Genomic DNA, 72,089 nt, shown 5'->3' with positions numbered 1-72,089 from the left:
GAGCCACCAGGGAAGCCCAGTCTTCTTGTACCCTGGCTGATATGTCAACCTCTAATTTATATTTTTTGCCTTGAACCACATTTCATCTGTTTATAGGAAAATAGGATGAAATCAGTAGGCATAGATTGAGTTCTGTACATTTACAAAGAGTTGATGGCATTTAGCTGTTAGATGTCTATTACACAGTCTCCTCTCACAGCTAATTCACTTGCAATTAAAGGAAAGAGTGTCGAGTTAAATCCACCCCATTCCTCCATCGTGCGGATGTTAAAAAAGTTATTTGTTAGGAGGAGCTTTCAATCCTGTTTTGCCTTTGGTTTTATTACCTCTCTGGTAGTCACAAAGATGGGTTTCTTTCTACTTTTATGCTGAAAATTATTGCAGGATAGAATGATTCAACTTTAAATGGAAACGAGAGCTAAAAGGAAATTGCAGGTTTTCTTAAGTGACACTGGTCTTTGGCAGGCATGCCACCTTCTGTAATTTCAGAGAATTTGATCCAACCCCAAGGAAATTAGGAAACCAACCAGAATCATTTCCATTTTGGAAACCAGTTGAAATCTCTGTCTCTGTTTCTGTCTTGCTCTTTCTTGTTTTTGTCCTCAGCATCTCATTCTGGGTTCAGAGTATTTCCGACTTGGAGTTCCTGTTTGTTCTGACATGTGACGTGTTCCTGTCTCAGGTGCTCCTGGCGGTGGTTCCTCTCTTGCTGTGCTCACAGAGGACGCTGCAGATACTCATACTCGGATGTGTGGTCACTTAGTGCCAGCACAGCGAGGTGGCTTGATCCTGATGGAACATGTGATTAGTATCTCTCCTCATGAAAGGATAGGATGCCATCCACATTTTCTGCCTGAGATCACTGGCATTTTGAGCGGAAGCTGTACTTCCTTTACTGAAGTTGTACTACAGGAAAGGTATCCCGGAGCTCTGAATGCAACCTTCTCCCTTTTGCCGACAAATGCACACAGCGGCAGGCAGGCTTCTGGCATCTATTGCGCCGATGAAGAGCCACCTTGCTGATTTTCTAATTACAGATAGAACTTTATGATTTTGAAGCTGCTGTCATAACATTGTTTACTTGTGAACCCACAATTCCCTTACCAAAAAGAGTTAAGTTGTCATAGACATGGATGAGTAACTCTTCCGAAGGTTGATTGGAAAGTGATCATAATAATTCATAGAAGGAACCAGGCATGTTTATAGAAGCCACTGTATGTGCCAAGTACCATTTGGTGTTTTGTGGTGGGATCTCTCTTGATCCTCAGTAGAACCAGGAGTGTTGGCATTGTTTGAAACTGGTACCAAGAATCACTGTTCACGATTTCTGCAGCTTGACTGGGAGAATAAAGCAGTTATGCTTGCAGTGTATGAGAAATGTATTCCCCTCACAATGCACACAGACATGCCCTCTTGCCCAGCTCAGGGAGGTGATCCTTTAAAACAGTTAATGTTATAGGTTGGAACTGGTCGTGCTGGGCTGAGTTTGGCTTGCTGACATAAGTATTTAGTCCTCATGTTATTAAAAAAAATTTTTTTAGGTGGCTTCCAGTATTTAAAAACTTGGAGGTTTCTTAGATAAATTTTGATGTGCACCTCTTGAAGAAAGTTGGATGATCTATCAGTATGAGGCTTAAGTTCCTCACTAATAACTGGGGCTGAGTAGCCCTTTAGATGACCTGAATGCCTTCCATGGAGCATTAGTATTGGAAATCCTTATTTAGGTAGACTAAAGCTCTCTTTGTATATCTCCTGCTAATTCAGCTCCTTCCAACTATCACATTATCCCATAGCTCATAGCAAACAGTAGAACCATAAATAAGAGAGGGAAACATACAAATAATTAAGTTATTATATTTGGGGTTTCATTCAGAATCTTATCTTTATGTCCATTATATATTACCATATTTGCCAGTCAGCACATTAAATAATTCCTCTCTGGATCAAGATGCTGCTCCTGTTATCATGATTCAAGTGATAATACACTGAGCAATAATGTCTCAACCAACATTTAGCATCAGGACTTCTGAAATAAAGTGTGTTAAAATCACATTGGTCCTACAAAGCAAATACCTGGCCACATTCATATCCTAAGCATAAATATCTAAACCATATCCTGAGATAAAAAGGGATGTAGGTTGTCACACAGGGTGCAGGCTAAACTTCTAGGGGAGGTTTGAGACAGCTGAGGGAGCTGGTGGGTTTACTGTGGTTAAAATTCAGGTGTCTCAATTTTAGGCCCCCTTAATATCATAGTTACCATAGTTTCCACTGTACAGATTAGGAAGTTTAGGAAGTATATACAATCTGACCTGAAAACTGTGAGCTTGGATTTGAACCCTTACAATGAGTGTTCATACTGTGCCAACAAAGGTCCATCTAGTCAAGGCTATGGTTTTTCCAGTAGTCACGTATGGATGTGAGAGTTGGACTATAAAGAAAGTTGAGCACCGAAGAATTGATGCTTTTTAACTGTGGTGTTGGAGAAGACTCTTGAGAGTCCCTTGGACTGCAAGGAGATCCAACCAGTCCATCCTAAAGGAAATCAGTCCTGAGTGTTCATTGGAAGCACTGATGCTGAAGCTGAAACTCTAATACTTTGGCCACCTGATTCGAAGAGCCGACTCATTTGAAAAGCCCCTGATGCTGGGAAAGATTGAAGGCAGGAGGAGAAGGAGACGGCAGAAGATGAGATGGTTGGATGGCATCAGTGACTCAATGGACATGAGTTTAGGTAAACTCCTGGCATTGGTGAGGGACAGGGAGGCCTGGCCTGCTGCAGTCCATGGGGTCGCAAAGAGTCGGGCACGACTGAGAAACTGAATGTGTGTTCACGTGCATATCAGTGTCACGTCTGTGCCTGTGCCTGAGTCTGTTGTGTCTATGACTGTGCCTGTGTCGGTATGTACGACTGTGTCCATGTGTCTGACTATGTGTCTCTATGCATGTGTGTATGTCCGTGACTATGTCCATGTGGGTGTATATGTACATGTCTATGTGTATGAGTGGGCTTCCCTGGTGGGTCAGTGATGAAGAACCTGCCTGCCAATGCAACACAGGTTTGATCCCTGGGTCAGGAAGATGCCCTTGAGAAGGAAATGGCAACCCACTCCAGTATTCTTGCTGAGAAGATTCCATGGTGAGAGGAACCTGGCGGGCTATAGTCCATGGAGTCACAAAGAGTTGGTCACGACTTAGCAACTGAACAATAACAAGTGTGTATGTCTATGACTACGTTTATATGTATTATATCTATTCTATAGCTATGTCCATGTCTACATGAGTGACTGTGTCCATGTCCATGACTACGTCTACGTCTATATCTATGTCTGTGACTGTGTCTAGATCTACATGTATGATATGTAATGTATCTATTCTCTAATAACAAGATATAGCATAATATATGTCTGCATAATCCACTTTTATTTATCTATTAAAATCACACTCATTTGTCAGAGTTAGACTTAAAAGCTGTATTATCACAAGCAGCATTTTCACTGCTTGAAGTATCTGCAGGCCCCCAGTGAGCATAATGTGCCAGGTAGCATGATGCATGATGACAGCTCAGAGGAGGGAACTTGGATAGGGTGCCAGAAATGAGCCTGCAAATGGGGCTCTCCCTCTACCCCCCAGTGTGGAACGATTATTTAAAAAAATGTGCCGCTGTGTTGTCTCATGAGACCTTGATGTGCACTGGTCCATCAGCATTTTAAACAGTCGGGATTTCTGTTCAAGGTCTCCCATGTCTACAGTCGCACGGGAAACAAAGAATTCCAGCTTTGTTTACCATGCCTCAAAGTCAAAAAAGAACCTAACATAAAAGGGATACAGGATCCTAGAGAGCAGCAAGCTCACCATCTAGGGTAACTAAGGGAGGGGAGAAACAGACTGGCTGTGACTCCCAACCCTCAAGCTAGATGCTGAATTCATCTCACTTCAGCTTGTTAGAATTTAGAATATCTTTTAAAAATTAAGCCTTCTCAACACCTAGGACATCAGAATGTCTGCAAAGAGGACTGCTTTGTCAAAGAGCAGAGTGTGAGTATCAACACTACCTTTATTAGCACTGTAAGTCTGGGCCATTGCCTTCACCTTTTTCATACTGAGTTTTCCTGTCTATAAAATGAGGGTGATAGCACTGTGAAGACATATAATTATGGTACCTCCTTGATAGGATTATTGCCATATTTAAATAAGGCAAAACATATAAAGCAATTATAAGGATTCATTGATTTTAGTTGCTATCATTTCTCATTACCCTAAGGATAGGAGAAAAGAGTTAATCCTAGATATTACTCTCCAGGGCTGCCCTGCTGACCTTTTCATCTTTCTTGTCTCAATAGTTGCCTGACTTACAACCCTAGGGTCTCCTCATGAAACGAGTCATGAGGTGGGGCACCTGCATGGCCAGTCTATGGGCCAGAAGGAGCCTTTATTACTGCTTCTGCCACCATCCACATCCTTCACCTTGGAGTCCTTCACCTTCACCTTTGGAGTCCAGGGACCAATATGTGTCCTCCTTTGTCCCATGTGCCTCAGACAAATTTGCTTCTGCTTTAGAAGCCTTGTTGTTGTTGTTCAGTCACTCAGTTTTGTCCGAATCTTTGTGACCCCATGGATTGCAGCTTGCCAGGCTTCCCTGTCCTCCACCATCTGCTAGTTTTCTCACATGCATGTCCACTGAATTGGTGATGCCGTCTAACCATCTCATCCTCTGTCACCACCCTTCCCATTTTTGCTTCAGTTTTTCCCAGAATCAAGGTCTTTTCCAATGAGTCAGCTCTTCACATCAGGTGGCCAAAGTATTGGAGTTTCAGTGTCAGACCTTCCAATGAATATTCAGGGTAGATTTCCTTTAGGATTGACTGGTTTGATCTCCTTGCAGTCCAAGGGACTCTCAAGAGTCTTCTCCAGCATTGCAATTTGAAAGCATCCGCCTTCTTTATGGCCCAACTCTCACATCTGTACATGACCACTGGAGGGAAAAATAGAGTCTTTTTAGTTCCTCTTCATTTTTTGCCATTAGAGTGGTATCATCTGCATATCTTAGGTTGTTGATATTGCTCCCAGCAATCTTGATTCCAGCTTGGGATGTATCCAGCCTGGTATTTTGCATGATGTACTCTACATGTAAGTTAAATAAGCAGGGTGACAGTATACATCCTTGTCATACTCTTTTCCCACTTTTGAACTTGTTCTCTTAGGAGGGTAGGAGTGGAGAGTGAATGAGCTGGCTTCACTACTGCAGTGCATTGTTCTTTCTATGAACTTGGTTCTCCATGGAAGAGTTTTATATTCTGGAGCCCAATACCATGGTACCTTGCTGCTGCTGCTGCTAAGTCGCTTCAGTTGAGTCAGACTCTGTGCGACCCCATAGACGGCAGCCCACCAGGCTTGCCCGTCCCTGGGATTCTCCAGGCAAGAACACTGGAGTGGGTTGCCATTTCCTTCTCCAATGCATGAAAGTGAAAGTGAAGTCGCTCAGTCGTGTCCGACTCTTAGCGACCCCATGGACTGCAGCTTACCAGGCTCCTCCATCCATGGGGTTTTCCAGACAAGAGTACTGGAGTGGGGTGCCATTGCCTTCTCCACCATGGTACCTTACTTGCTTAAAAACAGGAGGGATAAGGTGGGGGTGTGGTGGAAGTGAGGTTCAAGAGGGAGGAAACGTACGGATACTTACAGCTGATTCAGGTTGCTGTATGGCAGACACCAGCTCAACACAGTGAAGCAATTATCCTCCAATTAAAAATTAATTTAAAAAGAAAGAGAAAAACAGGTGACTACAGAAGCTCTTGGGATTCCAGTATTGGTGTATAAGAGTGTCTGTTACGAGACATAAATACACAAAGTTTGGCTGGAAGAAAACCGTTTTGAATGTCTCATGGTGTGTTACATGCAGTTTGTCAGGAAGTGACCCCTGCTATCCAGTTCTTGAATAGAATTTCACATTCTAAAAGCATAAAGAAAAGGAGATAGCCCAGTGAAATATGTGCTGATAATACTGTGAGGTGGAAGGGGAGGGAAGGGGAAAGTGGCTTAGATAACATTGCTGTTGAAGTTTATCATTAAATCATAGAGTATTAGACCTTAAATATTATGTAGTTTGTCCTAAATATTATGTAGGACAATCCCTTCAGTTTAATGGTGAGGGTTCCATGGTGTGAAGAGATTTGTGGGTGACTCAAGGTTAGCTCATGAATTAGTCTTTGACATAGTAATACCGCCTTGTTTCTCTAAACAAGAGTTCCTCCACAGTTGTGTAACCCTCCACTGACAGACACCCAGTCTACCACATAACAACTAGGTGGACTAAAATGAGAGCGTGCATATGAAATTATTTTATATATCACCTGGCTCATTGATGACAAGATGTTCCTCTCTCCCCCCTCCCTCCCTTCCTTCCTCCTAGTGCAGATTTGAGTTAGAAGGACAGGAGCTCAACATAAGTACTGAATCAATCAGGCTTTATTCTCCTGTAGGAATTTAGAGTTTCTCTGCCAACTTCAGTTCATCTTAGCAAGATTAGTAAGGTAGTTTTAGTTGGTTTTTAAGAGACTTTGAAAAATTTCCCTGTTCATCCATCTTCTTTGCTATTTCCCCTTTTGTGAGGCCAGAAACTTTATCCACTGGTCTCCTAGCACTTTCTGAATGTGGAAGAGAAGGAGGTGGTGTGTCTGGACTTACACAGTAACACATACTGTCTAGATGATTGAGAATGTCCTGTCCTGAAGTAAGAATAAGAATACTCTCTTGGACTTCCCTTTTGGTGGAGTGGATAAGCATCCACCTCCAATACAGGGGATGTAGTTTCTATCCCTGGTCTGGGAAGATTCCACATGTGGCAAGTGACCAAAAGCCTGTGTGCTGCAACTGCTGAAGCCTGAGCCTCTCAAGCCTGTGCTTTGCAGTAAGAAAAGCCGTACAGTGAGAAGGCAGTGCACTGCAGGAAGACCAGTCCCCACTCCCCGCTCCTAGAGGAAGCTGGTGTGCAGCAGCAAAGACCCAGCACAACCAGGAATAAGTAAATAAATATATTAAAAAAAAGAAAGAATCCTCTCTCCTGGACCTCCTAGGAATCTCTTAAAAATGTTTTATGCAGATATAGGAGCAATTAGTCTTTCAAAGGAAAAAAAAATGGGCTAGGCTTTGCCTTTTGTTTCTAAATGATTTCTGGAAAGCCTGGGTATCAATCAGTTTATTGAGAGAAATCACTGATCTACTTCATTAAGGTCATTGACGGGCCTGTTTCCCAGCAGGTTCAGAAACATTCCCTTCCTTCCTACCCTTTTTCTTTTATTGATATTGAAGCTTTGATCTGTTTAGAGAAAATGTGAGTAGATGGAAGACATCTGGCAATGTCATTTTCCAGCAGAGGTTGAGAATTTTATCCAAGGAAACTTCCTAGTCTGGTTTTGAACTGCTCAGAGCTTCTCTCCAGGAGCAGCATTCTCAAGCAGGTGGAGCCAGCTGTGGACATTTTGGTCCATATTTTATTCTTTCAGGGGATCTCCTTTCATCTTTAATCCAAGCACAGTTTAAGAATTTCTTCCATTCAGAGTGAGCCAGTGAATTGAGAAAAAAAAAACCCTACAAATCCCCACTTATGCCCTGCTCATTCAAGAGTAACATTTTTATGTTTAAATACTAACTCAAAGGCACTGTACTATTTTTTGGAAACTATCATACTTTTGCTCAAACCTAATTTCCAAGGAATTGGATTAATGGACTAAGTTATGAAAATAAACTTGTGAGGTTGGAATGGAGAGAGTTGGGAGGAAAATAGACTAAGACAGATACAGAATCTGAGACTAGAAAGCAGGATGGACATTTCCATTGTGGGGCTCAGTATGTGCTCTAGGCTTGTCAGCTAGCTCTTAAGACAGATTATTGTATGAAAAATAATAAAAATGAGCCCATAAATTGTGCTTGCAAAGGAGATATAAGTGTGAGTCCTCACCAATATTACTCAGAAAATATAACACAAATGTCAAAAGGTAGGTTTGTTGTTGTTCAGTCGCTAAGTCGTGTCCAACTCTTTGGGACCCCATGGACTGCAGCACACCAGGCTTGCCTGTCCCTCTCTATCTCTTGGAGTTTTCCCAAGAAAAAGGTTGGTGCCTGAAAGAAACCAGGCAGTGTCAAAACATAGCACATTTTAGCTAGAGAGATGGAGTAGATATTGGAAATGTATGTGCTGGATTGCTGCATTTTCTCCTAGATCATTGTACTTTCTGTCATGACCAGTATCAGAACTATTCTGGTGAGGATTGTTTCAAGCTGGAAACATTTGATGAGTTTTCTATAGTCATACTTGTGAATTATGCTTTACATTCTAAGCCTCACCACTGACTCCAGGCACTGCACGTGACCCAGCCTGGGGATCTGGATTGGTTTCACATGGGGGCCGCTTGATAGTGTCTGGCATCACACCCATACTGCGTAAGACTTGCTTCTTTCCTTGCAGATCTTTTGAGGTCAAGGAGGACATCTGCTAAGCTTTCACATTCGTGCTGTATAGAAGGTGGCCCGGTTAATGCCCTCAGGGTCACCTGGAAACAATGGAGGACAAATCCCCATGGATAAATCTGTCCCTCCTCTGTGCCCAGGTGGACAGTAATGGAATATATTTCATAAATGTTCTCAGAAGATTATAGAGAATCAAGATGCCTGTAGTGATGGGCAGCTCAATTCACATCCTTGCATTTGCTTTCTCTGGGTTCTGAAGGTGTTAGTCTACGCCTGCTAGGTGCTATGGCTCAAGCCAATTTAGAATATAGTGAAGGAAGAGAAGACAGATCAGGCATTTCTTTTACTTCCAAAATGGCTTCATAGATGAGGCAAGCATTGCAAACAGGTTGGATAAAGATGTTTGTGGGAAAATGAGGGTATTCTGACAGAGTTCACACTGTAGAAACTTGATGTAGCACAATCTTCTGGGTTAATTATGGGTACTTCCGTGTTCCTGGAGCACAGGTAGAATGATGTGGTGAAAGAGCTGGAAGGGTGGACAGAAGCCCTGCCCGTCTCACCTGCTATTTATAGACTGATTATGTTTGGTGCCACGTTGGGAATTCTCTGCATGCAGGAATTGACTGTGACATCTATGTGAACTTCACAGCACCCAGCGCAGAATCTTGGGCAGAGGTGACTCATCCAAATTCATCAGAATCAGGTTCTTTTCTGTCAGTGTTAGAAGGAACCCACTTGCGTGGGAGACACGAGGAAAGGGAGGAGGGGTGTCAGCATGAGTCATTTGGTTCAATTTTTAAAATACAGAAAAATGAAAAAAATGCAACAAATATTGTCTAAATAATTATTTTTGATGACCACAATTTAAAATTGAGCACTTAGTAAAACAGTGAAAGAGTTAGCTAAGAAGAACTGAATCCATGCTAATAATCTGCACATTTTTGTAAATAGCTAAACTAAGGCTGAGAATCCCTCGGACTGCAAGGAGATCAAACCAGTCAATCCTAAAGGAAAGCAATCCTGAATATTCATTGGAAGGACTTTTGCTGAAGTTCCAATACTTTGGCTACCTGATGCAAAGAGCTGACTCATTGGAAAAGACCCGGATGATGGCAAAGATTGAGGGCAAAAGGAGAAGAGGGCAACAGAGGATGAGGTAAGATAGCCTCTCTGACTCCATGGACATGAGTTTGAGCAAACTCCGGGAGATAGTGGCTGACAGAGGAGCCTGGTGTGCTGCAGTCCACAGGGTCACAAAAGGTCGGATGTGACTTAGTGACTGAACTAAGATTACTTAGACATAGACCAATTCAGACATCCATTTGATCTGTTTTCACTCCAGGAGGCATATGAGTGCACTGAATCCTTTCGTGAGCCAGAATGCCCAAAGCACAGTGTTTACACCAAGTTATGAATAAAAATCTCTCAGGTGGCCGATGAAATATGTGGGTGGACCAGGACCTCTTTTTATTTCTCTTTTTAAAACTTTTCGTTTTATATTGGGGCATAGCTGATTAACAATGTAATAGTCTCAGGTGGACAGCAAAGGAACTCTGCCATACATACACTTGCGTTCATTCACCCCAAGCCACCCTTCCATCCAAGCTGCTGCATAGCGTTGAGCAGAGTTCCCTGTGCGGTATGGTGAGTCCTCACTGGTCATCCATTTTAAATATAGCAGTGTGTATATCAGGACCCCTCCTTCAGGCTGACGATTTAACATCCCTTGCTAATGTCTTTCGTATTGATACTTACTGGCCTTTATTTAGTTAAACTTTCTTTGGGGATAAAACTAGCATGCTGATTACCGTGCTATGCAGCTACACCACGTGCGTAACTAAAGTTTGTGGGGCGTCTGACTGTACTACGTGGAGCTTGCGAAACGCATGCCTAAGTTAGCTATTAACACTGTTAGCTGTTTTTATTCCTTTTACCATGGTAGAGATTTATCTAATACAGAACTGAGACTTATTGAATGCAAATAATTTGTAAATGCTGTGACTAACTTCTCCAAAATCCTTCTGCAGTTATTCTGGGGGTGGGTGTATACACTCCAGGATGCCTCTTCTCTCCTCAGTCACTGATTTAGGGAGAGGAAATGAGCTTTCTGGGATAAATGTGACCCGAATACATTTCTTCATTGCCTAACAATCTCCTTCTCTTGGTTATTTCTTCCTTCTTCAATTAAGGAGTTTTCCTCAACTGCTAAAGCAGTGCTTAAAAACTTCACACACTGGCAGTTTTCTCTATTACTGTTTCAAACTGGTACATATTAGAAAATAAAAAATACACTCCTTCCAAATCTGAACTTATATTTTTAATTATTGGATGACTGAGGGTGTAATATGCATATAGCCCTCACATTTGATAATCACCCAAGTGAACTAAAGTAAAATAAAGCATGAGAAAATCACTTAAAAAAAAGTAGCATGGAAATGCAAGCAATAGCTCTCATGACAGTCACAATCAGTGATACAAGTTGGGGTTAAGCATGTGTTTAAGTTCACTTATTTTTTGATTTTTGGCGGGCCCACTGTCTTGGTAGTACTTTTGATATTTACATTCTGAAGTTTTAATGTTTCAGTGTTGAGAGTAAGAATGAAAATAATGGTTAGAATCATTATGACAGTTTAACGAATCTTCAGGGGTACAGGAGGGTTTTCACGGTTACGAAAGTGGATTTGAAGCCAGAATCTCAGTGTTTAGAGTTCTGTTTATTTAACATACACAGAACTGGGGTGACAGTTGTTTGTCCTCTTTTGAACTGGCAGGTTGAGAGATGATGATATATAAATATCCTTGCCTTGGCCTTACCTTGAAGACTTTAATAGAATATTAAAAAACAGCTGACCTGAGGAAATGGGGAATAAAATCCAAGTGGAGGAGGCAACGGAAGTGAAAGCATCCAACTTCTGTCACTGTGTACAGATGACTTTCCAGCGCTTCCCATCAGGGGTTCCGGGGCAGACAGACCCCACTTATGCCATGTCAGAACCATGGAGACATATCTTTGTATTTCTGGGTGACTCATAGAGATGGGGGTTAGAGCAGAGAGACTATAGGTTTTGGAGTCAGACATCCTGAGTTCAAATCCCAGTTCCACCAGTGACTGCTGCTTGATTCTTTAAGTCCCTTACTTCGTGAGTCCCTGGTACCTCTGGTTCCTCTGTTTGCTCTTTCTTCTCTAAGCTTACTGTCGCTTTCACGGTGTTCTTTGCTTTGCCACGTACCCAGGACTTCGTGGTAGGTCACTCCAGCCCCTCTTGTCCACACTGCCAGGATCGTACCTGCTTGACCTGCTTCATTCAGTCTGCAAACCCTAGCCCACCCACTCGGGCACTTCTTCAGTCCCGGGGTGCTCACTGTAGCCAGAGGGAAGAATCCAGGCACACTACACACTCCAGAGCTTGCTGTTTCTCTTCTCTGCTCCCTGACGCCAGCGGGATTCCCACCAGCACCTGAAAATTCGCTTTCATATTTCAGTGACTTCCTGCCCCCATTACTGACAGTGGGTTGCACTCCTAAACGTTCGCTTTTCTTCCAAATCTCCTGTTCCTACTGCTTCACTTTCCATTGATCATCCTGCCTTTGCTTGTTTAGAATGTATGGAGTTTTCAGGCAGAAACTCCTTAGCCTTCTGGGTAAGCACATGAAAAATTCCATCTGAGCCACCTCAGCCTCCCAGCTTCTTTGGGGGGAGAGGTGGGCTAAGCGCTTCTGGATAGCATCTCCTTTTTCTTTTGTCCTCCAGAATAATGCCCCCTATCCTTCCCCATCTCCTATTTCCTCTCTTTTTCTACTGGCATTTCCTCCACATTCACCTTCACAGAAAGGATTCTCTCATCAGCCCTGTATTCTGCTGTAGCTGCAGTCCTGTCTCTCCCTTCTTGCTCAGAAGCAGAATTGGCTCCCAGCCCAACAGGCACATGAAAAGATGCTCAACATCACTAATCATGAAAGAAATGCAAACCACAGCTACAATGAGGTACCACCTCACACTGGTAAGAATGGCCATCACCAAATAAATCTACAAACAGTAAATGCTGGAGAGGGTTTTGAGGAAAGTGAACCCTCTCACAATGTTGCTGGGAATGTACATTGATACAGCTACTATGGAGAACAGTGTGGAGGTTCTTAAAAAACTAAAAATAGAAATACTATATGACCCAACAGTCCCACTCAGGAAAAAACCATAGTTCCAAGAGACATGTGCACCCTAATGTTCATGCAGCACTATTTACAATAGCCAGGACATGGAAGCAGCCTAAACGTCCATCAACAGAGGAATGGATAAAGAAAAGGTGGCACATATATACAGTGGAATATTGCTCAGTCATAAAAAGAAATTGTGTCATTTGCAGATATGTAGATGGACCTAGAGACTGCCATACAGAGTGAGTCAGAAAGAGAAAAACAAATAGAGCATATCAACAGGTATATGTGGAGTCTAGAAAAATGGTATAAACGAACCTATTTGCAAAGCAGAAATAGAGATGCAGACACAGAGAACAAACGCGGGGACATCAGTGGGGAAAGGGAGGTGGCGCGAATTGGGAGGCTGAGATTGACGTATATATTAACATACTGTTGATTCTGGGTATAGAATAGACAGCAATGAGAACATGCCCTACAGCACAGGGAGCTTAATGCTCTGTGGCAACAAAGCGGGGATAGACGTACAAATACAACTGCCTCACTTTGCTGTACAACAGAAACTAACACAGCATTGTACAGTAACTGTGCTCCAATAAAAATTTTAGAAAAGAAGGGTCTGTTGGAGCCCAGAGAGGTAATAAGGTCACAGAATGAAGGCCTGAGTCCGAGGCGATCACAGGCTCGCCTTTGTCTGAAACTGGCACTCTATGCAGCCCTTTGCTTTTGGGCTATCAGCCCAATCAGCTTTGTGTCCAATTTTGCCAAAAGTCTGATTTTCCCTCCTAAGAAAATCAGGAAATCTAGATTTCTCTTTTTTAGATTTTTATTTTATGTTTGAGTGTAGTTGATTAACACTATTGTGTCAGTTTCTGGAGTCCTATTAGAAATTTCTCAATGTTTAAAAGCACTTTACAGTCTTAATAAAAGTACATGTGTGGGCTGAATTTGGATTATTGACCCCTGTTTTAAACTCAGCCTACACTATCTTGGTATCTCATCTCATTTAATCAACTTACTGCCATCAATTTTCTGTGTTTAACAATCCTTGGAAACTGCTTTATATAGCACTTCTCAAAGGTTTATGTTCCCATGAATCTTCTGGGGATTCTGGTAAAAGACAAGAATGAAATCTGATTCAGAAAAATTGGAGAAAGGCCCGAGTTTCACATTTCTAGCAAACCCCCATGTGATCCATAGACCACACTCTGAGAAGCAAGGCTTCAGAGGACCCACTCATCGTTATAGATTTATCTCGAGGTAAGCCATTTAAGGCTCTGCCCTCTCCCCACCATTAGTAGAACTGACCCTGTCTTTTTCAGTATACCTGCTGCATCTTGATCCAACCTGTGTAAGATGACTGTGAGTCTCCACTTCACTTACATGTTCACGTGCCTGTCTGTGGATCTTTATGCTCCTTCACAGCAAGGACCAAGTCTTACCTGTTCCCCCAAGCACTCCTGCAGTGCTAGGAACAAAGTAAGTACTTAACAACTCTGTCCCTCTGATTCATTCGAAATCAGACAGTCTCTAGGAGTGTGTGTGCATGTGTTTATTCTCTTAGGAATTCATTTGAAATGTGGAGGGTTTGTTATGCTGGAAGATAGAGTCTGCCTTAGAGTGGGTTCCCACAGGAGGACCCGCTGCCTTATTTTGATGGATTTTTCTGCTCCATGTTCCAATTGGTCTCATAGTGTCTTCTTTCCAATTTGTATTGCCAACTTAAAAAAAAAATACTAAATTCCTTTTGTGCTTTTTTTGAGTGTTTTCAAAATTTCCCTTCCCTTCCAGTCATCTGGAAGTTGTGCGCTGTCTCTCATTCTGGCTTGGTAGATGTCATCCAGGGGTTTTCTGCTTGAAAGGCAGCCTGCTAGATATTTGAAGAGACCTGATTGTTTTCTGAAGAAAAGCACAGACGGCAGAGGATGGCAGTGCTTGGTAAAGCAGTGTGGAGCACACTGCACCCACAGGCACGGTTCTTTTGGTGATGACAGGCTTAACCATGCTTCTTTTCACTCAGGTGGCTTCATACTGTGCAGTGAGGTTCAAAGGACTGAATTCTTGAACCTGCCTGACCCCTGTCAATCAGCCAATCATTGAATGTTTATGAATAACTAAGCATGTGTCAAACACTGCGACAGATACTCAAAATGGCAAGATAAGTGTTTATATAACCTCCTGTTTACCAAGTACAGATACAGTATCTTAAGGGAACAAATACTGATCTAAGGGAAAGGGATTAATATTTATTAGAGATTTAATATATGCTATTCAAGGAGCTTTATAGACGTTATATTATTGATATTTCATGGCCACTCTCAAGGGTTGGCACATAGGTGTCTTTAGCCCTACTCTGTAGCTAAAGAAATTGAAACACAGAGAAGTTAAATAATTTGTTCAAGTTAAATAAGTAGTCCAGTCAGAATTTCAACATAGTTCTGACTGTCTCCAGAATCTGGAGATTTTCAATCACAATTGCTGGCAGGATCCTAATAAAACTTGGCAAGGAAAATTCAATAAAGTCTTCCATACCTTTCAGCTTCTTTCTGTGTTGGGTTTCCAGAGGAATCTGGGCTTAGAAAGGAACTAGGCTTTGGCTCTGGGAGAATCAAATTGCTTACTCTGGTGGTAGAGAAAAAGGTTGTTAAAAATAGATTGAAGCCAAGAGATTTTGATCTTTGAAAACTGCATAATATCCTAGTGCTTCACAATCTTTGTCTACAGCAGACTCACCTAGAGGGCTTATTAAAAACTGGTTTCCTCAAAAGTTACGAATGAGCAGGTGTGAATGGGGCCCCAGGCATGCTTCCCCGTCAGCTCACAGGTAGAGCTGGTGTTGCCCATTGGTAGATGCCATTTTGAGTAACACTGGATTTTATTTTATTTATTTTAAACTTTTAATTTTGTATTGGAGAATAGCTGATTAATAATATTGTGATGGTTTCAGGTGGACAAAGGGACTCAGCCGCACATAACCATGGATCGATTCTCACCCAGACTCCCCTCCCATCCAGGCTGCCACATGACACTGAGCAGAGCTCCCTGTGCTGTACAGAGGGTCCCTGTTGGTTATCCATTTTAAATACAGCAGTGTGTACATATTGATCCCAAATTCCCCAACTATCCCTTTTTAAAATGAATAACATTTATTTACGTGCTGTATTCAGTCAACAAATAGTTTTTAAACTTTTGCTGTGTGCCAGGTATCCTGCTGGATAGTGACCTCTAGTGCCCGTTCTGGATAACTTACTGTTGGTTACTAATGCAGAGTGTAATTTCCCAGGAATCTAATGATATAATTAATACTTTCAGAGATCACCCATCAGCAATTTTACTTATGCCTGAAGTGTTTTCCTCTTTTCCTCGTTTAAACTGGATGTAAACTTGCTTTATCATAGGGTGAAACGTTTTCAGAAAATTTTGCTAATTTATTACTCAACAGCGACAGAAAAGAATGTCTATTTTAATAAACCTGCTGTCCCTCCAGGTGTTATAATTTCCAGTTAGGTGTTTGTGTCTACCTTACTGATTTTTAGAATTCTTTTTCTATCAGTGATATGAATCTTTTAAAAAGATTAATTTTTATAAACTTTGTATATATTGTGCTAAGTGACCTTGATTTCCTGGAATACAAAGCAAAGAGTGGCAGGAATAATTTGTCTTCTTTGATAAACAAGTTACTAAATCATTTTTAAAACATGAGCTCTCTAAGAATGTACTAACAAATATCAAATAAGCTTCAGTGGTCATCCCAATTTTTAGGTTGCTTCTTTTGCACCTGCAGTGCTTTGAATGAAAGGTGGGAGACACCTTTGCACAGGGCAGAATCCAAAAGAATCCACTGACAAATGCAAACACGAGAAGGGTTCTTTCCGTTCGCACTCAGTGATGCAAGCGAACTGAAAGAGACAGCCAACAACGACACTAATATGTCATTGAGCTGTTTTGTATTCATAACTTTCAATGATAGCACCTTTCTTTAATGCAGTATTGATTCAGCCAAGAAATGTTATTCTATTACTTTCTTGAGCCATTGAATTAGGTTAAAGGACACTGTTACGGTTTTTAACTGGAGATGGAGAATTTTTATAAACTAGTATCTCTTAAATTTTTCCAAAGGTCACTGGCCAGAAATTTGACTACTGGTAGTCTTGTCACAAATCGGGGAGATGTTTGGGTTTGCTATCAGGTTCTGTGGTGTTTCAGACAGTGCTGTGATGGGGAACAGTGCTCAGGAGGCTGAGAGCCAGCCGGGAACCTAGAATTAAAGACGTATGCTAATCCTGTCCACTCACGAGTTTGACTCGTTTTCTTAAAGCCATGGTATGTGCAGCTGAGGGGGACCCAGAGCTTATGGGCTTCCCTGGTGGCTCAGAAGGTAAAGAATCTGCCTGCAATGTGGGACACCTGAGTTCGATCCCTGGGTTGGGAAGATCCCCTGGAGAAGGGCATGACAACCCACTCTAGTACTCTTGCCTGGAGAATCCCATGGACAGAGGAGCCTGGTGGGCCATAGTCCATGGGGTCACAAAGAGTCAGACACGACTGAGCAACTAAGCATTAGCACTATGGTCTAGAATAGGAGGCAGCAAACTTTTTTTGTAAAGGGTTATGAGATAGTAAATATTTTAGGCTTTGAGAGTTAAGAGACTATTATGTAGATATTTCTATTACTATTCAAATGTATTGTTTGAAAATATAGAAACCGTTCTCAGCTGGTGGGGCTACATAACCAGGCAGTGCTCCAGGTTTGACTGGTGGGCATTACTTCACTGGTCCTTGCTTAGAAGACCCTTAATTCTTAGTCTGTTTTTTAAATTTATTTTCAAGTGGAGAATAATTACTTTACAATGTTGTGTTGGTTTCTGCTATACAGCAATGTGAACCAGCTGTTGAATGTACATAAATCGCCTCCCTCATGAGCCTCCTTCCACCCACCCTTCTGAGTCCCCAATATTTCCCTCTTTCTCACCACCTGCAGACCTCCTGGCCTTTTTTTGTCTGATTATCAAGCATTCCAAGCTCACTCTCCATGCATGCCTCCTGCACCTATTTGTGCTCATGCCCAGGAAACCCTGGCCTTGATTCTCCCACAAATGCCTCTGCCTCCCCGTCTTGTCACCTGGGAGATGTCACCGCATCAGGGAGGTGACCTTAAGGGGCAATGCTCCCTCCCCTGCCCCAGTGGCTTTCCACCTCATCCTGTATCACAGCCACAGGTCTGTGACTGCACCTGTCACTCTCAGATTAACCTGTCTGTTAGTATATTTACTGATTTATTGTCTTTTCTCCCACTAGAATGTGATCAGCATGAAAAGAGAGGGCTGTTCTTGACTTATTCTTTACTATGATTTTGTTGTTTTTGGTTTCCAGCTCTGGATATTACAATACACCATCTCCTTGGAAACAGTGGAGTAGTCCAAGACTTAAAATTCTGGACAGTGCACTTTTTGGTTTTAGAATATTACTCTCAAATATTTAAGTTTAATAATTTTTGCAGGTGCATTTTCTCTCACATTATATTATTCCTTGAACATCAAAACATGCAGATTGGGCTTCTCTGGCAGTGCAGTGGTTAAGAATCTGTCTTGCAATGCCAGGGGCACCAGTTCAATCCCTGGTCCAGGAAGACGCCACATACTGTGGGTCAGCCAAGCCTGTGTGCCATACCTGCTAAAGCCTGCCCGCCCTGGACTCTGTACCCTGGGGCCTGCGCCCTGGGGCCTGTGCCCTGGACCCTGTGCCCTGGGGTCTATGCCGCAGTGCCTGTGCCCTGGGGTCTGTTCCCTGGACCCTGTGCCCTGGGGTCTGCGCCCTGGACCCTGCACCCTGGAGCCTGCCCACCCTGGACTCTGCACCCTGGGGCCTGTGCCCTGGACTCTGCACCCTGGGGCCTGTGCCCTGGACTCTGCACCTTGGGGCCTGTGCCCTGGGGCCTGTCCCCTGGACCCTGCACCCTGGGGCCTGTGCCCTGAGGCCTGTGCCCTGGACCCTGTGCCCTGGACTCTGCACCCTGGGGCCTGCGCCCTGGACTCTGCACCCTGGGGCCTGTGCCCTGAGGCCTGTGCCCTGGACCCTGTGCCCTGGACCCTGCACCCTGGGGCCTGCGCCCTGGACTCTGCACCCTGGGGCCTGTGCCCTGGGGCCTGTGCCCTGGACTCTACATCCTGGGGCCTGTGCCCTGGGACCTGTACCCTGGGGCCTGCGCCCTGGACTCTGCACCCTGGGGCCTATGCACTGGGGCCTGTGTCCTGGACCCTGCGCCCTGGACTCTGCACCTGGACCCTGTGCTCTGGAGCTTGCAGTAAGCATTCAGTGCCCTGCAGTGAGAGAAAGCCCAGTTCAGCAGTGAAGCCCCAGCACAACCACAAAGACCTACACGGCCGAAAAGAAAATAAACCATAAACATTTTTTTTTAAGATAGCATTCTATCAAAAAATGTATGTAGATTTAAATATGTTATGCTATGCTAAGTCGCTTCAGTCGTGTCCGACTCTGTGTGACCGCATAGATGGCAGCCCACCAGGCTCCCCCATCCCTGGGATTCTCCAGGCAAGAACACTGGAGTGGGTTGCCATTTCCTTCTTCAATGCATGAAAGTGAAAAGTGAAAGTGAAGTCACTCAGTCGTGTCCAATTCTCAGCGACCCCATGGACTGAAGCCCACCAGGCTCCTCTGTCCATGGGGTTTTCCAGGCAAGAGTGCTGGAGTGGGGTGCCATTGCCTTCTCCATAGATTTAAATAGTCGTAGTAAATTACCCTTTTGGATGTCCACTATGATGCACAGCCATCTTTATGCAAGGCCCATTATCTTCAGGGCTGAATTTAATTGTATTTTATATAATGTACTTAATAGTTACTATTTGTATTTTGGATTGCCATCTATTTGCCCTTATTTTTTTAAAGATGTTTCTTTCTTTTTGTCTGAATCCCGTGTGTGTGTGTGTGTGTGTGTGTGTGTGTAATATAAAATTCTAACAAAGGGCTTCCAAGAATTTACACAGGTATAGAGTTTGTCAAATAAATCCTTGGGAAGCAGTGAAGGGGACCACAGAAGGGTTGCTCTCTCTGGTATTTGAGAGAGAAGATTTCATGTTTAACTGAAAAGTGAAGATAACACACAGAGACCTATATATAAAGGTGTTTATGGAAGCTGACAGCAAAAGTCTGTAAAGAATTTCAAATGTCTGTCATTAAGAGATTGATTTTATTTTTTTATTTTTATTTTGAGAGATTGATTATATATGGCACAAATGTACAATATGGTACATTGAATAATGTTGGAGATTTGTATTATCAATGTTGAAAAAATGTCCACTACGTGTTATGAAGAGTATAAACAAATTGTATGCAGTACGTTTACCATGATCCTGTTTTAGTGAATTTAGTGGTATATATATACCCCTAAGCCCAGTATAATCATTGCTGACATGTCAAAGTAAGAGTATTATCTTTGAGCTATTTTTCCCTTTTACATACATATGCCTTAAAAATATGTGAAAGATTATTCTCCTACTTTATCATGTTAATAATGATTATACTGGGCTTACTGGTATTGTTGTTATTTAGTCTCTAAGTCGTGTCTGACTCTTTAAACCCCGTGGACTGTAGCCCACCAGGCTTCTCCGTTTGTGGGATTTCCCAGGCAGTAATACTGGAGTGGGTTGCCATTTCCTTCTTCAGGGGATTCTCCTGACCCAGAGTCCAAACTTGAGTCTGTTGCATTGGCAGGCAGATTCTTTACCACTGAGCCAGCAGGGAAGACTTAGTGCTATTAGAGAGGCTGTTTATTATAATACCAGTTTTTTATAAAACCAGTTACTACTTTTAGTAATAGAAATAGTAGAGACAATAAATATGTGATATTTATAACATTTATATGCATAGAAAATGAAACGTTCTGTCAGTTAAGTCCAAATTCCTATATACCCTGTCTTATTCTATTTCCAGATGCGAGCTGTAGGATTGCCCTGTGGTTTGTGAAGGAGTAAATCGGGGTGTGTATTTAGCCAGTTTTACTAAAATCAATCCTTAGCTTATGCAAGGAAGGTGATTCATGTATTTTAAAGAATTGTGCTTGATTTTGGGAAGTACTCTAGTGGCTAAATTAAATTTCAGTCGTTTTTCCTATACTGTGTTCTCTGTGTACTTAAGAGTTGTTCAGGCCGTGGTTTTGTTTTATGTGTTTATTAGTATCACGTTGATTCATAGCCACAAATGTAGGTTACTGGATGAAGGCTCTCCTTTTCTCACCATCACTCACTCTTTCTTGCGTCTAACTGCAATACTTTTCAATACAGTGTATTCAGTCGTGTCTCGGGAGAGGAATCTCACTCTGATTTATACACACATCCGTTTCTGTTGTCACTCAAATGCTGAAATATCTATTGCTCCATTTCAGGTTTTATTAATCTTTTTAAAAAACTCCATTTCAGTGGAATTCTCCACTACCTGCACATATAAATGCTATTGGATGCTTGATACTCTGGGAAGAGTCTTCAACAAGGTCAGAAACCTTAAGCGGGGTCAAGGAGGGGAGCAGTCAAGTGGGGCAGAGGCAGACAAGACAGACGGTCATAGCAACGAGCCATGGTTTTTCCTGATTCTGTTATGTTATTTCTTTTACTTTAAGGACTTATGAGATTTTTATTTGCCTTTCATCACTATGTATTTCTATATAAATATGGTATTTTGATGGGGTGGTTTCTTTTCTGTTTTAGTCTAAAGTCTCATTTTTTGTTTAATCACTGTAGTAAAAATTTTGTATGTTTATCATCCCTTCAGATATGAGAACATGATTTTCTTTTATTAAATTATATTTTTTGTACTTATAAATTATTTTTATGAGAAAAAATAAGTCTATACATTGCTAGAAATGCCTTGAGCAACTGAAAACAGAGGCTTTCTTTTTAAGCTAAAAGACGGTTTTATTGAGGGAAAAGGGGAGCGAGACGGTAGGGAGAGAGTATCTGAGGAATAGGAAAAGAGATGGGAGAAAGAAAAAGGTTAAAGTGTGTTTCTGGTAGAGACCAAGGTTGGTCGTAACTTAAGAAGTGGAATTAATCTCTCCTGAGCCATCGTTGGGTGGCTGTTAATTAAATGATACCACATCTTCTTATCTTCAGACTTTCATAGCTCTACAGCTAAACGCTGAGCTTGCTCTTCCAACAGGTAAGATTCCCTTGGCAGCTCCCTGTAACTTTCGACGAAAGCTGAGCTTGCTCTTCCAACAGGTAAGATTCCCTTGGCAGCTCCCTGTAACTTTCGACGAAAGCTGAGCTTGCTCTTCCAACAGGTGAGATTCCCTTGGCAGCTCCCTGTAACTTTCCACGAAAGCTGAGCTTGCTCTTCCAACAGGTGAGATTCCCTTTGGCAGCTCCCTGTAACTTTCCACGAAAGCTGAGCTTGCTTTTCCAACAGGTAAGATTCCCTTTGGCAGCTCCCTGTAACTTTCCACGAAAGCTGAGCTTGCTTTTCCAACAGGTGAGATTCCCTTTGGCAGCTCCCTGTAACTTTCCACGAAAGCTGAGCTTGCTTTTCCAACAGGTGAGATTTCCCTTTGGCAGCTCCCTGTAACTTTCCACGAAAGCTGAGCTTGCTCTTCCAACAGGTGAGATTCCCTTTGGCAGCTCCCTGTAACTTTCGACGAAAGCTGAGCTTGCTCTTCCAACAGGTAAGATTCCCTTTGGCAGCTCCCTGTAACTTTCGACGAAAGCTGAGCTTGCTCTTCCAACAGGTGAGATTCCCTTGGCAGCTCCCTGTAACTTTCCACGAAAGCTGAGCTTGCTCTTCCAACAGGTGAGATTCCCTTGGCAGCTCCCTGTAACTTTCGACGAAAGCTGAGCTTGCTCTTCCAACAGGTGAGATTCCCTTGGCAGCTCCCTGTAACTTTCCACGAAAGCTGAGCTTGCTCTTCCAACAGGTGAGATTCCCTTGGCAGCTCCCTGTAACTTTCCACGAAAGCTGAGCTTGCTTTTCCAACAGGTGAGATTCCCTTGGCAGCTCCCTGTAACTTTCCACGAAAGCTGAGCTTGCTTTTCCAACAGGTGAGATTCCCTTGGCAGCTCCCTGTAACTTTCGACGAAAGCCTCAAGCTTCCACTGCTTTAAAGTTCCCTTTGTATTCACTTGCCAAGCAAATAAAAGTTGCTTAATTTTGCTGACTGAAATTAGTTACGCAGGAATGGAAAAGATTAGGAGCTCTTTTACTCTCTGCTCTCTCTAGATTCAAAGGAGCAAGATCTGAAAGCTTGTATGTTACTCTGCAGGAAGTTTCAAGCCAGAGCCCCTTGACACATTTCCTTGATGATTATGTTTTTGGGTTTGTTTCTGTTTTCTGCCTGATTGGATGTTTATTTAATTTTGCCTTCTTCTCTATTTTCTTTCCCATATGGACCAGGCATCATGTATTTAGTAAATCTAGTATTTAGTTAATCCTTAACAGCATTCTGATGTAATTTATCAATAGGTCACTGGAGCCCTCTCTCCTCCAGGACTGAGAGTCAGGGTGTCGTGGTGTCAGGTCAGCTCTGCTGGTTCCCCCTGGGTCTGGAGTCCCGTCTGGGGACCCGAGGGGCAGGCGTGGGAGGTGTGTGATCCTTCTAGGGAAGCGGGGCGGAGGATGCGATGGCTGTGTTTGCTTCCTCTCTGATTAGTAGAGAAGCTGGAATCCACACTCAGGAGTGAGAACCGTGTGTCCCTCTTCAATGCAGTGACCTTGAAGAACATGCAGTATGTCCTTATACTTGCCAGTTGGTCATCTTGGCTAAGAAACCACTGAGATACTGGGTGAGGTCTGATGTAGCCTGGATTCTCTGCTGTACCTGTATTCCGTGGTAGGAGCCTTTATTATGATATATTTTTTCTTTCTTTCTTTTTTTTTTTACATTCTCTGAAATTGTCTTTCTGGTTTTTCACCTAAATTTTTGTTCACTCCCTCATGCTATTGTCTTGCCCCATGCTTTGATAAATTCCTCACCTAGCATGGATTTATTTTAAGATGCATGTTTCAAGGGGTCAGTTTAAGTCTAGCAGCATCCCTGGATCCTACGTACTTATGCAACCTATACTTACCTGCTGGCCCTTGTCCTCTTCAAAATAAAAGCTTTGTATACACACACACACATAACTGAAATAAAGACACATTGTAACAAATGATTTTCTAGACATTGTCTTGGGCAGGAGCTGGAATCAAGATTGCCAGGAGAAATATCAATAACCTCAGATATGCAGATGACACCACCCTTATGGCAGTGGAGACATATTAAAAAAGTGGTCTCCACTTTAGTATGGAGACAAACTAAAAAAGTGAAGACAAACTAAAAAGCCTCTTGATGAAAGTGAAAGAGGAGAGTGAAAAAGTTGGCTTAAAGCTCAACATTCAGAAAACTAAGATCATGGCATCTGGTCCCATCACTTCATGGCAAATAGATGGGGAAACAGTGGAAACAGTGTCAGACTTTATTTCTGGGGGCTCCAAAATCACTGCAGATGGTGACTGCAGCCATGAAATTAAAAGACGCTTACTCCTTGGAAGGAAAGTTATGACCAACCTAGATAGCATATTGAAAAGCAGAGATATTACTTTGCCAACAAAGGTCCATCTAGTCAAGGCTATGGTTTTTCAAGTAGTCATGTATGGATGTGAGAGTTGGACTGGGAAGAAAGCTGAGCGCCAAAGAATTGATGCTTTTGAACTGTGGTATTGGAGAAGACTCTTGAGAGTCCCTTGGATTGCAAGGAGATCCAACCAGTCCATTCTGAAGGAGATCAGTCCTGCCTGTTCACTGGAAAGACTGATGCTGAAGCTGAAACTCCAATACTCTGGCCACCTCATGCGAAGAGTTGACCCATTTGAAAAGACCTTGATGCTGGGAGGGATTGGGGGCAGGAGGAGAAGGGGACGACAGAGGATGAGATGGCTGGATGGCATCACCGACTTGATGGACATGAGTTTGAGTGAACTCCGGGAGTTGGTGATGGACAGGGAGGCCTGGTGTGCTGTGATCCATGGTTTCACAAAGAGTTGAACAGGACTGAGGGACTGAACTGAACTGAAGGAAAAGAGGAAAAATCCATCAAATAATTTTTTTACACTTTTACCCTGGGTTAGGCATTGGTATTAAAATGGAAGAAACATTACATAGGTTTCCTTCTTTCTGGGAGATTATATTACAGGACAGATACAGAAACCATCGTAAACCATGGTAGGAAATAACAAACAGTCAATGGTGGAAGCAGGCAAGGTTGAAAGACTTGGGCGAATGGAGGATGAAAGTCAGGGAAGAACCCTTCCCAGAAGATTTGAACTTTTATGGATGGTTGCACAGGGAGAGGGAGAATAAGAGGATGATCTGAGCAAAAAATTGCCATTTCCCTGGAGCAGGAAATGGCTATCCACTCCTGTATTCTTGCCTGGAAAATCCAATGGACAGAGGAGCCTGGTGGGCTATGGTCCATGGGGTCACAAAGAGTTGGATATGACTGAGCAACTAACTCTTGAGCAAACATAAATAGTGACTATAAGCCAGTCAGTGAGTCTAGAATATTCCTTTACTCTGTTTTCGTATTCCCTCAGACAAAATGCAAGAAGCATTTAGGAAAGCTTGTTTGTGCTTCCAAAATAAAAGCATATGAAAACTCTGTCATTATGTTCTCTTTCAGACTCTTTACTTGGAACTCTTTCCAAGACAGCAAAGTCAGCTCAGATTCTGCATGAGAACAATTGCCTCCCTAACTCGGGTCTTCAGCATGGTGAGCTTTATTTTTGCTGATGTGCAAAATGTCTTTTCCTGCAGGGATTTGTTTTTCAGATGACATTAATGGCTGTTTGCCTTCTGACTCCTGGTTGTCTTGAGGTTAAGCATTCCAGATGGTTTGCAATGAGAGCATTCCATTTAAGTGCCTGGGTCACAGGGAACAGGGCTGGAGGAGAAACTGGAGTGTGTGCTTTTAAAAGGCATCTGCCATTTGTAATAGCACTGTGTGGTTTACTGAAAGATGGAGCAGCTAGGACTAGGAAAAAAAGACCGAATGCCTGTCCTCATGTGGGAGAGAGAAAAACAAATGGATTCAGAAAGGAAACATAGTCAGCAGAGACCTGATAGACTGGTGCCCAGTAGGAGAAAGGAGTTTATCCTCTGGGGGATATATCAGTCATTGGAAATGACTTAGCCAAATTCATAATCATCATTCAGTTCAGTTCAGTTCAGTTCAGTCACTCAGTCGTGTCCAACTCTTTGCGACCCCATGAATCACAGCACACCAGGCCTCCCTGTCCATCACCAACTCCTGGAGTTCACGCAAACTCATGTCCATAGACTCAGTGATGCCATCCAGCCATCTCATCCTCTGTCATCCCCTTCTTCTCCTGCCCCCAATCCCTCCCAGCATCAGAGTCTTTTCAAATGGGTCAACTTTTCACATGAGGTAGCCAAAGTATTGGAGTTTCAGCTTCAGCATCAGTCTTTCCAATGAACGCACAGGAGTGATCTCCTTTAGAATAGACTGGTTGGATCTCTTTGTAGTTCAAGGGACTCTCAAAAGTCTTCTCCAACACCACAGTTCAAAAGCATCAATTCTTTGGCACTCAGCTTTCTTCCCAGTCCAACTCTCACATCCATACATGACCACTGGAAAAACCATAGCCTTGACTAGACGGACCTTTGGCAAGGTCCTGTTGGCAAGGTAATGTCTCTGCTTTTGAATATGCTATCTAGGTTGGTCACAACTTTCCTTCCAAGGAGTAAGCATCTTTTAATTTCATGGCTACAATCACCATCATCATTACAGGACCCAAATTAACTTTTCTCTGAGATGCCAGCCATCCTGTATAATGGTGCAGTGTTGCACTGTTAAAAATAGTTTTGTTGAGTGCAATGAGACATAATAAATTGTAAGCAAATAGCAATGTATTAAAACATGAGAAGAAAATGATTTGCAATAAAAGCCAAGTATTCAGTCCAGGAAAGAGATGCTAAGTAAAATTAAGTGCAGGCCTCACAGGTGGAAACAGCCGTAGGATAATAAACTGAAAAGCCGTGTGTCAAGTGGCTGACCTCTTCTATAGCAGCTCTTGGCCAGTCTGACTTTTCACATTTAACCCATGATGTTGGTAAAGGCTTGAGGCTTACCCAGGAGGTAAGAGATTGGAACTTTGACCAAAAAAGAAGCTCTGAGAAAATTTTAGGTAAAAGGTAAACTACTCTATTAGTCTGTAAGTGCTGAATAAAAAAAAAAAAAACTTTCTGAGTCAGGCACTATGAGAGTAAATTTCAGAGTCGTAACACAGGTGGAAGGACAAGGCAGACTTGGGGAGGATCCATCCGCAAAGGCAATGAAGAGGGAGTTCCAGCATCTATTAAAGCAAAGACTCGCCACGGGGTCAGCAGCTGAGGGCAAGGCTGGAACAAGCTTAGCAGGGAACCCTTAGAGCAGAGGTCCACGACCTCTGGGACCTAATGTCTAGCAAGGTGCACAATAGACGAAATGTGTTTGAATCATCCTGAACCGCCCCCCACCACCCGCCCTAGTCTAGGGAAAAGTTGTCTTCCGTGAAGTCTGTCCCTGGTGCCAAGATGATTGGAGAGCGCTGTCTTAGTGCCTGTTTTATTTCACAAACAAGACCCAGACGGGCTTTGCCAGGTGAAAGGGTTTGCTGTTGTGCTGAACCACAGACTTTGCTGTGGGGTTAATGGGATTTTGGAGATGTTGATGAAATCCATACTGTGAATAGCTTTGCATAACAGGCTGAGGAGTTGGGATTTTTTCTCTGTGTCTGTGGGATACCAACAAAGATTCTGAGGCAAGAGCATGTTTCTAGAAGGTTTTTTCTTATGTAGAATCAGTTATGAAGGAGCTAGTTGAACCTTATAGCACCTGTTAAAAATTTCTTGCAGAATCTGAGACATGACAGGGAAAGTTGAGAGAAAGGAACAGATCCAAAGGAACAGCGAAGGCGGGTGTTGTGGTTTGTGAACTTAGGTTCCTGCTTCTCCATTCCTTGGCCATTCAATAAAGCTTGTGCTGTTCCAGCCTCAAAAGGCCAAACTGAACAACAACAGCAACAGCAACATAAGAGTGCAGGATAACGTCACAGAACTTCTGACTGGAACACAAAGAAGAAAGTCCAAGAAGACGCTTGTGTGCCAGGCGAAATCGTCAGACACAGAAAGACAGATGTGTATTCCACTTACATGAGGTTCCTGCTGCTGCTGCTAAGTCACATCAGTCGTATCTGACTCTGTGCGACCCCACAGACGGCAGCCCACCAGGCTCCAGTCCCAGGGATTCTCCAGGCAAGGATACTGGAGTGGGTTGCCATTTCCTTCTCCAGTGCATGAAAGTGAAAAGTGAAAGTGAAGTCGCTCAGTCGTGTCCAGCTCTTCCTGACCTCATGGACTGTAGCCTACCAGGCTCCTCCATCCATGGGATTTCCCAGGCAAGAGTACTGGAGTGGGGTGCCATAGCCTTCTTTGTATGAGGTTCCTAGAAGAGTCCAATTCATGGACACAAAAAGCAGAGCTGTGGTTACCAGAATCTGGTGAAGGAAGAGACAGGGAAAAAGTATATAATAGGTACAGGGTTTCAGTTTGGGATGGTGGAAACGTTCTGGAGATGAATAATGGTGATGACTGTACAACAAGATCAATGTACCTAACGCAGCTGTGTTGTACGTGTAGAAATAGCTAAAACAGTAAATCTTGTGTTATTCATATTTTACCACAGGGAAAAAATTCCAAAGAAAGGAAAATACTTACGGTTTGGGTGTGATGGTTAGAAGACTGATGGACTGAAGGAGTAAATAGCCAGCTTTGGGGACCTGAATATGACTCATTTCAGTCCTAAGTTTGAGGAAAGAGCATATCCCAGGAGAAATACTTGTGAGGATTTTGCAGAGCTCTCCAGTGATCATAGTGAGCTTAGAAAAATGTCTTGATCGTGATGGGAACTTGTCAGAACAGGTGTGTTTCTAGTCAGTGTCTCTCACATACTGGGCGTGTCTAGTTGGGGACCGACCTGAAAACGAGGTGTCAGGGTTCTTCCTTAGAGCTCCGTCAAGGAGAGAGGAGAAACAGTTTGGCGGGAGCTGCTGTAGGAGTTTGAGCCCTTTGATAGGTTCACATATTAGCAGGAAGGAGTCAAAGTAGTCATGTTAGGACAAACAGCAGGTATATGTGGAGATTTGTTTCCTTAGAATATTTATATTTAATACATGCATTTTTGTGTACATCTTATGTGTATAATGATTCTTAGTGCCTGCATTTTAAGACCCTCTTGGTATGTCGTTTTTCCTCTGTATATGAATAGTTGGTTTGTATATGAATAGGAGCTCATTCTCCTGAATGAGCTAGGATTATTCCTTTAAGTGTAGGCAGATGATTCCCTCTTGGCTCCAACCTTATTGAAAAGGGAAATGCAGATTTACTAGAGAGAACCTTGGGGTCAACTTCTGAACTGATTCAGGAGATTCAAAATCTTGAAACTTCTAATTGTCTCCTAAAGTAATCGTAGAAAAAGATATTCAGCAAAACAGATGACTTATAATTCATGACTTTTTATCATTTTGTTGAATGTTTTGGAAAGCATCTCTTATTTATAGAATGTATTGTTAGGCATTGTATCAGTGAATCACATTTGTGAACTGTTTTATGTGACCTCTTAGAGGATACTGCCTTTAAATATGTATAATCTGCATCATATCCACATTAGATTTTAAGTAATAAATATTTTTGTCACTAGGAACCCAAGGAATATACTATTCTAACACTGTGAGGAATGTTGATTTTAAGTTGAACCTTAGGTATATTTGATTAATTCCTTTATCTTATTTAATATTTTGTATTTTCACAATCTTAAAGTAATTGTTTTTATTTTTATTGATAGTTAAAACATTAATATTCAAAAGGAATTCATTTTTACAAAATCAGCCCTTCGGCTAGCTACATCTGTAGGAAATATCTTAGAAAGCATATTGATAGTACATTGCAGATAAGCCTAAGACTCTTAGTTTAAATAACTTTCCTAAGGTTAGATAGTTCTATGTGGCAAATTCAAACACTGCCCCCTAAATTAGCGTTTTATCTGGTTTGTTTATTGACACTATTAATAACAGGTAAACTGCAGAGTCATGAATGTCTTTGTTGATACTAAGGAAAGGTCATAAACAGATAACTCATGAGCTATAGCTGATGCTTAAATGTGTTCTTGGCCCACACTTGTATTTTTGTAATTAATTTCAAATATATACAATCTATACACATACGTCACAACCTAGCTTATGAAACTCTCTGGAAGTCAACTATAGCCAGCAGCTATAGTTGACTACAATACTGTCCACATTCTTGGGTGCCAACATTGGGTTGGAACTAAGTGGCTTCACCTCTGGATTACTGGATGCTCCAGGACCTTTTCCCCAACTTCCCTCACACATTTTATTATATGTTTGGCTCCTGAAGGTGCCTTAATTTATGATCCTTGACATAAATAGCGTAGAAACAAAAAAATAAGGACTACTGACTAAGCCGTGGCCTTAGAGTTTAGAAAGGACGTTAAGAAGTTCTTCACCAAAGTTCAGTTCTGTTCTGTTCTCAATGGTAAAATGAACTGATGATATTCTCATGGCTTTAATTCCTTGAGTCATTTCTCATTGAGAAGAGAATGGGGTTAAAGGCATCACAATATGTTTATTGTTTTCCTGTGGCTTTAATGGTCAAAGGGGAGAGATTACAGGTGGATTTGGGATGTCAGCTAACAGTTCAGAGAATTCAAGCCAAAATCTGATCACTGGGTTCCAAGTGGTTTACCACTGTGGCCTTCCAGTAAGGGGAATCCATTTAAGTGGAGTCAGTGGGCTGTCCCTACTGTTTGTGCTCCCTGAGTGAGTTAGAGCTACCACAGAGGGCATTTCTGGATAAAAAGAGCAGTGATGCTTTAAGATCACATCAGAATGTGCCAATCAAACAGAAAAGAGCATGGTACCGAATTTTTCCCAGGGGGCACTGATCACTTGTGATAACTTGGAGTTTTATCCATGACACAGCTTATGTCAACTCTGATGAAATCTGGAAACACTGTTTTAGAAAAAGAAAGAAAGGGGGAGGGAGGCTGGAAGTGTACGTGGTCATTTGATTTGTTCTCTTTTCTCCCAAAAGGGCAGTAAATATGCTTAGCTTACTTTCTGGCCAGTCTTTTTATATCTGTGCAGCTCTATCTCTGACTCTCCCTTGACACATAATTCCCTCCGTGCCGCAGGAGCCAGGTGGTGCTGCTGGCGTTGATATGGCTGCTTCAAACATGATGATTTAGCTCCCATGTTTGTAGCAGTGTCAGATGTTTTCCCTTCCAGAGAAGGGGATTATATGGGATCTGGCACTACTCCAACACTTTATCTGTGTTATCTGCATTTGGAAATAGATCTCAAAAGTTTGGATCTCTGTTTGAAAGTGGAATAGAAACCTAAGTGAACGCTCTTCTTTCACAGTTTCTTTGGACTTGCTGTGTTGCATTTTAAAGAATCTGATTCTCCTTCTTGTGTTTCAGAATGTTCCCCAAGAAAATGTAACAAGGAAAATAAGAAATAAAATATAAGCTTCGGAATTATGCCTTAAAGCAAAAGATAACTGGACTATTTACATACTTTCCATCCAATGATGTTAGCATGGTGCATTGGCTTGGAATTGAAAATAAATTCTTGGTGGCATCTACATTACCTGTGCATCTTCTTTTGAGGGTTACCTGTACAGACTCTCTCAACACTCTGCCTCATGTCACTCAACCTTCATACCATGACTGGGATTTTCATCTTTGTGTTTCATTTGTTTGGTGTAGTCAGTCATGTCTTGGGCAGCTAACATCTTCCCTTGGTAGTTAGCTCCATGAATATAGGGAAATTTTCATTCTGTAGGGATGCCCGTTGCCTTTCACTTGTAGGCACTCAGTCTGTGAACTAAATAGTTCAGTTATTAATACTAAAATACAGTGTTAGCAAGCATTGGATTTGCAGGCTTCTTAAGTCTGTTTCTGGATCTGTTTTCTTAGCTATATACATGCTAATCTAGATTGCTCCTGTCTTCCAGAATGAGGACCGGGGAATGTGACAGTCCCATGTCCTACTCTTCTCTTCCACTTCTCCTGTAAAAGGCTTTGTTACCTTTTTCTACTCTCCTGGGCTTGAGTCCTCTTCCTGAGAAGCTTTCGAGGGTGTTCTCATTCATTTGATCTTTTAGTTTTGGGGATCAGCCCAAGGATGGTCCAGGGACCAAATCTGGCACTTCACCTGCTCTTGTAAACAACGTGCTGCTGAAAGGCAGTCACCCACATTCGTTTACATATTGACAATAGCTGATTTTTCTCTACCGTGACGGAGTTGAGTGGACTTGCGTAGACTACCACAGCAGAATTTCTAGAGACTAAATGGCTCATGAAGCCTCAAATATTTACTGCCTGGAGCTTTGCAGGGCAAGCTTGCCAACTGCTGAACTTGGCATTCATTTAAGACACATTTATTGAGTGTGTAAGATTTTACTATGTTGTTGATGCTATAGATTTAAGTCTAAACAATGTAATCCTTTCTCTTAACAGTCTTGTGAGAAAGACAGACACATCAGCAATATCTTAACCATAAAATGAAGAAAAAGGCTCTAAGCATGAATTTAGTAGACAGTAAGTATAGAATGAGGAACACACAACTGCTGGGAAGGCTAGAGAAGGTGGTTTAGAAGAGGGCTTCATGAGGAGGCAGTCTCTGAATTTTTGACTTGCAGGATCAAGAGAGCTTATTCCAGGTAGAGGATGGGTGCTCATTCCTGGAAGAAGGAGATATGTGAGCAGAAGCACAGCTGGAGACAACAGGACTTCTTTGGGAAACAGCAAATAGTACAGTTTAGCTAAAGCTAAACTCCTGAAGGACTGTCACCAGCTAAAAGGCTTGCAGAATGTGGAAATGAGTTCTTCAAATGGTGTAGTGGAGAATGAACAGAGGGGCAGGGTATAAGACTAGAAATTGTTTAACTTGATGCTTCAGTCATATCCGACTCTTTTCAACCCTATGGGCTGTAGCCTGCCGGGCTCCTCTGTCCATGGGACTCTCCAGGCAGGAACACTGGAGTGGGTTGCCATGCCCTCCTCCAGGGGATCTACCTGACCCAGGGGTAGAACCCACATCTCTTACATCTCCTGTATTAGGCAGGTAGGTTCTTTACTGCTAGTGCCACCTGGGAAATCCCTGGTTTATCTTGCTTGTGTAGATATTTATATCTATACCCACCTTTCAGCTGTTCTCTAGCTTGGCTATAATCTTCTCTATTTACTTGGGAAGCTCTTCTCTTTGGAGAAAGCAGAAGGATCCTCTAGCTTGGCTATAATCTTCTCTATTTACTTGGGAAGCTCTTCTCTTTGGAGAAAAATCTCCCATCAGGTGGAATCACTATTACTTCACTTCAAGTTGACATGATTTTTTTTTTTAAGAGGATTTGGAAGGGTTGCTTTTCTTTACTCTTTACTGAAAGGAAAAGGCAAGAATAATCTCCTGTTTACCTCAGTAAGGACCCTCACAGGGTAGAGAATCCTAACAATTTTTTATGATTATGATAAGATGGAAGGAAATTATCTACTGGAAATATTAGATCTAGTGGCAAGATAATTTCCATCCATTGCCTGTTTTCCTAGTGCCTGTCAGAGCTTTTTGATACTTGAAATTAATTTGTCCTCACTAGATATAGGAATTAAGCAAACTGAATAAAAAGAATAGCCTTTTCCTTGTTGTGAAAACAACTCCAACTCTGTTTAATTAAAATATATTGTTTGTTAGTAGATAACACTAAGGCAGATTAACACAGCCAGTCAATTTATTTTCCCTCCATCAGAAATGTTTCTAAACTTCTTGCTATTTATCTTTGTTCAGCTTCAAATCCCTCTCATTCCCCTTTCAAGTCCTAAAGAAAAGCGTTGCCAGTGCACATCAGGACTCAGAAATATTCTCCCAAATCCCTGATCAACTGAGTTAGCCAAACATTACCGATAACCAGCATTTACATAGAGCTTTCAGCATAAAAAGTACCTTTAACCCAGATTATCTCATTTTACCTTTGAAATTTTGCAAGGTAGATTCTACCCTGATCATCTCACAAGTTGGAAACAGAGGTTTTGTGGAGTTCACTGTTCCCCTCAAGATCTCGTTTTAGTAAGTGGCAGAGTTCAGAATCACAACACTGACTTCAGAGTCTGTGCTTTTTAATTCCTCCTAGTGATTTTTCTCTTGCTGACGTGATGCACAGATGTAATGAATGGTATCAGAAGCAATGGCACCTTGCCATCAGAGCCAGTCCAAGGGGAAGGACAGCATCTCAGATGGAACTGTGTTGAGCACCTGTGCTCACTCACACAGATGATTCACTGTGGGGATTTTAGCTCTTTCTGGCTTCAGTGAACTTTGCAGGCCACACACAGCCCACATCAGAGAACACAGCTTCTACACCAAGGTCAGCATTCCAGCTCACTCATGTAATTCTCTTCCTCTCTCTCCTTCTGCAATGCTAGACACTGACTCTATACTTGCAAAGTATTAGGTCTCCTTGGCTATTTATTTTTTTCTTTTTTAAAAAACATTATTTTTTCAAATTCTTTTCCCACTTAGGTTATTACTGAGTATTGAGAAGAGTTCCTGTGCTATACATTAGGTCCTTATTGGTTATCCATTTTAAATATAGCAGTGTATACATTGTTAATCCCGAAGTCCCATTCTATCCCTCCCTCCTACCCTTTCCCCCAAGTAACCATAAGTTTGCTCTCTAAGTCTGTGACTCTGTTTATATTTCGTAAGTAAGTTCATTCATATACTTTTTTAGATTCTGATGTAAGCAATGCTGTGTGGTATTTGCCTTTCTATGTTTCGTAAGTAAGTATATTCATATACTTTTTTTAGATTCTGATGTAAGCAATGCTGTGTGATATTTGCCGTCTCTGTCTGACTCACTTCACTCAGTCCGACCATCTCCAGGTCCATCCATGTTGCTGCAAACGGCACTATTGCGTTCTTGTTTAATGGCTGAGTGATATTCCACTGTGCGTATGTACTGCACCATCTTTATCCATTCGTCTTTCAGTGGGCATTTTCATTGCTTCCATGTCTTGGCTGTTGTAAACAGCATTGCAATGAACATTGGGTGTATGTTTCCTTTTGAACCATATTTTTCTCTGGATATATGCTGATGAGTGGTATTGTGAGATCATATATAGCAACTTTTGTTTCCTAAAAAGCCTCTTGATGAAAGTGAAAGAGGAGAGTGAAAAAGTTGGCTTAAAGCTCAACATTCAGAAAACTAAGATCATGGCATCTGGTCCCATCACTTCATGGCAAATAGATGGGGAAACAGTGGAAACAGTGTCAGACTTTATTTCTGGGGGCTCCAAAATCACTGCAGATGGTGACTGCAGCCATGAAATTAAAAGACGCTTACTCCTTGGAAGGAAAGTTATGACCAACCTAGATAGCACATTCAAAAGCAGAGATATTACTTTGCCAACAAAGGTCCGTCTAGTCAAGGCTATGGTTTTTCCTGTGGTCATGTATGGATGTGAGAGTTGGACTGTGAAGAGAGCTGAGCACCGAAGAATTGATGCTTTTGAACTGTGGTGTTGGAGAAGACTCTTGAGAGTCCCTTGGACAGCAAGAAGATCCAACCAGTCCATTCTAAAGGAGATCAGTCCTGGGTGTTCATTGGAAGGACTGATGCTGAAGCTGAAACCCCAATACTTTGGCCACCTCATGCGAAGAGTTGACTTATTGGAAAAGACCCTGATGCTGGGAGGGATTGGGGGCAGGAGGAGAAGGGGACAACAGAGGATGAGATGGCTGGATGGCATCACGAGTCTATGGACGTGAGTCTGAGTAAACTCCGGGAGTTGGTGATGGACAGGGAGGCCTGGCGTGCTGTGATTCATGGGGTCACAAGGAGTGGGACACAACTGAGCCACTGAACTGAAGGAACCTTCATATTGTTCATTGGCTGCACCAATTTACATTCTCCTTGGGTATTTTTCTACTTAAATGACCTCTGTAGGCTTGCCTTACCAAGTCAACAATTGCAATTAATTCAAGTAAGTTTTGGGGGCACTTATGGTGTGTTAGCACCATCTTCCCAGGTGGTGCTAGTGGTAAAGAATCCGCTTGCCAATGCAAGAGCTGCCGGAGACACAGGTTCGATCTCTGGGTTGGGAAGCTCCCCTGGAGGAGGAAATGGCAACCCACTCCAATATTCTTCCCTGGGAAATCCCATGGATGGAGAAGCCTGGTGGGCTACAGTCCATGGGGTCGCAAAGAGTTGGACAGAACTGAGCAACTAAACAAAAACAACAACAGAGTGTGTTAAAACCTCTGAAAGTGCCCCAGCTGGAGAACTATATAAAAGAGTAGACTTATACTAGACTCCTGTTATTTAGAAAACTTTCATCTCAGCTGCATTCTTGGTCCTGGACTCTCCTAGACAACCTTGGTCTGTTGTAGCCCACGTTTCCAGTAACAGTGTTGGTGATGACACCCTTGGGAAGACATTGGGCAGTTTTAGTCTGACAGCTGCCAGAGGTTTTTCAGATGGCTTGTGGATCAAATGTCTGTAAGAGTCTTAGAAATTATCTTCAGAGTCTAGTGAGTATCCTTTGGCTTTGGGGAAGGAGGGTCAGGCTGTGCAGAAGGGATACAGATGAAAATAGTCTCTTTCTTTGCGTCTTTTCTTTTTTGGTCCGTCCATCCTGACTTGATAGCTTGGTGGTTCCCAGGTGCTCCTTTATAGACCAATGTTGACCTGTGATCACATTATCCAAATTTTGGCTAAATAAGGAAAATGTGTTTATAAATTGTGCTTATATGTTTTCTTTTAGGAAATTATATGTGGTGATCAGTGACATGTTGAAATAAAAATGATTGCTTAGCAAAATAATGTTTTGTAATCTTTTGTAGATGCATACAACTTTTGGGGCACTATATTTCATCCATTAAATACAACAATCTAGGTAGTGCTGCTCGAGCTTGCCTGAGTGTAGACTTAGTGACCTGGACAATTGTCTGTACCCTAGAATCCAGGGCCTATATAGATGCTAATGACCATTTTCCATCCTTGCTGACTTGAGTTACTTTCAGACAGCATAATTATTGTTGGAATGCTGTGAATTACAGGCTAACTCAAAGTGGTGTTACTTGCACAATAGTCTATGTAAGTGGCGCCCGTGGAGTTGAGCAGTGCCCTACTTACCCAGCCTTATGTGGCAGTCTTGACGTTGTCTGGGGGCACCGTGACCATGGTGTGACTTCCATAGTCCCATGGTCAGCCATTTCTGCTCGTTCCCTTTTTGTACCTATTCCTTCTATGGCCACTTTACTCCTATGACTCATTTGGAACACAGTGTTTGTACTAGATTCTGAAGTTGACCTGAGACTTTGTGACCAAGAAGAGGAGATTTGGAATGCAGTGCTGGACGTGATATTCACAGTTTATTTTTGAAGTGTATAAAGAGGGCAGAATGCAGAGTGAAGAAAACTTGGCTTGAGGATTTCTAATTGTGTGACCTTGAGCAAGGAGCTTCTTGAGAGTTCTAATTCACTCAGATGCAGAATGGAGATAGCAACATGCAACTTGAAATTAATTTTTTTTGGTGAGGGTGAAGATTAAATGAGATAATAAATGTAGAATGTTTGAAGTAGGCACGTATTAACCACAAATTTTAACTGCTCAAAAAACGGAAGTTAGCTCATCGGCTTTTTCGTCTTGTTATTGAAGCTGTGTTACTAGATACATTAAAATTGTTGTGACTTCTTTGTAATTGGACTTTTATTATGTAGTGTCTCTCTGTGTATATCTGATAATTTTCTTTTCTTTGAAGTCTGGTATTAGTACTGCTATGCAGCTTTCTTTGATTGCTGTTTTTGTGGTGTATTTTTTCCATTTCTTTGCTTCTAATATATTTTATTAGTGTATTTGAATGATTTTCTTGTAGAAGACATATAGTAGGTCATTAAAAATCTATTCTGATGATTTGCTTTAGTGTGTTTATTTATTTTTGAAGATCACATTTTAAAAATTTATTTTTATTGAATTTAGTTGCTTTGCAATGTTGTGTTAGTTTCTACCATACAGCAAAGTGAATCAGCTGTATGCATACGTATATCCCCTCTTTTTTGTATTTCCCTCCTATTTGGGTCACCACAGAGCACTGAGTAGAGTTCTTTGAGCCATATAGTATTTCTCATTAGTCATCCGTTCTATACATAGGAGTGTGTATATGTCAATCTCAATCTCTTAATGGGTATATTTAAACCATTTATAGTTAATGCAATTTCTGTTATGTTAGGATGTAAGTCTATCACTTTACTATTTATTTTTTCTCTTTTTCCCTTTTGCCATCTTACTTGAATAATTTTTAGCATGAGCGACTTCCCTTTCACTTTTCACTTTCATGCATTGGAGAAGGAAATGGCATCCTACTCCATTACTCTTGCCTGGAGAATCCCAGGGACGGGGGAGCCTGCTGGGCTGCTGTCTATGGGGTCGCACAGAGTCGGACACGACTGAAGTGACTTAGCAGCAGCAGCAGCAGTACCTGTATAGTGTAGGGTTTTTTTTTAGTGTATATTTTTTGCAATTTTTGAAAATGGTTTTCACAGTGGTTGATCTAGAAATCACCGTATAGTCTCCTTCAGAGACATACTAATTTATATACCTAAAATTTAAGTCAGCAGCTATTTGAAATTTGCCTTATATTTCCCAGCCTTCTTTTTGGATTCTAGGAAGAAAAGATACACAGTCATTGATACTCATAAATCTTCTCCTCAAATAAAAGTATAAACTGTAAATCTGAGTGCATGTGTTAAATTATAAAAATAATGTATTGTTAAAAAATTGAAATTTCTTATTACTACTTATACATACTTTTTTTTTACTTTTTCTATATGTGAAATTATATTAGAGATTCTTATTTTTAATAGCATTTTTCAGTTACTACATTTTCAGTGTTCAAGAGCCTGAGCAATGATAGGTTTATGGACCAAATTTTAGAAACCATGACAACTCAGGGAACAGAGCTTATTTCCCCCAAACACAACCTTATTCAGAGTCAGAAGTAACCTCTCCTGAACTGTGTTGAAATTATTTATTTGCTTTTAAAAATACTGTTACCACATACTTATGTCTTCCTAGACAAAGTAGTTCTGTTTTGCCTAATATTAAACTTCAAGTAAGTGGAAACATACATGTATATTCTTTTGTGTCTTGCCACTTTTGTGAAATGTGATGGTGGGGAAATTCATTCATGTGACTTTCAGTTCAGTTCAGTTCAGTCGCTCAGTCGTGTCCAACTCTTTGCAACCCCATGAATCGCAGCACTCCAGGCCTCCCTGTCCATCACCAACTCCCGGAGTTCACTCAAACTCATGTCCATCCAGTCGGTGATGCCATCCAGCCATCTCATCCTCTGTCATCCCCTTCTCCTCCTGCCCACAATCCCTCCCAGCATCAGAGTTTTTTCCAATGAGTCATCTCATCGCATGAGGTGGCCAAAGTACTGGAGTTTCAGCTTTAGCATCAGCCCTTCCAATGTACACCCAGGACTGATCTCCTTTAGAATGGACTTGTTGGATCTCCTTGCAGTCCAAGGGACTCTAAAGAATCTTCTCCAACACCACAGTTCAAAAGCATCAATTCTTTGGCGCTCAGCTTTCTTCACAGTCCAACTTCACATCCATACATGACTACTTGAAAAACCATAGCCTTGACTAGACGGACCTTTGTTGGCAAAGTAATGTCTCTGCTTTTCAATATGCTATCTAGGTTGGTCATAACTTTCCTTCCAAGGAGTAAGCGTCTTTTAATTTCATGGCTGCAGTCACCATCTGTAGTGATTTTGGAGCCCAGAAAAATAAAGCCTGACACTGTTTCCACTGTTTCCCCATCTATTTGCCATGAAGTGATGGGACCAGATGCCATGATCTTAGTTTTCTGAATGTTGAGCTTTAAGCCAACTTTTTCACTCTCCTCTTTGCTTTCATCAAGAGGCTTTTTAGTTCGTCTTCACTTTCTGCCATAAGGGTGGTGTCATCTGCATATCTGAGGTTATTGATATTTCTCCCAGCAATCTTGATTCCAGCTTGTGCTTCTTCCAGCCCAGCGTTTCTCATGATGTACTTTGCATAGAAGTTAAATAAGCAGGGTGGCAATATACAGCCTTGACATGCTCTTTTTCCTATTTGGAACCAGTCTGTTGTTCCATGTCCAGTTCTAACTGTTGCTTCCTGACCTGCGTATATAAGTTCACAGGAAAATATGTACCATCCACCAGAAAAATTTGAAAAAGACTTGAACAGACACTTCAAAAAGTAGGAAATTCAAATGGTCAGAATTATATTAAAATGTGCACAATCTCTTTAGTAATCAGGAGCATACAAATTAAAAGTACTTGACAATACTACCTGCCAGATTGGAAATAAAACTAAAAGGGTCACAATGCCATGTCTTGTTGAGAATGAAGAACAATAAGAACCTTCATACACCGCAATAGAAGCAAAAGTTAGTACAACCATTTTGGAAAGCCCTCTGACATCATGCTGGACAATATACCAGCAATTTCTCTCTTACATGTATATTGGGAAAACACTGTGGCACTGTGAATCAGGGCTCTTGTAAAGAATATTTACAGCAGCACTCCAGACTGGAAGGGACTGCTGAACTGATTGCATGAAATTCACAAAATGTCTTAACTTAGTTAGTTACACACAGCAACACAAATGAGCGCAGTGATATTCCCTTCGTGTCTGTGCATCAACTGTGTCTCTTATGCCTTTCATCAGTTTTAACTCTGACCTTTTAGGAATTTCCCTGAACTAACATAGTCTATGGAAATGTTTCATTTTGTATGATGCAAACCCAAAAGTTCACCATATTTATCCTCACTTACCAGACACAGTATAAAAATACAATGATCTCAGCAGGTCAGCCCAGTGCAGCCTGCCTGTCACACACCGTGGACCCTAACTTTTGAAATGTCATTGGAAATTTCAGGAAACAAAATGCAGCTGAGATCAAGCTAGCAGAAAGAAAGCAGCTGAAGGGAAAATATCATTTAATGTTTATATGGCATTATTTTGAGAATCTATACCTGGAAACATTTGGAAATAAATTGTGATACAGCATCAAAGCTGGTGAATGGGTTTTGCAGTCCTTGTTATTTTTAGTCTCTAAGTCTCAGAGGGCTTTTGTTTTGTTTTGTTTTGTTATTTTAATTTTTTAACCATAAAGGATGAAGAAGGAATGGGGAAAATATAGAGCTCCATTCCTAGGGATGGTAGAGCACTAACCATGGCACAGCTGCTTCAGACTGAGGAGGCTTCATCACAGCTTATGGAGAGCAACCTGGCATCAACCCACAGCGTTTTGCACCCGTTCACAACTGCTCTGCCAGCGTGTGTGTTTCAGGGGTGGCTTGGTTTACAGACACGCTGCAGCTCAGCCGCGCCCTGACACGGCGCCCCCACAAGTCAGTTTTCCTGTTGGCAGCAGATGGCAACAGAGGCCATTTGCTCACCTGCTCTTGACAGCATGTGCTGTTTTCCAGCATAAGTGCCAGGCCTAAATGACAGCACACCAGGACTGTGGCACACGGAGACTTTCAGTTTATTTCCAAGGGAGAATTTGGCTTTCTAACCTAAGCTTCCTTTTGCTTCCAGATATAAAAATCACTGCATTGCAGAGTAAATGTATCATGGTGTCTTCTGGAGGAGAGAAAACCCAGACCATTAAATGAAGATTCACAGAGGTGTCTACCAGGAAACACCCCAAAGCCTCTCTGCCTACCCTTATTCCCTCTACTTTGGTTGATTCAGGATTCACCCAACAACCTGCTGGACTGAGGTGTGTGTAACTAAGCTGGCTTCACCCAGCACTCTCCTTCTGGAATAATTTAGCCTTAGTATACTGACTCTGGTCCTAATGCCTGTGGATATGCCTCCTGGCCTCTGGACCAAGGTTACATAGATCCTGAATGCTTGGTCGATAATACATTTGCAATCCACAGGGCCCTCCCTGGTCAGCCACTTGGGTATTCAACTTTTTCATCTGTAAAATGAAGGAATTAGAGTAAATGACTTTTGCATCTGAGCTTGTCTTTGGACAATGCCCTTAACCTGGGTCCTTTGACCAGATAATGTCTTGCATGCAGGCTGGAACCTATTAGTTTAACAAAATTTCCTAAGGAGCAGAGTATCCTAATATTCTGTCTACTGTGCTAAGTCCTTCAGTTGTGTCTGACTCTTTGCGATCCTATAACTATAGCACAACAGGCTCCTCTGTCCACAGGATTCTCCAGGCAAGAATCATGGAGTGCGTTGCCATGCTCTCCTCCAAGAGATCTTCCTGACCCAGGGATCGAACCCAGGTCTCTTTTGCCTCCTGCATGGCAGGCAGGGTCTTTACCACCAGCTCTGCCTTGTTCTTGCTTTCACTTGCCCAATCCTGTCCGACTCTTTGCCACCACATGGACTGCAGCACGCCAGGCTTCCCTGTCCTTCACCAACTGTCAGAGCATGCTCACACTCATGTCCATTTAGTCAGTGATGGCATTCAACCATCTCATCCTCTGCCGCCTGCTTCTCCTCCTGCCTTCAGTCTTTGCAAGCATCAGGGTCTTTTCCAATGAGTCAGTTCTTCACATCAGGTGAACAAAGTATCAGACCTTCAGCTTCACCATCAGTCCTTCCAGTGAATATTTGGAACTAATTTCCTTTAGGATTGACTGATTTGATCTCCTTACAGTCCAAGGGGCTCTCAAGAGTCTTCTCCAACTCCACAGAGCAAAAACATCAATTCTTCAGTGCTCCGCTTTCTTTATGGTCCAACTCTCATATCCATACATGACTACTGGAAAAACCATAGCTTTGACTAGATAGACTTTCAGTAAATATTTGTTGAAGAAATAAATGAGCAACTGAGGGAGGTGTCACCCAGGTTTGCTAGCATATTATAAAACCTGCAGTGTTAACAAATGTTAAAACACTCATAGAAAGGAATAATAAATTATCAAAGATTTCAAAAAATTCTTAAAATGCAACCAAATGATGTGACTTTTTCCATATAGTGGACTTCACATCGGCACCAATAGAGTCTCAAAGCCAATATAACATTATCTCCAAGAAATATTTTTCCAAGAAAACAAAGGAACCCTGCCTGCTGGTCACACATTTTTGTAGTTTTCTCATTGGACCAATATCATGTGGCATAAATGATAGTATGTCACTTCCCAAATTAAGTTATAAAAAAATATAACTTCATCTTGGGATCTCGCTCCACTCCTGTCTCTGTGCCTCTCTGCCTTTCTTTTGAGTCACTGCTTTCTCTGGGGACAGTGGTGCCCTAATCTCTGTAGAGAGGCCCACGTGTTTAGGACCTAGAGCACCCTTTGACCAGCCACACGAATGACGTAGGCTCCTGCAGACCCACTCAGGCTTTAGATGATGCATTGAAAGACACCTTTTGGTGGTGTTAGCGCTAATGAGCTTGCATTAGCTAATGAAGAGCATTTCCTATTTGTTTGGTAGGTTAATACCCAGGTTGGGGCAGAAGCGGATCTGCCAGCTAGGTTATGAACATGAGGAAACAGCTTTCCTCTCTGGAAAGCTTTCCTCTTCTGGTATCATGAAGAAATTTGTCTTCTAGCATTACCTAATTTTTCTGTGTAAAACTGAGCAAGATTTGTAATTCCTAATGGTGGAGGTGATGGAATTCTAGTTGAGCTAATTCAAATCCTGAAAGATGGTGCTGTGAAAGTGCTGCACTCAATATGCCAGCAAATCTGGAAAACTCAGCAGTGGCCACAGGGCTGGAAAAGGTCAGTTTTCATTCCAATCCAAAAGAAAGGCAAGGCCAAAGAATGCTCAAACTACCACACAATTGCACTCATCTCATACGCTAGTAAAGGAATGCTCAAAATTCTTCAAGCCAGGCTTCAGCAATACGTGAACCGTGAACTTCCAGATGTTCAAGCTGGTTTTAGAAAAGGCAGAGGAACCAGAGATCAAATTGCCAACATCCACTGGATCATGGTAAAAGCAAGAGAGTTCCAGAAAAACATCTATTTCTGCTTTATTGACTATGCCAAAGCCTTTGACTGTGTGGATCACAATAAACTGTGGAAAATTCTGAAAGAGATGGAAATACCAGACCACCTGACCTGCCTCTTAAGAAATCTGTACGCAGATCAGGAAGCAACAGTTAGAACTGAACGTGGAACAACAGACTGGTTCCAAATAGGAAAAGGAGTACGTCGAGGCTGTATATTGTCACCCTGCTTATTTAACTTATATGCAGAGTACATTATGAGAAACACTGGACTGGAAGAAGCACAAGCTGGAATCAAGATTGCAGGGAGAAATATCAATAACCTCAGATATGCAGATGACACCACCCTTATGGCAGAAAGTAAAGAGGAACTAAAGAGCCTCTTGAAGAAAGTGAAAGTGGAGAGGGAAAAAGTTGGCTTAAACCTCAACTTTCAGAAAACGAAGATCATGGCATCTGGTCCCATCACTTCATGGGAAATAGATGGGGAAACAGTGGAAACAGTGTCAGACATTATTTTTTTGGGCTCCAAAATCACTGCAGATGGTGACTGCAGCCATGAAATTAAAAGACGCTTACTCTTTGGAAGGAAAGTTATGACCAACCTAGATAGCATATTCAAAAGCAGAGACATTACTTTGCCAACAAAGGTCTGTCTAGTCAAGGCTATGGTTTTTCCAGTGGTCATGTATGGATGTGAGAGTTGGACTGTGAAGAAGGCTGAGCGCCGAAGAATTGATGCTTTTGAACTGTGGTGTTGGAGAAGACTCTTGAGAGTCCCTTGGACTGCAAGGAGATCCAACAAGTCCATTCTAAAGGAGATCAGTCTTGGGTGTTCATTAGAAGGACTGATGCTAAAGCTGAAACTCCAGTACTTTGGCCACCTCATGCGAAGAGTTAACTCATTGGAAAAGACTCTGATGCTGGGAGGGCTTGAGGGCAGGAGGAGAAGGGGATGACAGAGGATGAGATGGCTGATGGCATCACTGACTCGGACATGAGTTTGAGCAAACTCCGCGAGTTGTTGATGGACAGGGAGGCCTGGCGTGCTGCAGTTCATGGGGTCGCAAAGAGTCGGACACGACTGAGCGAGTGAAGTGAATGGTGCCAGGGACAAATTGTCCTTAAAGAGAACATTTTTTTTCCTATGTTTAACCACAGATATAGTAACAAATCTATTCCACTTATAAACTAACACAGTAAGCTCCTCAAAGGCTGAACTTATAGTTACGCTTTATAGAGTTCTTTTCCTAGTACAGTAATTGATATATGTACAATTTCATAATTATATATTACACACATGAGTTGCTGGAAAAAAAGAGCATCTTCTCTAATGGATATTGTATCCACAGATACTGACTCTGAATGTTAAATCTGGATTAATGTCCTTTGAGAACTTCTGCTAGAGGGTTCAATGAATTTTACTGATATTTTTGAGGCAGAATCATCATATTTAGAACAAAGGGTAAAGAATAGAGTAGAGAAAGAAGAGAAATTGGAGATAGGTTCATCCAACTCTTTTGTGAGTTTGATTCTTTATCCTACTTATATCTATACCTGTTTCTGTATCAGTCTATGTCTATATATGGACATCTAGCCAGCTTAGATATTCCCATCTACTTATGAAATCATCATGATGATTGTGGGAGATTTCTTCTAGTCTCCAGTAGGCAGCCTTTGTCACATGGACATCTGTTAACCTGTTACATCTTAGGAAACTTCACCAGAGTGGATCATCCATCTACTGACAGATAAACAAATCAAAATGAACACGACTAGCAAGATCATTTTTTTAAAACTTGAAAAGCTTTATCAATAAATGGTACTTTTGTCCTGGGTGGTGTGCCGTGTAAATGTGTTTTCTGCCAGCTATACATTAGACTCTCACAAGGGCAAGGGAAATTGAAACTGTCTTTCTAATGGGTCATAAGTCTTGGAAATGATTTGAATTCATGGATTAAATGTCAGCTTTGAAAGCATTTGCTGATTTATCTTGGATCTTAAAAGAAAGAACATTTCTATGACAAATCAAATTAGTGCATTTCCTAGTCTCCATTGTAGTTTTCCAGAATAATATCCTGCAAAGAAATAATATGGCATTTTTCCTATCTCAAGGAGATTTTCATTATTAGTATTAAGACTCTCTGCCAGTTAGAAAACTCTTGGAGATGAAGAATAGGAAAGTAAGTGTTTTACTAGAGTATAGAGATTATGATTAAAAATAGTGGATCTCCGCTCAGAAACACCAAATTGAATCGGTCAGTAAGCTGCATCAGTGTGCCCAGGGAAGACTGTGAGGCTTCCTGTCATCTTCTTCATCTTGCTCCCCTCTACGTACCCCTTTTTAAAGGGAAATTCTGACTCCTTCCCTGACTTGACATAACTTTGCCGACTTTCACCTGTCTCTCCTGGCCTACGTTAAAATTAAAAATGTTCTGTAGAAACAAGTAGCTTCCCTGCTTTGGTCCAGGGAATTGCTCTGGGCACTGCCTCCCACCCTATAATTAGACATCTTTAACTCTGAGCCCTGGCTTCTTTTCTGTTGCTTCACATATCCTTCACACCATCTTTTTTCCGAGTCTCTGCAGGCTGACAACACTTTCTGATGTGCAGCCTGACTGTTGATCAAGACTTTCTTTTCCCCAAGGATCTTCTTTGGATTTTGCCCTCCTTGATCCCATGTTGAAACTTGAGGAAAAATGAAGCTCCGGGAGTTGGTGATGGACAGGGAGGCCTGGCGTGCTGCAGTCCATGGGGTCGCAGAGTCGGACACGACTGAGCGACTGAACTGAACTGATTCACATCTGACACCCAGATACTTTTGTCTGAGCCAGAATCCAGGATGTGAAAAAATTGAGCTTCTGAGGTTTGTGCTGTGGCCTCATGGTCTTTAAGGGGGGTCGGAAGCATGCTACGCGTCCCCTCCTGTAGTCGCGGTTGTAGCACAGTTCAGGTCTTTGTGATTGCATATTACCAGGGTCATTAGGTTTTATGGTATAGTCTTAGGCTCATGAAGTTAGATGCTCCGTAGGATTTGAAAAAAAGAGGTAGATTGTGCCTAAAATTGGTTATAAAATACCACATCAAGCTATATAGTTGGCCCTTTGGCCAGACTTTCATTGTTTATAGTCGTATAATAAGCTGCCTATCTTTCAGAAGAATTTTTCAACTCTGAGGCTCTCCAAGACAGTGGTTTCTGTTGCTTTTAAGCAACACTGTTAATTTGTCCAGTGCATTTTAACTTCCATATACATAACGCCAGGCTTCCCTGGTAGCTCAGATGGTAAACAATCTGCCTGCAATGCAGGAGACCCTAATCGATTCTTGTGTCAGGAAGATGCTCTGGAGAAGGGAACAGCTACCCACTCCAGTGTTCTGGCCTGGAGAACTCCATGGACAGAGGAGCCTGGCAGGCTACAGTCTGTGGGGTCACAAAGAGTCAGACATGACAGAGTGACTTTCATTTTCACTTTCACATACATAACCACCCCAGGCTTCCTTCGTGGTGCTAGTGGTAAAGAACCTTCCTGCCAGTGCAGGAGATACAGGAGACATGGGTTCGATTCCTGGGTCTAGAAGATCCCCTGGAGGAGTACATGGCAACACACTCCAGTGTTCTTGCCTAGATAATCCCGTGGACGAGGAGCCTGGAGCCTACAGTCCATGGGGCCTTAAAGAGTCCGACACGACTGAAGCAGCTTGGCAGGCTCTTTCGTGGGCATGGTACTGAGTCCATGTTCATCCATCCAGGATGGCGGAGCTAAGTCAGGCTTAAAACTGCCAAGTCACACCCTCTCTTATCTTTTCAAAGGGGAGAAAATCGGGTTATATAGACTTCATTATCCTTGATACCTGAAGTCATTCCCGCTCTTTAGAAACTTGTGTGCTTAACTTCCTTGGTTCACTTGTGGTCAGACCGTGCTGACTCAATTCGTATGCCTATGTTGTTATGGTGTCTCTCTATTATTTCACATTTAATCAACAAGGGTTTTTAATAACTGGAATTCATCCTCCACTGTGGTGCAAGCTGACTGATTTTCAAATTATTTCTTGCATCTAGCTTCTTCTTCACCAGTGTTATTTCTGCTCCAATAGAACTCATACTATGTCCCAGGAAATGTGCCCCATTCTGGGAATATAGAAGTGATGAAAGAGATGCACTGCCTGCCATCATGGAGCCTTTTTCTTTCAAATGATGATTTAATTAAATATAAGCAAGGAAAAAAGGCACCACGGCCCATTTAAGTATTTTGCACAGATATACAAATGTTGTAAACAATAAGTGGATGAGAGAGAAGAGGACCTCTTGTCCATGAGCGACCTCTCAGATAAAAGGGAAATTCACCCTGCCCGGGATCCCAGACACACACGTATACACAATACACTCCAGTAGCTGCTGTGACTCCTTAAGCCCATTCAGTTAACTCTTGTTCCTCTTCCTTTTTTTTTTCATCTTGACCCAAATGTTTCAGTCTCAGGTTTCCTGGAAACTGTAACCTGGGTTGCTAGAGTCTCTATGAGAGGCTTTCTCTTCTACCAACCTGGCTCTGCCCAAAAGACATAAGTCCAGGTACCTGTATCTGACATCAGAATGCGGAAGACATCGTCCTGGTTTCTTGGCTTATGGGTTTGAAACACAGCTGCTTGATGGATACATTAAAATAAAGTGAGAAGTGATAGTGAGGGTCTTCAGTTTTGTTAGTACTTTTCCCCAGCTACATTATGGGTTAAAAACATGTGTGGGGGCTGCTCTGAGGCCTTCAGCACTATTTATTACACATGGGCCTGTGCTTCCCAAGCAGAAACTTCACAAGCAGGTGATTGTAAACCAAGGTTGTTGATTGGAAGTTTCTTTTGCAGTAATTCAATATTGTAATAATGGCGAAGCTTTTTACAATTCAGAAATGGCCTCTTAATGAACAAAAGGATGATTTTTTTGTATTTTTTAGATTTTTTTCATATTCTGTCTCTTTGAAGAGTGATATTCTACTGTATACAGTGGATAAAATAATCCAGTTGAATCCTCCACTCCCCAGTAAAACCTCCACCATTTGACCAGATGAGATGACATCAAGTTTATGATGCTCAGGAGCCTCCTTTGGTAAAATAGAAACCTGTGATTCTCGGTTATCTTTGAAGCCTGGGAAAAGTAACAGAGATGAATCATCATTTCATTATCTTTATCTGAACAGCCTCTTAAAACAAAACAAAACAAAACACTTTCTGAAAAATGAGATGAAATTGTGTCCAGTGAGTCATGATTTGGGGTTAATGCCAGCCCACAGCTCCTGAGAGTGTCTACCAGGTGTGTCTCAATCAGCAGTATGAGCTCATGGGACTTTAGACCCTTGAGTGTGGTCCACTGATCCGTTACCTAATTCTTTCTGTGTGGCCTCATAGAAGTATAGGAGGTCACATGGGTGGTGCATCCACCTTAAGAGATGCAACGGGCCATCATGAGAAACTTCTGCCTCTCGAGCTCAAAACCACTCATGCCTTCTCTCTGCCTTTCTATCTTTCTTTGTTTCTTTTTAAAATTTTCACAGTATAGTTGATTAGCAGTGTTGTGTCAGTTTCAGGCGTACAGCAAAGTGAATCAGTTATACATACACCTATATCCACTCTTTTTTGGGTTCTTTTCCTGTACGGAACCTAACCTGGTCTTCACAGAGTGTTGAGTAGAGTCCTCTGTGCTGCACTGTAGGTTCTTATTAGTTACCTACTTTATACACAGTAGTACATATATGTCAGTCCCAATATTCCAGTTTATCCCTTCCTCTACCCCCTGGTAAACGTAAGTTTGCTTTCTACTTTGTAAATCTACTTGTTTCATAAAAAAGTTCATTCATATCCTCTTCTTCTTAGATTCCACATACAAGCAATATCATATGATACTTGTCTTTCTGTGTCTGACATTTCATTCAGTATGACAATCTCTAGGTCTATCCACGCTTCTGCAAATAACATTATTTTGTTCTTTTTAATGGCTGAGTAACATCCCATGGTGTGTGTGTGTGTGTGGTTGCATGTACTGTATCTTCTTTATCCATCCCTCTGTTGATGGACATTTAGGTTGCTTCCATGTCTTGGTTATTGTAAACAGAGATAGAGAACACTGAGATGTGTGTATCCTTTTGAATTATGGTTTTCTCTGGGTATATGCCTAGGAGTGGGATTGCTCCCTTTCTTTTGTTTATCCAATGGGGATATGTGTGAAGATGATTCTATGGGGGATCATGGATGAATGAATGCAGGTAGAACTTCCAGAGCCTCTGGCCTTTAACCTTTCCTTGGCAGAGGCTCTGAAGGGAACCAAGGGAGGGAAGGGCTTAAAGAGCCCAAATCCCTCTGGTTAGACTAGTGTTTGTTCCCTGTTTCTCATTCCAGGCTGCAGTCTGTGATGGTGTGTGATCTGAGGCACAGAGTTTTGGATGTCCCACTGTGGTACCTGGGGGTGGGCATTAGGTTTGGAGGAGAGGAGCTGTGGTTTCTGTGTAGAAGCATTAGATCTGGATTAGATTCTGAGCAGTTTTACTTCTAAATATTTATCCTAAAGAAATAATGCTGATGAGGATTAAGAGTTATATCTAAATCTGTAGAAATACCATCAGGGGCAGGAATAAAGTTCACTGATTGTTTTGCTCTGGCTGGGACCAGAAATCCAAGTCCTAGCTCTGCAATTTACTGGATGTGTGACCTTGAGCAAATTATTTAACTTATTTTTGTCAGAGTTTCCTCAGTTTCTAAAAGAAGGCTTGTCATTGCCCCTGTTTTGCAGAACCATTGTGCACATTAAATTAGGAGTCATAAATTGCTTAGCACAATGCACGCCATATATAAGCACTTGAATAAATATTAGTCATTACTTTATTATTATTGTTATTGTTATTAGGTTTATCACAGCATTGTTTATAACAATGAAAAACTGGAATGGCATAACTATCGGTAAGAAACAAATTAATCATTATGGTTCCATATAATATGAAACTGCATAGCTATTACAGATGATGTTTCAGAAGGCTCATTAGTGACATGGAAAAACACTGCTCAGTGGAAAAGAAGTTACAAATATTGTATTTTACATTTCTATATTTATAAAAATATGTGTAAATTATATGCAGATAAAGAGGACAGAAAATATACACACAGCATTACCCACATAGGATCACAGATGATTTATTTTTGTTTTTGTCCTTAGCTGTCTCTCCTAACATGAACAAGTGTTCCATTTGCAATCAGAGACAAGCATATGTGTTTTATTAAAGCAACAACAGTTTGGTTTCAGTAGCTTAGTCATCCTGTTTGTGAACCTGAGGGCAAAGCGTTGCCCTGTCACGGGATTGCTGTCTCTGTGACGACACGCGGCCTCCTCCTCATCCTGTCTGCCTCCCTGCCAGCTGGGGGTAGCCCCATGGTCCTCCTCCTGTGCATTCTCCCACCTCATTCTTTCCCTCCTTGATTCCTCTCTGAAATTAGCTGGTTTGTGAATTTGCATGTTTTCTTTTTAAAAATCTTTTCTCTCTGGAATGAAAACTCCCTATCTCAGGGACCTTACTGGTTTTCTTCACAGCTGAGGAACTTAAAATACTGCCTAGCAGCACAAGTATCCAATAGATAATTGTTGAGTGGATAATGAATATCAATCACTTTGCAGAGTGCTCCAGAAAATTTTAATTAACTGTTACAATTAGAGGCAGAGATGTGTTTCACTCCAAATGCCTAGTTTCACTCCAAAATAAGCTAGATCAGAAGGCTTGTCTTCAGTGAATGGACATGTGAAATGTAACATGAAGAGCCGGGTTCACCAAATGTTTGGCCTCAGTTTTCGGAATTGATTAGCTATCTGGTTTAACTAGTGACCTAGTTACCTTGTTTAATCCTCACAGCAATACTGTGAGGTCAGTTACTTGTTTAAGAAATTATTCTGATATTTTGCAGATGAGGTAAATGAGACCTGCTGCTGCTGCTGCTAAGTCGCTTCAGTCGTGTCCGACTCTGTGCAACCCCGTAGACGGCAGCCCACCAGGCTCCCCGTCTCTGGGATTCTCCAGGCAAGAACACTGGAGTGGGTTGCCATTTCCTTCTCCAATGCATGAAAGTGAAAAGTGAAAGTCAAGTCACTCAGTCGTGTCCGACTCTTAGCGACCCCATGGACTGCAGCCTACCGGGCTCCTCCATCCATGGGATTTTCCAGGCAAGAGTACTGGAGTGGGGTGCCATTGCCTTCTCTGAAATGAGACCTAGAGAGGCTAAATAGTTTGTTCCAGTTTACATAACTAACAGGGCCCAGAACTGGGACTGACACCTCAGAAATCTGGCTCTACAGTTGGCGCTTGTAACCAACACATTACAATACTAATGCTCAGGAACTCAAAAAATTACCTGTACGTGCAGTTATGTATGCATTTGTGAATGCAGAATCATGTACTCAGATGATTGCCAGTTCAGTGTTCAGTTCAATTCAGTTGCCTGGTTGTGTCCAACTCTTTGCAAACCCATGAATTGCAGCACACCAGGCCTCCCTGTCTATCACCAACTCCTGGAGTCTACCCAAACCCATGTCCATTGAGTCAGTGATGCCATCCAACCATCTCATCCTCTGTTGTCCCCTTCTCCTCCTGCCCTCAATCTTTCCCAGAATCAGGGTCTTTTCAAAAGAGTCAGCTCTTTGCAGCAAGTGGCCAAAGTATTGGAGTTTCAGCTTCAACATCAGTCCTTCCAATGAACACCTAGGGCTGATCTCCTTTAGGATGGACTGGTTGGATCTCCTTGCAGTCCAAGGGACTCTCAAGAGTCTTCTCCAACACCACAGTTCAAAAGCATCAATTCTTTGGTGCTCAGCTTTCTTTACAGTCCAACTTCACATCCATACATGACTACGGGAAAAACCATAGCCTTGACTAGATGGACCTTTGTTGGCTAAGTGATATATCTCTGCTTTTTAATATGCTGTCTAGGTTGGTCATAACTTTCCTTCCAAGGAGTAAGTGTCTTTTAATTTCATGGCTGCAGTCACCATCTGCAGTGATTTTGGAGCCCAAGAAAGTAAAGTCAGCTAGTGTTTCCACTGTTTCCACATCTATTTGCCATGAAGTGATGGGACCAGATGCCATGGTCTTAGTTTTCTGAATGTTGAGCTTTAAGCCAACTTTTTCAGTCTTCTCTTTCACTTTCACTTTCAGTGTTAGGGTTAATAATGTCAAAAGAAAAATGAATCAGAAATCCAGGATTTGAAAATCTAAAGAAAAAAAATCAAAAACCAATCATTCTATAGTACTGTATGCTTAAAAACAACTTTCACATATAATAACTCCTCTTACTGACCCTAAATATCCTGACTCTGAAATCTTATATGCAAAAGGTTAATAGCCTAACTGTATATAGGAAACTTAAAAACCAGTAGAAATGAGACTAGTACTCTAAATAGAAAAATGAAATAGTCATACAAGTTCAAACAAAATGTAAGAAATGCAAATTATTTTTAAACATGTGAGGAAATTTTTATGTTGACTATTAGTCAAAAAAATTAAAGCAAATTAATACAACACTGCAGTGTCATTTTTTGATCAAACAAATTGTTAAACATTTGAAAGGTATAATTTTCTGTGTATAGAGAGTGAGGAAATGGCACTCTCATAAACATACAGGAGTAGAGAGTCATGGAACTAGTTCTGTCCAACGAGGTATGAGCAGAGCAGTAGAAGAGTTCATGGCAATTATGAAAATTAACCAAGTTTGGTACTTTAAGATTCCTACAACATCCATCATTTCCTTTGTTAATTCTTCTTCTGTGAAATAATCAGAAACGTGGAAGGTATTTCTGCTCATCCTAGTATTATTTATAATCATAAAAAGTTATCAACCTTGAAAATATTAGAGAAAAAAAATGATTGTATATATATTTAGGGATATATTTAATCTTCTAGAATATTTCTCATTATTAAATGTTGTGTAAAGAAAAATGCAGGGACCTAAGTACTAAAATCACATTAAGATGTATCAGTTCATTTCAGTTCAGTCGCTCGGTCATGTCCGACTCTTTGCAGACACGTGAAGATGTATAGATAGAAAGATATATAAGATGTATAGGGATGCCAGAAAAAGAGTCTGGATTTTCAAAACAGTGACCATGCTAATTCCTTCTGAATATAAGATTGAGTGCTTTAATTTTTACCCTTTATGTGTTTTCTATTTCCTATGGTTTTGAACAACCCCCAGAAAAAAATTAAGCATCCCTAAAAGCAAACATAGAGTGCCAAGGCCGTGTGAACGCTCGCTGATTTGCCTCAGCAGGAAGCCCGTCCCAGCAATCGCTTTGTGTCTGGCAGTGGGGCCTTTGCAAACACAAATTTGAACATATCCAGACCTTGAGATGCCCTTCAGTTAAAACGAAGTAATTCAGGCCCTAAAAATGATGGTCAAATTCAAACGTTCCAAATGTAGTAAAAATTGTATTCAAGTGTTACAGGGAAATGCCTACAAACAGAGTGATAAAGTCCGTCTGCAATGTAGTTTTACCAGGAAGTCTTATACCAGATAGCCATTGCATGGGGGGGGGGGGGGGAAACCCTTTCAGTCTATTGTTAAATCTCTTTTCTGCCTCATTGCCTTCTTTTGAAGCTTCATTGCTTTTATGCTTATAGTTTTCACCATTATCGTTACCTCTGTTCTGCCAAAAATTAATGCACCATTTACCATGGTTTCGGCTCCTGGCTCTCCGTTCCTCGCCACTGTGTAGCTCACACATGTGCACACGTGAGCAGGTGGCCCCTGCACCCGCCCAGGGTTCAGCACAGACCTCTTTCTTGCTCTGAAGGTAGACTGTTCAGTCCTGCTCCTGAGGTATTGGCTTTTCATTTTCTGTTTTTACTTCTAGATCATGTGTACTGATCTTTTCTTTTAATAGTTCTCACTGTGTTAAAAATGATTTGGTGGTCAGGGTAGGAGAATAAGATCTTTATTTTGTTCATTTTTCCGTTGGTTAATATAGGTGGGGTTATAACAAAGTAATAAACAAGCCCCAAATCTCAGCAGCTTTAACCAACAAAGGTTTATTCCTGTGTACGTCTCATGTCTGCTGTAGATTAGCAAGGGCTTCTGCTTGTATTATCTTGAACCTCAGATCCAAGTGGATGGAGCAGCCAGCACTGGGATACTGCTGGTGGCTCTAGGTGTTAGGGGTATCTCACACCCGCAGTTAGATGCTCTGACCTTGAAGTGACATTCACTTACTGCTTCTGCTCATACCTCATTGGACAGCACTATTTCCATGACTCTTCCCAGCCACTGAAGAGGGATCAGGGATAGCCCAACAAATAGATTGCCAGAAATACTAAGAAGCAAAACCAACAGCTCCTCCATGTCTCCTAAAAGAAGTATTGTTGAGATTTTGTTTTAGGTGGTTCTTGACAGCCGGTTGCCCCTGTTTAAACAAACCATGCATATCAGAATTTAACTGAAGATTTTTATCATCAACTGGGTACCAGATCTGGTGCTAGGTATGCAGGACACACAAATGAACACAATGGGCTCTCAGTTTCAAGAAATAACCTGTCTAGTGGAGAAGAAATATGGAGCTAGGTAGTTATAGTGCTATAAAAAGAGAGAACACCCAACTTGTATGGAGGCACAAAGAGCTGTGGGACCCTCTTCATCCCCATTGGTCCAGGCAACATTGTCCATCCAGCAATGGGTACAACAGGGAGGACAGAGGAAGCCCTTAGCCCTCTGTGTTCACCATCAGCCGCCTCCCGCCACGCTGCCTAGGCATCTGCTTGTGGCTGTGCTGGGTCATAAAGCCGGGTGCCCTCTGAGAGGAAGGTGAGTTTGGCTCACATTCCGTGTCTAGTGGGAAGGCCCAATCCCACTACACGGTCGCTGTCACTTTCTGGGAGGCCTCAACTCTGCCAGGCATCACTAAAGATTTCGGTACAAATTCAGCCCCAAGACAGGCCCATTATGACACCGTCCAGCACGACTGTCTCCACAGACACCCTTCTCTCTCTCTCCTTCCCTCCTTCCTTCTTTCTTTGGTGTCAGTTTATTTCTCTCTCTGTATTTTCCTCTGCTTCCTCCCATCTTTTCCTTTCCTCCTCCCTTCTTTCCTATCCACTTATTTATCATTCATTTCCCTGAAACAGTAAAACTTTCTGATCCAGGAAGGGCGAACCAGCTCACTGTTACTAGAACACTGATTCTAGGGGTGACCTGTAGTGTGGAACACAGCCTGCTGTACTGGTACCTAAGTCTCAACTTGGACTTTCAGGTCCAATAACTCTCCGGGCCTGTTTCCTCATCTGCAAAAGAAAAAAAAGGCCTTTGAGGTTAATTCTGTCTCTTCAATCTGTAACTCTTTGAATATTTTAACAATGAAATAATTCACGTTTAGATTTCTAAGCTTTAGTATTTTAAACTACTACACTACAGTATTTTTCATTTACAGTGGAACTATTTATAAGATACTTACAAGACAATGAATTTTACACATCAGAAATAGTATCAGAAGTGTGAATTACAACCCCAACAACAATACAAAATGGGCATAAAATAAAGCTGAAGTGGACAGACAAGCAGTTCCTCTCTTTAGTGTTTTAACACTGGCTTAAACTTTGTTAAAGAACTGTGTTTTAGGAGACTGGCATGGGTTTCAGCTGAAGATTGCATTTCAGTGTTGTATCCCGTGTGGGAAAATAAGACTGATTTCCACGCCCCCCTAACACACACTTTAAAAAACAAAAACAAAAAACCGCACCTACAGTGTTTCAGTAGAATGTTGCTTCATGTTCTCTTTCTAAAATATGTAGACAAGGACACAATGACACGAAATCTGTGAGTCCCACGAGAAATCAGTCTTTGTACAGGGCAAGTCACTCCTGTTCAAGGGAAGAACTCTTGTCACAGACACTGGTCGTATCCTTCCTCACTGTCTATAAATTTTGAGTCTGGAAGCTTTTCATGGATATGGTGGGAGAAAGATTCATTGGTGCCTTGTAGTAACCAAAACATTGTTTTTCGAAAAAGATATTAGACTTTTCACATTCTATGTGAAATAAACTTAGCAATAGAGATGATTTTGGAAAAAAATACAGTGAAATCTCCAAAGAGAACCATTTCACAGTAAACAACAGTACTTAAGTAGCTGTTGTTTCCAAACTAAAATAGTTTATTAAAGACCCAGCATCAGTCAGGTGTGGCTCCATTTGCGTGAAAGAAGGAGCAAGGCAAATGGAGAGATGGAAGTCGAAACATGAGTGTGAAAGAGACAGACGCCTGGCTGCAGTGTGAGGAAGATGATCTTTTGTTCTCCCCATTGTGATCTTCTGGTTTTCACTGTTATATCTTTGTGTCTAGACGTGGAAGCGTGTAATTGGTGTTAATGGAAAGGAAGCATCTTCTGCCACGTCCTCATGATCTGGATTCCCACAGACTCGGCCAGATATCGAATGTGGGCTGCATGGCTCTGTCCTTTCTCTGACATCCCAATGTTTCTCTAACTTAGTTGATTTCCAGTCCTGTAGCAATATATATTATCACAATAAACCTCTAAAATAAATTTCTCCTACCTAGAAATAGGGAACTCCCTGGTAGCTCAGTGGTAAAGAAAGCTGCCTGCCAAAATAGGAGATGTGGGTTTGATCCCTGGGTTGGGAATATCCCCTAGAGAAGGAAACGGCAACCCACTTCAGTGTTCTTGCCTGGGAAATCCCATGGACAGAGGGGCCTGGCGGGGATACAGTTCATGGGATCACAAAACAGCCTTACATGACCTAGTGACTAAACAAAAACAACCTAGCAATAAAGGAACATGAAGTTTCAAAGACTTCAGTTAAAAAAAATCTAGAAAATATTTTGAAATATTAATAGAAAAATTGTAAACTAAGAATTATTGTTTAACTTAAATAACTTTGAGATCATCCAGGAAATCTTCAAAATGAATTACTCTGTTTGAGGCAAAGTATTGTGTAAACTATTTTTATGTTATAGCAACATCTTTTTTAAATTGAATTTATTTTTAATTAAAGGATGATTGTTTTACCATATTGTGTTGTTTTCTTCCACACAACATGAGTCAGCCATGAGTATACACACGACTCCTCCACCTGCACCTCGCCCCCTGACCCCATCCCACCCCACCAGACTGTCATAGAGTATCAAGTTGAGTTCCAACATCTTATATAGCTAGGGAAGTGTTTTCCTGTTAGATTTTTCAGCAAGAACACAATGGCAGCAACAACAGCAAAAGAAGGAATGCATTTGGTTTGTGTAAATATATTTTAAAATAATTTTTGTTCTGTCCATGTTGCAATGCCTTAAAATCATTTTTAGACTGTAAATTATTTCAGTTTTATTATTGTAATGTAAAATTTCATGTATTTAACAGTTTATGCTTCCCCAAGGAATGGATGAAGGGAATCTCAAAGGTTTATTAAATTATTTGGATTCTTATAAATAGCTTTAATACCTATCTTTATCTAGTGCAATATTTTAAAAAGCCTCTTTGTGTCTTTGTAACATTTTTCTGGCATTATAATTTTTTAAAAGTTGATATTCCAAGTTTTAAAAATATAATTATTTTGCTGGTGTAATTGAATTATTCTTGTTATCAAAATTTTGTGCATTAGTGTGTGTGCTTGTGTGTGTAAAGTTATCTTTTGTGATATTTTAAAACATTGGTGTACAAAAATGTGGAGAAAAGGTAACCTTTGTCGGTAGGACTGTAAGCTGGTGTGGACACTGTGGAAAACAATGTGGAGGCTTCTCAAAAAACTAAAAGTAGAGCTTCCATGTGATCCAGTAATTCCACTCCTGGATATTTACCTGAAAAAAATGAAAACACTAATTTGAACAGAGAACATGCACCCCAATGGCACATAGGCACTATTTACAATTGCCAAGTATGGTAGCAACCTAAGTATCTATTGACAGATGATGGATAAAGATGTGGTGTGTGTGTGTGTATATATATATATATATGGAACCTAAAAATACAACAAAATAGTGAATATAACAAAAAAGAAACAGACTCACAAAGAACAAACTAGTGTTTTCTAGTGGGAAGAGCGGATGGGGGGGTAAGATTAGAGTAGGGGAGTAAGGGATACAAACCACTGTGTGTATAATAAGTAAGCTGCAAGGACATGTTGGACAACACAGGGAATATAATCAATATTTTGTAATAACTATAAATGGAATACAACATTTAAAAATTGTGACTCACTTTGTTATACACCTGAACTTCATATAATGTTGTACATCAACTATATCTAAGTAAAAAGGAAAATACAACTGCACTTTTCTGACATTGCTTCCTTTGGGAGCTGGCGACTAAGTCCTCTCACTGGCATCCGGGCAGGCCTGGGCTGCCTTGACTACTAGAGCAACCTGGACGTGACGCCACGCGATGTCTCAGATTAGGTCACAGCAAGTCGTGCGGCCTCCGCCGGTTTGGGGGCACTTGCTCTAGGAGCCCTGAGCTGCCACGTGAGAAGCACACCAACCTGGAGACCTCCGTGTGCTGCAAAAGCCCACGCCGGGTGGACCAGCCACCTGCAGACTAACAGCAGTGCTACCTGAACTCCACCCTCATGCATTCTTGCTCAGCCAGACACACGTGAAGAAGCCACCTGTGATTTTAGCTCCTGGTCATTCAGTGAACTCTGCCCAGATGAGACATCAGATGACGTGGAGCAGAGACAAAGCATCTTTGTTGTCTAGTCGCTAAGTTGTGTCTGATGTTTTGCAACCCTGGGCTGTGACCCACCAGTCTCCTCTGTCCCTGGGATTTCCCAGGCAAGAATAGTGGACTGGGTTGATATTCTTTCTCCAGGGAACCTTCCCAACTCAGGGATCAAACCCATGTATCCTGCGTTGGCAGGCAGATTCTTTACCACTGAGCCACTAGGGAAGCCTATTCAGGCTCCTGTAGTTCTTTTAAAGTACAGTGTTATAATGCTTTATAAAATGAGATCTCACAATATCTGACGCCTGGTAACACTGACACTTTTCACTTAACAACCCGCTTGCTTTCTTGATATTATGATTTGAGTAGTGCTCAGTTGCTCAGTCATGTCTGACCCTGCGACCCCATCTACTGCAGCCCACCAGGCTCCTCAATCCATGGAATCCTCCAGGCAAGAATACTGGAGGGGGTTGCCATTTCCTGCTCCATATGATTTGAGTAGACAGAATATAAAATGACTGATAATTTTTTATAATGACAGCATTGACTATAGTAAAAATGTATGCCCTAAAGCCCTCAAAAATAAGATAGTTACAATTAGTTATCCTATACTAATCATTTGAAATGATTCTTCTATAAGAATATGTCCTATATTCATGTCCCACAGAATTCATGAACACAATAAAATGATGGCTATTTTATGCCACTGACTTTGGGTTGGTTTTTGATATAGCAAAATCCATTGCAGTTTTTTTGAGTGATGTATACTTCATTCTTTCATCTTCTATAGTGGTACTTTGGACCAGCAAACAAATTAAACATATATCCTAATTTAAAATAGCAGAGTTCTGCTAATGATGCAATCTAAGCCATCTCCAAATCTCCTTTCCCTGTTTCAAAATGTATATGCCTAATATATCCAGGGTGTAATAAAAGTATTAAAAACTCCAATGCTCTCTGAATGTTTGCATTATGTGCTAAGAACAGCATGTGACCATTTTACATGACACTGCATAATGTACGTTGATAGTTTTCCAAACTTTTTTGAACGTGCATCCTCCATAATATACATGTACATCTCTAGAAATATAGTGTATTTTAAAATTTACAAAAATAGAAAATAAAGTGATGAGGCTAAACTTGAATGGAAATAGAAATTCTGGAAATTTTCTTGATGCCATAGTGAAATCTTGTTAAGTCCTTGAGGTTGCCCACACCTCACTTTGAAGATCACTCAGGTAGATAGTGGATGAAAAGGAAGCTCTAAACCCACAGACACATATATGTGAAAAGGTACAAAAATATAAGTTAGCTGCTTGGACTCATCATTGGTTCCATCCTCACATTTATATTGACTTTTGTGATAATCACATCCATTATTTTACAAAGTTAGCCTTCAAGACAGAATAACGAATGTATCATTGACTGAACTGCAGTCAATAGGCTATTATAATTTCCCTTAATACAGCAATATTGAAGAGTTCTAGTTTATTTGAAAGCTTACAGTTGCTGATAACTATAAAAAATGGATATGCATAATAATGAAGACATGGAGAAAGTCTAAAAAGGTCCAGTAATTGGAAGGAAAAGACAGCAAAATCCTGAAAGGAGGAGACTATTTTCAAGGTTAAGTTATTTCAGAGTTTAACTTTGTGCTATATTCTTTCGAGGTGTGACTCAGATTTTTAATTCAGTCAATATCTATTTTATGTTTCTTGTATGCCAGCCACAATGGATGTTTATCTCAGATATTACTTAACCTCCACATTATGGGTTCTTCCAATCCTCTTCTCAGGAATTGCTTACATTGGGAAGGTATTTTTAAATAAATGAAATGAGAATATATATTACATCTTAACAAAATCATGATGGAAGGTGGGGATCAGAATACTCTTGCCTCCCTAATTTTCTGTTTTCCCAAATAAAACTTTAATGTGACACAGTTCATTCATTTCCTTGCTTTGTGCTTACAACTGTAGGGTTGAGTAGATGCAATAGAGACTGCATGGCCTGCAAATTCTAAAATATTTACTAACTGACTCTCTACAGAAAATACTGCTGACTCAGGATTTAAGAGATGTACTAAACTCACTTCTTTATTTCTGCTCAAATTTGCAAGCAGTCAGAATAGAATCCTTTTGAAGAATGTTATTTTCACAGCCAAGACATGGGAGCAACCTAAGTGTCCACCAACAGATAAATGGATAAAGAAGATGTGGTACCTACATACAATAGAATATTACTCAGCCATAAAAAGGAATGAAATAATGCCATTTGCAGCACATGGATTGATCTAGAGATTATCATGCTAAGTGAAGTAAGTCAGACAGAGAAAAGCAAACATTATATATCATTTGTGTGTGGAATCTAAAAAATAGTACAAATGAACTTATTTACAAAACAGACAGACTAACAGACGTAGAAAAAAAGTTATGGTTACCAAAGGGAAAAGAAGGAGCAGGGTTAAATTAGGAGTTTGGGATTAACTGATGTACACTAGTATGTATAAATAAACAAGGATTTACTATCTAGCACAAGAAAGTATTGGAGAAAGGAATGGCAACCCTCTCTAGTGTTTTTGCCTGGAAAATCCTGTGGACAGAGGAACCTGGTGGGCTATAGTCCTGAGATGGCAAAGAGTCGGACATGACTGAACAATTGAGCATGCACACAAGGAACCACATTCAGTATTTTGTAATAAACCAAAATAGAAAAGAACAGGACAAATACAGATATGTACCTCTTTACATGCATAAACAAATCACTTTGCTGTGTACTTGAAACTAACAGCATATTGTAAATCAACCATACTTCAATAAGCAAAGAAAAAGAATGCTATTTCACAAGTGGTGGGTGGGTTCAAGTTGTTTATAAAGGAAATGAGTGCCTTTCACCTAAGAAAGTGATAACTCAAAATTTGTCATTGATTATTACCAACTTGGTCAAACAAATTAGTACCTCATTCCTGGGATAAATCAGATGGGAAAAGAAATGAACCATGAGGTTATAAATAGTTTGTTTTCACCTAAGAAAGTTTAACTATTGGGTTCTTGCCATTGTGTGGAGATTCCTTAAAAAACTGGAAAGAGAACTGCCTTATGATCCAGCAATCCCACTGCTGGGCATACACACCGAGGAAACCAGAAGGGAAAGAGACACGTGTACCCCAATGTTCATCACAGCACTGTTTATAATAGCCAGGACATGGAAGCAACCTAGATGCCCATCAGCAGATGAATGGATAAGAAAGCTGTGGTACGTATACACAATGGAGTACTACTCAGCCATTAAAAAGAATACATTTGAATCAGTTCTAATGAGGTGGATGAAACTGGAGCCTATTATACAGAGTGAAGTAAACCAGAAGGAAAAACACCAATACAGTACACTAACACATATATATGGAATTTAGAAAGATGGTAACAATAACCCTGTGTACGAGACAGCAAAAGAGACACTGATGTATAGAACAGTCTTATGAACTCTGTGGGAGAGGGAGAGGGTGGGAAGATTTGAGAGAATGGCATTGAAACATGTAAAATATCATGTATGAAACGAGATGCCAGTCCAGGTTCGATGCACGATACTAGATGCTTGGGGCTAGTACACTGGGACGACCCAGAGGGATGGTATGGGGAGGGAGGAGGCAGGAGGGTTCAGGATGAGGAACACATGTATACCTGTGGTGGATTCATTTTGATATTTGGCAAAACTAATACAATTATGTAAAGTTTAGAAATTAAATAAAATTTAAAAAAAAAAGAAAAGGAAAAAAAAAAAAAAAAGAATTTAAGGCCTTGAAGCACCTTCCAAATTACTTAGAAGGTGATCCCTCTACCTCTCTGGGAGAATTGCTTCGATTTTCTCATCTTCTCAGCCACACTTTTTCTTGGCTGTTGTTCCCCTGGACTGTGACTATGTGTGTTGGGGGTGCAGTAACTCAGTTTTGATGGGCTGATTTGTCAGGAGACAGAATGTGTTGGGCTGGGCTGTGTCTTTGAGTAGTTTAAACAAGTGTGATTTGGACTGTATGAAGAATTGAGCCAAAGTAAACATTATCAGTAGCATCAATCCTGGAATCCCAAGACATATTTACATAACAGAAGCAAAGTTAGAATTCAGAAGCAGGTAAAATAAGGATAATCTTAAGAAATCCATTGAGTATGTGAATCGTCAGATGAACTATTTCGGGTTGACACAACTCAGGGGCCTGGAGGCTTCCTTTTTGAGGTCATTGGGTGCAAGGTACATGGCAAAACAGCTTTCTATTTTGTTGCTGTTTTTCAAGTCAAGAAATTAGCAGGTCTCCTGAGCTGTTGGTAATGGAGCTGTGACACTTCAATGCCCACATAATCTCAAACCCACACTTCTTTCTCTGATGGTAGTGTTGAAGGAATTAGGCAAAACATTCACTCAGAATACATTCAGTCAATAAATACGAATAATTTAGCATTAGATAATTCATGTGAGCATAATTTAATGAGGTTTCCTTTCAGTTACCATCACAAGAGAATAATATCATATAAATGTAAAATAGAAATACACAGAAACAAAAAAATCAATCCAGATTTCCACCCATAGATTCTTCCAGTTGAGTTTAATTCCAGGCAGCTTTCATGCCTATTATATTGCTGGGGATGATAAAAATCATGAAATGTGTATTTATTATAGTAGTAATCTCATGAAGGATTATGGGAAAGGTTAATATACTTAAAAAACTAGGTCTTTCCTTTATTTTTACCTTATTCATATTAGTTCACTCCCAACACACAGAGCCATGCTTATTGCAAAGAAGATGAAGAAGCTTTCTTCTGAGTGATACTTCTTTCTCCTAGTGTGCATAAAAATTTTTTGGTTTTAAGTGGAATGTTTTGTCTTTTGTAGGGCAGAAAGTAGAGAGCTTCAAAGGTGCAGACACTGCCTTACATTCCCAAAGCATGAATGTAGCCCATTCTTGTTCTGCTAGCTTGACTTACCAAACTCTGGCTTCCTAGTGGAATATTACTCAGCCATAATAAATAATGAAATAATGCCATTTGTACCAAAATGGACCTAGAGATTGTCATACTAAGGGAGTCTGACAAAGACAAATATCATATGATATTGCTTATACATGCCATCTAAAAATGATATAAATGAACTTATTTATAAAACAGAAATAGACTCCCAGACATAGAAAAATTTATGGTTACTAAAGGTAAGAGTAGGGAAGAGGGATAAATTAGGAGTTTGGCATTAGCAGATGTATACTACAGTATATAAAATAGATAAACAACAAGGGTTTACTGTATAGCATAGGGGACAATATTCAATATTTTATAATAAATTATAATGGAAAATAATCTGGAAAAGAATATATATATATATAAAGTTATATATATATGCACACACACACATATATATAACTGAATGTATATATATGTATGGAGAGGGCAATGGCACCCCGCTCCAGTGCTCTTGCCTGGAGAGTCCCATGGACCAAGGAGCCTGGTGGGCTGCAGTCCACGGGGTCGCTGGGAGTCGGACATGACTGAGTGACTTCACTTTCACTTTTCACTTTCTTGCTTTGGAGAAGGAAATGGCAACCCACTCCAGTGTTCTTGCCTGGAGAATCCCAGGGATGGGGGAGCCTGGTGGGCTGCCATCTATGGGGTTGCACAGAGTCGGATATATACATATATCCTGTTGGCTCTGATGGTAAAGAATCTGCCCATAACATGGGAGACCTGGGTTTGATCCCTGGGTTGGGAAGATCCCCTGGAGGCGGGCATGGCAACCCACTCCAATATTCTTGCCTGGAAAATCTCATGGACAAAGGAGCCCGGTGGGGTCGCAAAGATTCAGACACGACTGAGAAACTAACACATTCAGTTTCACACTGGAAACTACATAACATTGTAAATCAACTATATTTCAATTTGAAAAAGAGAAGTGAACTTTTAAGGCAACCAGTACTTCCTAAGGAGTGTGAAGATCTTCCGATTCCAATTCAAAGGGGTTTAATCTCCGACTATGGAATTTATAATGTCAGGACACCCTGCTTCGCAATTACTTCTGAATCATTTTCTTCTTTCTATCTTATTCACAAACATAGCCTTCAAGCAAAATTTTTAAAACAATCCATTAATCATGGATGAAAAGAATTATTTCAGGAGAGGAGATATTAGTTTTGCCACTGATTGCTGTGTGATTCTTGAGAAAGTGTTGCTATTTTAAGTGAGTGGGTTTTAAAATCACAAAGTTTGGTAAGGGGAGAGTGGCAGAGGACCAGACAAATTTACATTGTGGTATTGTCTGTTTTTGCACAACATAGCTAAAGAAGTGGGTAGTCATATTACAGAAAAATTTTCAATCTTGCCAAAGTACCTAAATCTTATCAGCCCTTTAATAACTAAGGAACCAGGCTGCCTGCTGCTGCTGCTGCTGCTGCTAAGTCGCTTCAGTCGTGTCCAACTCTGTGACACCCAATAGACAGCAGCCCACCAGGCTCCCCCGTTCCTGGGATTCTCCAGGCAAGAACACTGGAGTGGGCTGCCATTTCCTTCTCCAATGCATGAAAATGAAAAGTGAAAGTGAAGTCGCTCAGTCGTGTCCGACTCTTAGCGACCCCATGGCCTGCAGCCCATCAGGCTCCTCAGTCCATGGGATTTTCCAGGCAAGAGTACTGCAGTGGGGTGCCATTGCCTTCTCTGAACCAGGCTGCCAATGTATAACAAAATTCTAATAGATTCCCTAGTATTTTTTAAGCTGTGTTATGGCATTAATGTTACAAAAAAAACAAGAATTAACATTGGAATTTCCTAGACTGTATGCATAGTGAGCAGTAATTCATCCCATGGAATGTATTATTATCTTATTGGTCCAAGTTCTCCCCAGCAGAGTGGATAACTTGAGAGTTTATTAAACTGGAGTTTGCCAGTCTGCATTCTCAGATCCGTCCCCTTTCCAGCTGCTGTGTGCCTGTCTGAATAATGTAACTGGAAGTGCAGTCCAGTTGCTTGCCACTCACAAGCCCATAAAGAGGCAGGTGGGTGGAAAGGAAAGCTTGCTTTATTTGGATGCCAGCACCCAGGGTGGGCAGGCAGTCTCCTGTCCAAAGGCCAGCAGCCCCCTCTGACCAGCAGGGGCAAGAGCTTCTATCAGTGGAGGGAGGGCTCCATGCAGAAACAGCACAGTCACCAGACAGTCTTCTTGAAAGTGGTCATCGGTGGTCTGACCAGCACCGTCTTGTCTTAAATACAGTTAATCTTTACTTCCAGGGTTGGTTTGTTTCCGTTTCCTGGAGGTAAGTTCTTGGAGTCATGGCAGCTTATGTCATGGCCAGAGTCTGGGCATCATGAGGTTGACTTCTTCCACCCAGTGGGGGTTTCAAGATCAGGACACAGGGCATGGTTCAGAATGTTTTCTATAGCCCTTGAGAAGAAACTAAAGGTCCTTGACTTTTCTTAATGACTAAACTACTATTATCTGGTCTCCTTTGATAGTTTTCCTTTGTTTATTGATGTTCCCACTTCTCTGAATAAACTTATCCTTTGGCTAAAATTTTTCCACAGACTAAAGGCAGGCAGAGGACATGGAAGCAAGGACCACAGGGCCCTGCTCTGCATCGGTGCCACCACTGACTTCCTCAGCTCCTCGTGCTTGTCACTGTGAGAAGCACAGAACAGAGCCATGGCATAGTGCTTTCTCTTACAGATATTTCCATCCTATCATATAAACTGAGATAATTGCTTTTACTTTATTGCTGATACTGTAGCAAGGTATTATTAAAACATTTATGTAGAATGACTTGTGATGGGATTCAAAGAATGGATTTGTGAATTTTTATTTGTTAACCAGTCGAAAAAAATTTCCCTCTTATTGCTGTTTTTAAAAATCATACTTTGGCATCTGGCCCCATCACTTCATGGCAAATAGATGGGGAAACAGTGGAGACAGTGACAGACTTTTATTCTCTTGGGCTCCAACATTTCTGCGGATTGTGGGTGCAGCCATGACATTAAAAGACCTTTGCTCCTTGCAAGAAAAGCTGTGACAAACCTAGACAGCCTATTAAAAAGCAGAGACATTACTTTGCTGACAAAGGTCTGTATAGTCAAAGCTATGATTTTCCCAGTAATCATGTACGGATGTGAGAGTTGGACCATAAAGAAGGCTGAGCGCTGAAGAATTGATGCTTTGAAACTGTGGTGCTGGAGAAGACTCTTGTGAGTCCCTTGGACTGAAAGGAGATCCAACCAGTCAATCCTAAAAGGAATCAGTCCTGAATATACATTGGAAGGACTGATGCTGAAGCTGAAGCTCCAATACTTTGACTACCTGATACAAAGAACTGACTCATTGGAAAAGACCCTGATGCTGGGAAATATTGAAGGTGGGAGGAGAAGGGGACAACAGAGGTCGAGATGGTTGGATGGCATCACCAACTCAATGAATATGAGTTTGAGTAATATAGGAGAGATGGTGAAGGACAGTTCATGGGGTCACAATGAGTCAGACTTGACTGAATGACTTAACAACAATAATAGAAGTATATAGAGAAAATATGGGAGAGAACATGTGCAATTAAAAAATTGATAAAGGGATGAAATAAAAAGTCCTTTGGAGAGCAGTGGTCTAGACACTCAAGGTCCTGTATTCTATCCACTCATTCAAAAGAGTACAAATTTACCATGAACCCTCGGTCACTGTGGCTCTGAACACAACTTTGGGATTAGCCCAGTGGACAAGTTGGTACAAAGGAGCCTAAGTCACCCCACTGGTAATCCCCTCACATTGAAAGGTTGACCAATTTAGTTAAAAAAAAGGTTTTTTTTCCCTTTTCATGTATAAATACTAGACTTTTATACTGATTTATTTACTTGTTTTTTAAAATGTTTATTTTACATTGGAGTACAGTTGATGACCAACATTGTGTTAGTTCTATGTGTACAGCGTGATTCAGTTATGTATGTTCATGTATCTATTTTTTTTTTTCTAGTTCTTATCCCATTTAGGTTACTACAGAATATTGGACCAGCTAGATTTTGGAGGCTGCACTGACCTGCTATTTCAATTCAAAATTAAAGAGATAATACTTTCTTATTCAGTTATTGAGCTTTATGTAGAATAATCTTGAGTGAATTAACAAACCTGTTATAAAATAGAGGTGATGGAGGGCAGGCTTTATCTTACGTTTCAGATTTTCCAATTTTTAATGACATCAGCATGGGTTTTCTATATGATTTACCTAATCTCTAGGCATTCTCTCTTGTGTCTATAGGATCACAAAAACCTGTTTGTAAATCAGCCATTCTTTTCAGTGAGTGGAAAAGTAATATGATTTCTTTTTTAAAAAGTTAACCTGTTTCTTTAAAAAGTTATATTGGAGTATGTTTGATTTCCAACGTTGTGTCCATTTCAGGCATGCAGCAAGGTGATTGAGTTATACAAAAAATATATTCCGGAGAAGGCAATGGCACCCCAATCCAGTACTCTTGCCTGGAAAATCCCATGGGCAGAGGAGCCTGGTAGGCTGCAGTCCATGGGGTCGCTAAGAGTCGGACACGACTGAGCGACTTCACTTTGACTTTTCACTTTCATGCATTGGAGAAGGAAATGGCAACCCACTCCAGTGTTCTTGCCTGGAGAATCCCAGGGACGGGGGAGCCTGGTGGGCTGTCGTCTATGGGGTCGCACAGAGTCAGACACGACTGAAGTGACTTAGCAGCAGCACACATATATTCGGAGAAGGCAATAGCACCCCACTCCAGTATTCTTGCTTGGAAAATCCCATGGACAGAGGAGCCTGTTAGGCTGCAATCCATGGGGTCGCTAAGAGTCGGACACCACTGAGCAACTTCACTTTCACTTTTCACTTTCATGCATTGGAGAAGGAAATGGCAGCCCACTCCAGTGTTCTTGCCTAGAGAATCCCAGGGACGGGGGATCCTGGTGGGCTGCCGTCTATGGGGTCGCACAGAGTCGGAAACGACTGAAGTGACTTAGCATACATATATTTGGGATCCCAGGTGGCTCAGTGGTAAAGAATCCACTTACCAGTGCAGGAGATACAAGAGACATGGGTTTGACCCCTGGGTTGGGAGGATTCCCTGGAAGAATGAATGGCAACCTTATCCAGTATTCTTGCCTTGAGAATTCCATGGACAGAGGCGTTACAGTGGCCTACAGTCCATGGGGTCACAAAGAGTCAGTCATGCCTGAGCATGCATACAAATACATGTATCTATTCCTTTCCATTTTGGATTAACACAGGGTATTGAGTACAGTCCCCCATGCTATACAGTAGGTTTTTGTTGATTATCTGTTTTATATATAATAGTGTGTATATGTTAATCCTAAACTCCTAATTTAACCCCCTGCCTACCTTTCCTTTTTGGTAACCATGCATTTGTTTTTTAAATCTGTGAGCCTGTTTCTGCTTTTTACATAAGTTCGTTTGTATTACATTTCAGATGTCACACATGAGTGATATCATATGGTGTTTGCCTTTCTCTTTCTGACTTCACTTAGTATAATGATCTCTAGATCCATCTATGTTGTTGCAAATGGCATTATTTCATTTTTAAATGGCTGATTAATATTTCATTGTATATTTCACTGAATATTTCATTTCATTCTTTACCAACTGAGCCACAAGGAAAGCCCATTTCATTGTGTGTGTGTATGCATATATATATATATGTATATTTATATATAAGTATATATAAAGTGGGGTATCTCCTCCCGGTGGCTGCCCCTGACCTCGGACGTGGGGTAACTCCTCTCATTGCCGCCCCTGACTTCAGATGCTGGGTATCTCCTCTCGGCCGCCCCCCCTGACCTCAGACACAGGGTAGCTCCTCTTGGCCACTGCCCTTTGGGCATGGGGTCCTCCTGGCTTCTGCCCTTGACCTCAGACGTGGGGTGGCTCTGAATTTAACTCAGATAACCATTATATCTACTAATGCGGGCAGGAATCCCTCAGAAGAAATGGAGTGGCCATCATGGTCAACAATAGAGTCTGAAATGCAGTACTTGGATGCAATCTCAAAAACGACAGAATGATCTCTGTTCGTTTCCAAGGCAAATCATTCAATATCACAGTAATCCAAGTCTATGCCCCAACCAGTAATGCTGAAGAAGCTGAAGTTGAACGGTTCTATGAAGACCTACAAGACCTTTTAGAACTCTCACCCAAAAAAGATGTCCTTTACATTATAAGGGACTGGAATGCAAAAGTAGGAAGTCAAGAAACACCTGGAGTAACAGGCAAATTTGGCCTTGGGCCACAAAATGAAGCAGGACAAAGGCTAAGAGAGTTTTGCCAAGAAAATGCACTGGTCATAACAAACACCCTCTTCCAACAACACAAGAGAAGACTCTACACATGGACATCACCAGATGGTCAAACCGAAATCAGATTGATTATATTCTTTGCAGCCAAAGATGGAGAAGCTCTATACAGTCAGCAAAAACAAGACCAGGAGCTGACTGTGGCTCAGACCATGAACTCCTGATTGCCAAATTCAGACTTAAATTGAAGAAAGTAGGGAAAACCACTAGACCATTCAGGTATGACCTAAATCAAATCCCTTATGATTATACAGTGGAAGTGAGAAATAGATTTAAGGGACTAGATTTGATATATAGAGTGCCTGATGAACTATGGAATGAGGTTCGTGACACTGTACAGGAGACAGGGATCAAGACCATTCCCATAGAAAAGAAATGCAAAAAAAAGCAAAATGGCTGTCTAGGGAGGCCTTGCAAATAGCTGTGAAAAGAAGAGAAGCAAAAAGCAAAGGAGAAAAGGAAAGATATAAACATCTGAATGCAGAGTTCCAAAGAATAGCAAGAAGAGATAAGAAAGCCTTCTTCAGCGATCAATGCAAAGAAATAGAGGAAAACAACAGAATGGGAAAGACTAGGGATCTCTTCAAGAAAATCAGAGCTACCAAAGGAACATTTCATGCAAAGATGAGCTCGATAAAGGACAGAAATGGTATGGACCTAACAGAAGCAGAAGATATTAAGAAGAGATGGCAAGAATACACAGAAGAACTATACAAAAACGATCTTCACGACCCAGATAATCACGATGGTGTGATCACTGACCTAGAGCCAGACATCCTGGAATGTGAAGTCAAGTGAGCCTTAGAAAGCGTCACTACGAACAAAGCTAGTGGAAGTGATGGAATTCCAGTTGAGCTATGCCAAATCCTGAAAGATGATGCTGTGAAAGTGCTGCACTCAATATGCCAGCAAATTTGGAAAACTCAGCAGTGGCCACAGGACTGGAAAAGGGCAGTTTTCATTCCAATCCCAAAGAAAGGCAATGCCAAAGAATGCTCAAACTACTGCACAATTGTACTCATCTCACACGCTAGTAAAGTAATGCTCAAAATTCTCCAAGCCAGGCTTCAGCAATATGTGAACCGTGAACTTCCTGATGTTCAAGCTGGTTTTAGAAAAGGCAGAGGAACCAGAGATCAAATTGCCAACATCCGCTGGATCATGGAAAAAGCAAGAGAGTTCCAGGAAAACATCTATTTCTGCTTTATTGACTATGCCAAAGCCTTTGACTGTGTGTATCACAGTAAACTGTGGAAAATTCTGAAAGAGATGGGAATACCAGACCACCTGACCTGCCTCTTGAGAAACCTATATGCAGGTCAGGAAGCAACAGTTAGAACTGGACATTGAACAGCA

The sequence above is a fragment of the Bos grunniens genome, chromosome 27 (genome assembly GCF_055505025.1).
Source record: "Bos grunniens cultivar Pamir isolate PY7600 chromosome 27, Bosgru_T2T1.0, whole genome shotgun sequence".
Taxonomy (NCBI): domain Eukaryota; kingdom Metazoa; phylum Chordata; class Mammalia; order Artiodactyla; family Bovidae; genus Bos; species Bos grunniens.
This window is presented reverse-complemented; position numbering follows the sequence as displayed.